Source organism: Arachis stenosperma, chromosome 1 (assembly GCF_014773155.1).
Source record: "Arachis stenosperma cultivar V10309 chromosome 1, arast.V10309.gnm1.PFL2, whole genome shotgun sequence".
Classification (NCBI taxonomy): Eukaryota; Viridiplantae; Streptophyta; class Magnoliopsida; order Fabales; family Fabaceae; genus Arachis; species Arachis stenosperma.
In genome coordinates, this window is record NC_080377.1 from 18,214,961 (window position 1) to 18,287,049 (window position 72,089).

The 72,089-nt window shown below is 32.8% G+C and overlaps 3 protein-coding genes, 1 long non-coding RNA gene and 1 pseudogene across 5 annotated transcripts; 4 read left to right on the forward strand and 1 right to left on the reverse strand.

Annotated features, from left to right (window-relative positions):
* Positions 1 to 2,907: 2,907 nt before the first annotated feature.
* LOC130966894 (protein IRX15-LIKE) lies at positions 2,908 to 4,654 on the forward strand. The gene has a single exon (XM_057891741.1). The coding sequence runs from the start codon at positions 3,134 to 3,136 to the stop codon at positions 4,079 to 4,081; it is 948 nt and encodes a 315-aa protein (XP_057747724.1). The 5' UTR covers positions 2,908 to 3,133; the 3' UTR covers positions 4,082 to 4,654.
* Positions 4,655 to 17,532: 12,878 nt separating this feature from the next.
* LOC130944334 (probable 2-oxoglutarate-dependent dioxygenase At3g50210) lies at positions 17,533 to 22,972 on the forward strand. Of its 2 annotated transcripts, XM_057872625.1 has the most exons (12): positions 17,533 to 17,685; positions 17,969 to 18,084; positions 18,800 to 18,918; positions 19,298 to 19,361; positions 19,562 to 19,629; positions 20,685 to 20,743; positions 20,837 to 21,005; positions 21,151 to 21,170; positions 21,282 to 21,328; positions 21,882 to 21,962; positions 22,063 to 22,152; positions 22,597 to 22,972. In XM_057872625.1, the coding sequence occupies exons 1-12, from the start codon at positions 17,652 to 17,654 to the stop codon at positions 22,726 to 22,728; spliced, it is 999 nt and encodes a 332-aa protein (XP_057728608.1). In that variant the 5' UTR covers positions 17,533 to 17,651; the 3' UTR covers positions 22,729 to 22,972. The 2 variants fall into 2 exon arrangements, with proteins under 2 accessions (XP_057728608.1, XP_057728599.1); XM_057872616.1 differs by having other exon boundaries at positions 20,685 to 21,005.
* A 1,683-nt stretch (positions 22,973 to 24,655) lies between these two features.
* On the reverse strand, positions 24,656 to 30,476 carry LOC130943059 (uncharacterized). Its single transcript, XM_057871050.1, has 5 exons — positions 30,221 to 30,476; positions 29,135 to 29,190; positions 27,557 to 28,114; positions 27,358 to 27,464; positions 24,656 to 25,701 (listed from the first exon to the last, which is right to left on the reverse strand). Exons 3-5 carry the CDS (start codon positions 27,974 to 27,976, stop codon positions 24,933 to 24,935), a joined length of 1,296 nt encoding a protein of 431 aa, XP_057727033.1. The 5' UTR covers positions 27,977 to 28,114; positions 29,135 to 29,190; positions 30,221 to 30,476; the 3' UTR covers positions 24,656 to 24,932.
* A 14,901-nt stretch (positions 30,477 to 45,377) lies between these two features.
* LOC130963790 (uncharacterized) lies at positions 45,378 to 45,946 on the forward strand. The gene is made up of 3 exons (XR_009079913.1): positions 45,378 to 45,449; positions 45,696 to 45,755; positions 45,890 to 45,946. It is a non-coding gene; the product is annotated as an uncharacterized LOC130963790 (long non-coding RNA).
* A 3-nt stretch (positions 45,947 to 45,949) lies between these two features.
* On the forward strand, positions 45,950 to 47,499 carry LOC130976173 (seed linoleate 9S-lipoxygenase-2-like; annotated as a pseudogene).
* Positions 47,500 to 72,089: the final 24,590 nt, after the last annotated feature.

Here is a 72,089-nt window from a genome sequence, read left to right on the forward strand (position 1 = left end):
TATATATACCAACTCTGAAGTAGTTATGTAAAAATAAAAAATAAAAAAGAAGGAAGAGAAGAAGTAAATGGAAGCAGTTGCTTACTATTCCATGAGGACAGCATTATGGTGTCCATAGTCCATATAACAGCGTCATGTGTTGACTAATTATGAGGCACGTGGCTGAAAAATATGCTTTAAAAAATCTTATATAGCGAACCTTGATGCCTTTTCGATCGGCTGTTTGGTATGCAATATAATAATAACATTTAATAATGTAAAATTGGCTAGTATAAGATCTCAAATAATTTCACCAGTTACAGGTAAAACTTTAAAAGAATAATGTTGTTGTCAATAATATTATTTCTTTAAAATATATATAAAATATTAACATATATATAGCATACGTACTCTCCTTATGTTACATAGTATAGTATATATTTAAGATATTACTTTATAGCTTCACATATAATGGATTTTCTAATAGTGAATAAATTTATAAAAAAAAGCATATTAATAATAAAACTATATATATTAATTTAGACCCTCATACCTAATACAACACCAAATCAAATATGACCTGATATTATTAAATTATAATAAAAATATAATAATAATGTATGTACTAGAATAATCATGAGCATATATATGAATAATCACTAGCTAAACAAAGACGATAATCATCACATGTGTTTCAATAAGGGGGAATCAATGTAGGTACTTAGTCTCATTCAATGGTAGCTATTTGTTTAAGAAATAACCAATATTCTAGGGGGGAAAGGGGGTGGGTTATTACGTAGGGAAAAAATCTCAAATCAACAAGGAAAAGCGACTTGTTGCTTGTAATTAGTTAATGGGTCGCTATGTGTGCATTTGCCTGAGTTCCAACCACCCCCCAACTCACAAGTAGTAGTCGTACTTTGTCTCTTCCCTAACCCCATTTTGGCTCAGCATAATCCATCCTTCATTAACAAATTACAATCTAATTAGGCACTAATTAAATACAAAGATATCAACCACACATGAAGAAAGGAAGAAATCACCAAGAGGCAAGAAAAACATTATTATTCAGTCGTAACACATTTAAACATGGATAAAACAATATATATTAGATGGATAGGAAACAAAACCAAATTTGTCTCGAGACCTTCTTTTGTCTTTATATTTTTTTTTCCCGAAACAATTACTAAATAAGATTTTAATAATGATAATTTAATATCATCATTATCCTCATCATATATTATTATATGGGTGCGCTACACATCCATGTAACCATGTAATCAAGTTGGCCCAAGTTCAAATAGAGTCACGCGCATTAATGACGAGTGAAAACAAGCACCCGAAAACCCTTCGTTACTTCGGGCTCATTATGAAAAAACGTTACTTCTTCCTCAACACGAAACCGCTACACGAAACCGCTCCTTCTCTTCGAATCTCTCTCAAAATCACTCAAACTTCAGTCACGTTCTCTGCGAAAATCACTACTGGAGAAGAATCGCAAGAAGATTTGCAAGAAACAACTAGAAACGAACGAAAACAGCAACAGAGATTCACCTTCCTCCTCCTCCTCATTCTCCTCCTTCTTTTTCGCATTCCTTCTTGTTCACATATTTTCTCTTTATCTTCATTTTTTGTTGTTATTGCTGCTGTATTTTTTTGTCTTTTCCTCTTTCTCTCCTTTGTGAAGAAACAGTAGAAGGTGAGGAGGAAGAGTTTTGAATTGTGCATAACAAAAATGAACCAAAATGGCCAACTCCACTGAACTGAACATCATTCATGTGCTAAATAAAACGTCATAAACATTTAATCATCAAGAAAAATATTTCTACATGCACAAGGACTCAATTGAACACACTAACAATCAAGTAAATCAAAATGAGCAACTCCACTGAAGCGAGCAACATTCATGTGCTGAATAAAACGTCGTAAACATTCAATCATCAAGAATAACATTTTTCCATGCAAAAGAAGTTAATTGAACACATAACAATCAGGTGAATCGAAATGGTCAACACTGAACCGAACACCAATCATGTGCTGAATAAAACGTGATAAGCATTCAATCAGTAAGAAAAATATTTCTGCATGCACAAGGACTTAATTGAACACATTAACAATCAAGTGAATCAAAATGAGCAAGTCCACTTAACCGAGCAAAATGTTGGTGTTGTTGGTGATGATTATAACGAAATAATCTGTGTGCGCGAAGAAGAAGAAGAAGGAGGAAGAGAAAGAGGAGGAGAAATACTATTCTTGTTGATTGAAAGTTGATCACCATTTATTCACCACATGAACATTTTTTGGTTCGATGGCCTTTTTGATTTTGATTCACCAGGTGAATGTTGTTCGATTCGATGGCCTCCTTTTACTTTGTTCAGTATTTAAGATTATTGTGATAGCATGCAGCAATCATTTCCTAACTATCTCAATGTAATAACTTCATTCAACTGATTTGAAGTTGAATCATTCATCGTTTCCATTCAGAAGTGTAGATTGAAGAAGAAAACAAAGAAGAATAAGAAAAACGACGGAGCTTATTATGTTGAATTCAATGCAGATCAATAATGAAGAATGCGAGCAGAGAAGAAAAACGCGAATTGAGGAAAACAACGAATTTTATTAGGTTGAAGAAGAAGAACGCAAATAGAGAAAAAGAAGAAGAACGAAAACACGAGAAGAGAACAAAATTTGCGCACTAATTAAAAAACCCAAAATTTGATTATTTGCGCACTAATTAAAGAACCCAAAATTTAAAAAAATTGATTAAAAGAATGTTGATCAAAATACTCTTATTATTTAATAACTAAGTTATAACGCAAACACTTCATTATTATTATATTTAATGACTCACTTTAATGACACAACACAAACATTTAAGCTCTAGCTTTAGTTGTTTTCAGTTCTAGAGAGCTTTGAATCAGCGTCACTTTGAATTGTAATGCAAGGTCACATTCAACAATTTTTTTTTTCTCCCTTTACATTACCTCAATTCCCTCTTTTGCAACCCCAAGTTTTCCACCACTTCTTTAAAACCAAACCTTCTTCCCCAATTCACCCTCAGAGCTCATAACAAAGACTCTAAAACACAAAGAAACAAGTTTCAATAATTCTAAAACCCTTCCTTCTCTTCTTCCTCAAATCTTCATTCAACACCATGAAGAACACAAACAACAACAACAACAACACAAAACTCATCCTCCTCCACCCTTACATCCAGAAACAAGGAAGCTCCAATCGTCTATGGCTCCTCGCTTTCATCTCAATCTTCACACTCGCTTTTCTCGTAACACTAATCTACACAAGAGAAACATATTCAATCACTGCCACAACCTCACACGTCATAACATCTTCAACGCCAATTAGCACAATCAATGTTCCTCTTCCTTCCACAGTCATCAACACTCTTCTCCACTACGCTTCGAAATCCAACGACACATACCACATGCAGTATTCAGATCTCAAATCAATCTCCGATGTCCTCCGAAAGTGTTCTTCACCATGCAACTTCCTCATTTTTGGCCTCACTGGTGAGACTCTGCTCTGGAAAGCCCTGAATCATAACGGAAGAACGGTTTTCATCGACGAGAATCGCTACTACGCTGCGTATATCGAAGAGAAGCACCCGGAGCTCGACGTTTTCGACGTGCAATACACGACGAAGCGAAGTGAGATGAAGGAGCTTATAGCTTCGGCTAAAGAGCAGGCTTCCAATGAGTGCAAGCCGGTGCAGAATCTTTTGTTCTCTGATTGCAAGCTTGGCCTTAATGACCTTCCAAACCATGTTTACGAGGTTGATTGGGATGTTATCTTGGTGGACGGTCCCCGTGGGGACTGGCCTGATGCTCCTGGCCGGATGTCAGCGATTTTCACCGCTAGCGTCCTGGCCAGGAGCAAGAAGGGCGGGAACCCAAAGACTCATGTCTTCTTGCATGACTATTTTGGGGAAGTTGAAAGGGTTTGTGGTGATGAGTTTCTTTGCAAGGAGAATTTGGTTGAGGCAACCGAGACTTTGGGACATTTTGTGTTGGAAAAGATGGATGAGAGGAGTGTCCACTATTGCAAGAATGATAATAGCTCATCGTCTCCTTCTACTTCTTCGTAAGGCTCAGGGGATTATTTTTTTTCAAGTAAATACCATTTTCAATTTATATTTCTATAATTTGAAAATTTTTAATTGGTCTTCAACCATCTAAGTAAATGGTCTATGAAACTTCTATAAATGGTGACATATTCAAATGTCGCTTAGTTCAGTAACAGAATTATTTAGACCTATTACTTGAATGGTTAGATAACAATAAAAAATTTTTGAATTATAAAAGAGCATTTTATTCTTCGATAAATGGTTAGCAACCGAAGAAAATATCTACTCTTCTTTTTCTTCTTCATCATCAAATTTAGTTTAATAATGTCTCTCTCGTCATGCACACATTGCTATAAGAAGGTGCTCGGAATCATCATGGATCGTCTTAGCCGCAAACTGGTGGATTTAAAAAAATTCTTCTGGGTATTTATGATTTTTTTTTCACTACTGCATTTTGTTACTTTCTTTCTCTGGTTAAGGCTTGTAAAAAATAATTCTTTTTTGGCATTTTTTTTTCTTTTTACCTCTTCATTTTATGGCATTGAGAAATTATATTTTCTTCAATGAATTCAAGCTTCCAAGTTCCAAATTTCACTTCAGAAATCAGGTCAGAGCATATAGTATACTTACATTAGCAAAAGGGATATGTTGGGGGGAAACAAAAATTACTTAAAAAGGATTTTGTTTTGTACTTAATCCAAAGTAACTAATCTAATAGGTTTAACTTGTACCAGAAAACAAGTAATAAATAGGCTTAGTTTTCACACTTCATGGCATGGTTAATATTTCTTGCGTATGTGAAATATTGTTAATAGAGTATCTAACAATTTTAGGTGTCAAGACCAATCTAGATGTTTAGCTTGTGTTTTCAAAGGTTAAAAATAAATTGTGTTATTTGCACTTTTTTTTTTTGGCACATCCTGAGTTATTTACACATTTTATTTTTGGATATAAAAATAAATATAATCAAAAAATAAAATTATTAAATACGAAACAAATGATAATTTGGAATGCACCATTATACTCTAAAGTCTGAAGATTTAAAAATAGCGTTGATAATCTAGGTACATTGTATTAGTCGTGTGACTAACACGACTCATGCAAAATTAAGGTCACTTACATGGAGGTGACTTCACCAACTATGATTTTAATTTGTTTTAAGAGAACGGTGAACTTCAACCATGTACCATGAAGACTATCATCTAGAAATTAAGAGAAAGAATAAAGTAGTATTTTGATTTTTAATATTTGAATCAAATTTTAATTTTATTTTTAATGTTTTAAATATTTTATTTTAGACTTATAAAGTTTTAAAAGATACTTTAAATTTGACATGAAAAATTAGTATACTGAAGAACTAATAACGTTAAATTTTGATACATAAGTAAAATTGATCTACTAATGATCATTAATATAATTTTTTTTATTTTGGAGCATTAATAATTGATTACTAGGATCACTACAAGAAATTCATCATATATCGTCAAATTTATCGGTGAAATTACTAAAAAAATTCATCGGTCAATTTATTGCTCTCGGATTTAGCAGCAAACAAAATTAGACACTAAAATTCTTGCCAGCAACTTGGATTATAAAATATGACGGTAATTTTTGGTAAAAATAATTTCATTGATTGGCAAAATTATGGAAGTGGTCACCGTCAAAAAATTTTTTACGGTAACTTTGACACTACAAATTTTAGTTTAGTGCCTTATTACCATCAGATTTATCCCTTTTAAATCTAACGGTAATATATTATTTTATATTAATTAAATTAAAATTTACTGGTAAATTCAATCGATGATAAATCTGACAATAATCTTAAATTTTACTTTATTTTATTTTTTGAATCTGTTAGAACTTGATATACTAGTCAATAATTAATAGTCAAGTAGTATTTTTAATAAAAACAGTCAACTATAATATTAAATAACAATTGTATATAATAAAAAGTCAAAGAAATAAATTACCAATATGTCAAAAAAAGGCAAACAAAACCCAAATCACTACGGATCTTGATAATCATCATTGTCATCATCTCCTTAGTCTTGTTGAGACGCGGTCTAGGCGGTGGTGTCAGTTCCTGTCCTGGTGTCAGTGTAGAGGACAAGGAGCCCCCTTCATTAGTGACGCTGCCACCAGTGTGCATCTGGTCATAGTGCACCGCATCTGGTGTCGCATCCGCTAAATCTGCTCTAGCTTATGCCTGATGGACTCTATTTTGCATCATGAGTATTCCTCTCTACCATGCATATGAGCATCTCATTATACACCTCTTCTCAACCAGATGTAGCTGGTGACCCTAATCCTGAAAGCTCTAGGTGAGGGAGTGAACCTGCTCCCGCAAATTGACGTCTTCGGAATCTGCAAGGTTGGTGGATGAGGTAAACAAAGCCCTCAAGGTGGAGGTGTGTATGTTGATAGCAAAGAAGAATTCCAGCTTGTAGACACAATTTTTGTATAGCTCGAATTCGGTCTGACACCACACTGAATTTAAAACTAATTTCAAAGCTAGCTTATTTGCCTTATAATGGCTCCGGGGAATTTGGCTTAGACTTAAGGTCCAATTTGGGTAAACAACTTAATTAAGCTTCTTTTGACAAAATAGTTTAAACAATAAATGGCTATATTAAAAGTAGCTTATAAATAAGTTATTTTGTGTTTGGATTTTTAGCTTTAAAAGTGCTCACTTTATAAAAATGTGATAAAAAGTAGTAGTATTATGAGAGAAGTCATTTTTTTAACTTCTCTATAAGCTCATAAATAGCTTCTTAGAAAGCTGCAATTTGATTTTAAAAATTACACCAGACATTAATACTACTACTTTTCATAAGTCAAAAGTTCAAAAAAGTTATTTTTGAAACTTTTCAAACGGGTCCTTAATATTCACCATTCTAACACAAACAGACAATTTCGAGTGAACGCACCCTTCAAACAATGGTTATACTGTAGATTCTAACCGATTATAAAATCCCTTTGTCTTTATCTTAGGCTCTTTCCATACTATTAACACCGATTGCATTAAATACCGTCTCATTATATCTCTCTTGGTTACCCTCCCAATTCAGCTCTTCCATGTTCACTTTTCTGACCATCCTAATTCTCCTTTATTGACCCTCAGACCTAGTGGAATTTAGTGCGTACTGATTGATTCTGTACTCGTTAACTTCTCCGACTTTAGTCCACACGCAATATCCTTTGTTGAACCCATTACGGTAAAGGTGAAGGGTTATATCTGAAGGTTCTAACCACTTAATCAACCAACACTTATAGCATGGACACCTAGATACCCCTTAATACCTAATGTAACACCCTAATATTCAAATCCTTATGCTCGAGTCATAAGTCAATGATATTACGGTGGTACGACTCTCAGGTAGATTTTTAATATATAAATATAGGTAATTTCGACAAGAGTATTAATCGAGAAGCCTGAAAAGAGTAGAAATAAAATCGCGAAGACGTATCACTCACGTTTCGATAACAAAAAGATAAACCGTGAAGCCAAAAGCGATATACGGACAAGGCATAAAGGAGATTAAGAGATAGATAACAGATAGATATATATAATATAAGTAAATAGCCACTATCGTGACCCGCAAAGTTTAGGCCGGCTAGGGTACAATATGAAAGTAGTTGACAACAGTATATCCTAATCTCTCCCAAAGAAAATATGAGAGCCTCTATAGGCAAGTTCAAAAGAGTTCAATACATAATATAATCTTTTCAAAACAAAGGTGGAGAGATTCTAAGCAAAACACAAAGTAGAGAAAATAAAGATCTTCGCCGTCTCTCTGACGAACCACAACTCACTTCTGAGCACCTAGACCTGTATCTGAAAAACAAGAGATATATACGGAATGAGAACCCCGGGCCCATGGGTTCCCAGTACGGTAAAAGTGCCAAATAAATACAATGCACTGCAATAAAAACTCACTAAGCATCCTAAACTTCTTCCCCAATTATCCATCCTAGGTTCTCGCTAATCCATGAATAGGCAACTATCATAAGGGAGTGCTAAATCTAATTCATGTTTCACATGTTTCCCAACTCGCTGACTCTTCCACGAATCAGACTCAGAATCATAAACAAAACCATCACCAGTTGTTCTGCCTCAATAATTCTATATCAATACATCATACCCTCACCTAGAGCTAGTGAAACCACATCACTGCGTCTACCCAGGGAGCCCAAATTATCTCATTTAATAATCATCATCATCATGCAATCGCATCATCAATTCATCTCATCAAGAACAGCCCATAACATCCACCGACACCAGCATGAGAGGCCTCTCAGTTGTACAAACACAAGCAATACAGGCAAGTAATACACAAATAAGATACAAGTAGAACAAATAGCATATAATCAGGTAACATAGCATATATGATGTAGAAATCCAAAACAAATAGGCAAACACAAATAATTCAAACATATGCAAATGATTAATGCCTGCCCTATGGCTGATGATATCATCTGTCGGTTATCAAGCCTACCCGACGTGTCCGGTAGCTAACCCGGACACAGTCTCTCTGTTGCGCATTAATATCATTAGAGGGAATATGTGCCATGTCACCATTAGAGGGTATATGCGCCCTGTCGCCATTAGAGGGTATCTGCGCCCTGTCGCCATTAGAGGGTATCGATGCCCTGTCACCCTTACAACCAGAGAGAAAACACAAGCATACTCACATTCAATATTTTCCATCATTATTCATTTATCATATTTGTTCATTAATCATATATGCATTTATACTCAGCCATAATCAATAATAGTTTTACTGTAACCCGGTAATAACTCAGCCATCCGGCTCACAGTTCAATCCAGAACTAGCCAATTTATCAACATGGCTCCGCCGTACCTGGTAATAACTCAGCCATTTGGCTCATGGTTCAATCAAAAACCAGCCATTTATCAATAAATATAGCCCTTCGGCTCATGGCATATACGGTACTTCCACCGTCATCCTCCATATCTCATATAATCATCTTTGATCATCACTGATCATAACTTTTCCCCTTACTTCATTCGCAAGTTACCACATTCCCTAGCTCCTTTCTCATTGCTAGGCATATCATAATGATTTAATACATAAGGGGTGAGATCGGAGGCTTAGAAGTATGAGATTTGGCTTTTAAAACTCAAAAATCAACTTTGGCATAAAAATAGGGCTACGCATACGCGTCCTCCACGCGCACGTGTGGATGGCCACAATGTTCATCGAAGCGTATGCATCACCCATGCGTATGCGTGGGTGGAAAAATAGCAAAGGGATGCGCACGTGTCAGCCACGCGTACGCGTGGGTGCGTTTGTGCCCCACGCACAAAACTGGCACAACTCTGGCACAACTCTCGAGAAAAATAGCTCGGCATTGGGTGCAGCGCATCGACGCGCACGCGCACACCACGCGCACGCGTGGATGGTGCCTTCTTGAAAAGCGACGCGTACGCGTCAAGCACGCCCACGCATGCGGGGGCATTCTGCTAAAAATTTTTCTAAGTTAAAAGCTGCAAAATTCACATATTAAACCCCCCAATCTTTCAACGGACATAACTTTCCCGTTTTAAATCATTTTTCGCCCGTTCTTCGAATGGCATGGACATCCCGGATCCAATTTTATTTCTAAAGAAGTTTGGCACAAAACGGGGATCTGGAGTCCAAGTTATGTTCTGTCAAAGTATGTCCAAAAACCATATTTTCATACAAAACCACAAAGTGCCATTTTCAACCCTTTTCAAAATCAACCAAAGCATGCCAATTTCAACCATTTTTAAAATCAATCAAAATATACCAAAATCAACATCAAACCTCCTCAACTCATACATTAACACCTTACCACAATTCACAAAACTGCCATATAATCATTTTTACTCATTTCAAATAAATGGCTAAATTACAAACACATTAACATGTCATACATCCTTCCTCATCCCAATTTCCAACAATACTATTTACAATCAACCATCATTATACATAATCAATATCATACTCACTATCACATGGTTTCACCCATAAATCAACCTTAATCATTCCTCAAGCATATATCACAACATACATATCTCTCATGCATCATCATACCATCAAGGCATCAATAATCATAATCACATATATGACCACATAATATATCTCAACCAAAACCAAACATACCTCATCTACATAATTTCACTCAAAATTACCAAATTCTACACTTCAACTCCTCAAACCTTATTATTCAATAACTAACACAATCATTCATATATTCATTATCTGAAATTCATCCAATCACTTGTGTCATCATACAATGCACACATCAACTTACCTTCCTTGCCTCTTTCCAGTCTCCGGCCCAAAATTCATGGCCTCCGGCCCAATTTTACAATTTAAATGCATAAACCACAAATCAATACTCATTACCCAATACATCAAATTCTCAATACACCAAGAATACAAGGCCACATAATTCTCAACCCAATCATTAATTCACATTACATACCAACTATGCATATTAGCACTAACCATTTACACAATCCAAATTTAATCCTAAGGACATCTAGCCTAGGAATTCTCATCACACCACACGGTACTTAAATGAAACTTAAACCGTACCTCTTATAGCCAAACCAATTGAGCCTCTTCTATGGAAGTCTCCACCAACCCTTAGCTCCAAGCCTCACCAAAGCTCCACAAGCAACACCAACCTCCCAATTGTGCATCAAAATCACCAAATACACTAACATAACCAATTTTACATACATAATCAACCTAGAACTCATAAAATGATAAATCACAAGGGTTTGAGTACTTCTTACCTCACCCCATATGAAGTAGGGATAGAACCCACTTAGAATCTATGTTGGAGTATCCCTAAACACCCAAAATCACAAGATTTCAACACTAACTACCCAAAAACGTTTAACAGTGGGGAATTTCAAAAACTGGACAGAGATGAATGGAATATTCACCACAAAAGTTAGATAGAATTATAGAGAATGAGAAGAGCGATGTGTGGCTGCAAACGGCTCGTCAATCAGAGCTCCGTAACTCAAGTTATGGTGGTTTGAAAATCAAAGAGAGTTAGGTTTTCTCTCTTCTCTTCTCTCTTCTCAATTCAGCGCCCCTCTTCTTATTTTAGGGTAAAATGAGCTGAAATGCTCATAACTAATGTTTATATATGTTGGGTCTTAGGTCCACTTAGGTCTGGTTCACTTATTTTTATCCGTTGGCCCAATTTTGGGCCAAAACCCTTTAAGATTAGCGCTCTAAATCGCACTTTAAATATCTCTACCTCCCCTAATTATAATTTCTCATTTCTTAATCTTATTTACTCATAATCAATTTTCTCAACTGCAGTACCAGATAGATCTCAACCAGTACTGCCGGTCAAAATTCCACTACGCGCTTTTACGCAAAAAATTATGTTTTCTGACTCGGAAAAATTCACTAAATCCATATATCATATTTAAATTATCAAATTTCTAATTGCCAAATCTTCCAACCATATTCGCTCCTATTTAACTTATTATTTAATTAATTTCGGTTAGACCGGATATTACACCTAAACGGTTTCATGTTGAAGACATACACAACAAATTATTCAACCCCCTGAAAGAACTAAGGTTTTAACACTCTCCCCTCCGGTTGACCGTTGTTCCTATCATACATGCACAAACGACGACTTGAAATCATTTTGCAATAAACAAACTAAAATTTAGCCAACAACACAATTTATTAAATTTTTTAAAAATTTTGATAGAATTTTGTCTATAATTAAAATGCTCTACCAAATACAATTTTTATTTTTTCACAAACCAAATATGTCTTTAAACAATTTAACAAAAATTCAATAGAATTTTTCCTTAATTTTGATACCTCTACCAAAAAATGTTATCAATTTTCATAGAGAAAATAGTTATAGACATAAATTAAAATAATTACACATTTAATAAAATATCAAATACTAGCCATTCTAGTGCACATCCCTTTATTATTCCACAATTTTCAGCAAAAAAAGTTTCGAAAAGACACCACTAAGTAGGGATGTTCATGGGTCGGTTTGGTTTGGATTTGAGGTGAACTGAGAATTGAACTAATTAAATTGTAATTAGTTAGATTTATTCGACTTTATATTTTTTTTTGTGTATCCGAACCAAACTAAATCGATCAAGAACAGATTAATATTCGGTTTGAATAATTGAGTAGCCAAACAAATAAAAATTTAAAAAAATAAAAAATGATAAATTTTAAAAAAAGATATATCTATAAATATGATAAACATGTAATATCATCTAAAAAATAAAAAATATTTTAACAATGACAAAATCCAAATAGCAAATACATGAAAATCCAAACATATTAAACCTCATGCGCATCAAACTCCAAACATATTAAAAACTAAAAACAAAAATGCAACAGCAATAAGCCTTCAAAGTCTTCACTCCATAATCTTTTATTTCATCAACCAAGCATGTTTAATGAGGTTAAATTTTGTCACTTTTCAAACTGCAAAAAAAAAAACATAATAGAAACATCAGCTACTCAAAATTTTTACAATCTATACAGAACAACATAATTTGGTGATTTTTTTCAAGAACTCATAATTCGTCACTAACATGTATTTTAACAAGAACTCAAAACTTCAAACTTTAAAATAAACCAACTGAACAAAGTAAAAAGAACAACTTTAATTTCTCATAACAAACCAATTGAACTAAAAATTGAAGAGAGAGAGAATATAAAAGAAATGAAGACTTAAAAGAAGTCTAACTCTAAAAATATCTCTACGATAAGAAAAGAGATTTTTACTGGAGTGTCCTGCATTAAATTTATCCAGGATTTGGACAAGTATCTTGGGGTCATGCTTAGCCATTCTAGGGTGATCCGTGTAACTTTCAATGATGTCATAGATAAGATTTGGGGTAGACTAGCAAGTTGAAAAGGGAATTTACTCAACTGAACAGGTAGACTCTGCTTGGTTAATTCTATTGTAGTTATTATTCTTACATACCAGATGTAGATTTCTATTTTTTTCAAAAGGATCATAGATAAAGTGGAGTTTATGATGAGAACTTTTTTTGAAAAGGACAGACTGATGAAAGAGGATTGAATCTTGTTAGTTAGAAGATGTTAGTTATTCCAAAAAAAAATATGAATATTTAGGGATTAGAGATCCTTATTGTGCGAATATTGCTCTTCTTGGAAAGCTAGTTTGAACTTTTTTCGATCATCCAAGTTATGGGTTCAATTGTTGGATACCGAATACCGATCATCTCAAGATGACATTTTTGGTTATACTAGGAATAAGGGCTCACATTTGAAAGAGTCTTTACAAGGCTTGAAAAGAGTTGAAGGATGAATTTGTTTGGTGTATTGAAAATTTGAATTAGAATTTTTGGTTTTTTAGTTAGAAGAGAGAAGGACAGTTATCTAATAAGATGGATTATGTTCACATTTCTGATTCAAACCTCCAGATACAAAATATATGGTTAGTTGGTAGGTGGCATTTGGAGACTTTTTATTTTCTTCTATCTCAGAATATGAAAGGTAACATTCTTTCTTATAATCCAGATATGCAAATTGGTCCGAAAGTGGGTTGGTATTGGTTTGGAAGTCTACAAATTACACAATGGTTACTTGTAGTTGTGTAAGCAACTTTTTGGTTGGGAGACGAAGGAATTGGTTTTGACTTTGGCGCTAACTTGTTTCGAAAAAGCACAAGTTTTTTGTTTGGCTGTGTCTTAGGGAAGCTCTTCCTACTACAAGCTTTCGCTTCAGAAGAGGGAAGTCATCGTCGAATAGGTGCCCAAGATGCCTTTTTAGCAAGGAATCGGTTTTACATTGTATTCAGAATTTTTCGAAAGCTCAGCTTGTATAGCACATGTTGGATATCTTTTTTGTCATCCTTTGGATTTGAATAACTTGTTCTTGTATCATAGTAGAGAACATCTTTAGGATTTTGGTAGATATGACGAATAAGGAATAATGACATCTTTAATTCTCATAAGACTTCGCCTTGAAAAAAATATTTTGTCTGGATTTAGCTTTAGAAAAAGAGTTTAGGAGTATTTTTGAATTACAATGTATGCCCCTTCCTTCCATTCTAAGTAATTATTAGAATCATCCATTTATAGGTACTTTTAAGATTAATTGTAATGCTACTTATTCTGGTTCTGGTAATATTGTTGGTTTTGCTTGTGTTATCAAAATTGTAATGGGTGTTAGTAAAGAGGGTGTTTGCGAATGATTGAGAGTAATATTTTTCAAGAAAAAATTGTTTGCTATTTGGAGATGTTACGTTATCTCTTAACCTGGATTGTGGGTCAACAAGATATTATTTGTGAGACGAATTGTGTAAATGTATTTAATTTGTTATTAATCATCAAGATGATTTTGGGTTTATTGATCTGTTAATGTTTAAAATAAAAGATATCATACGTTGAAATCGGCGTGCTAACTTTCGTTTGGTTATGAAATATGTAAATACGGTGGTGGATATTATGATAAAGATGCCAGTAAGATTATAATTTTATCAAGCGAAACTTTTTTCTCTTTAAAAGAAGTTTAAAAATAGTTTTAAGTAGACTGTCTTTTATTTAAGTAGTTTTTTACTTTTTTTTGTTTAATTTATTTAAATAAAAAAATTATCCTTAATGATACAATGTGTACATCAATAGTGTGTGCGGGTGGTCGAGAGGTTCTTATATCAGCATAACTTATTCTTCCACTTACAATAATGAATGAATAATGATCTTGTTTAGAATAATCTTGTTTATGAATTATTATGTGTTTTTAATTATGAATTATTGTACTTGTTTCTATCTAAAGGTTTATCTTTTCATACCAAAGACGACAAACGTAATTGATCCCAAATACGTCAACGAATCACGCGCCCACTCCATAACATTATCTCAATGCAATAGTAATTTACATAAAGACGTATTAAGTGATGGGAATGATCGATCTCAAGTAGGTATCTTTATATTCAAATATTATAATATGATCCAACAATAATGAATTTTTTTTACACGCAAAAATAAGATAAATAAAAAGAGAGGTAAATAAACAAAAGATATTGTGTTCTATACTTTTATTCCATATTAGTTTGATTTCTTAATAATTGTGTTAGAATAAAAATAGAAAACAATATAATGATTCATAATATACTAATACTTTATGAGTAAAATAATAGTTTTTACTGAAAAAATAATTCTCCTTTCAATAAAATTTGTTAAAGAAATTATATGATAATTGATTTTGACACCATTTAAATTTGTATTTTACTCATATATAAATAGGTAAAAAAATTTGTGTATCATTCTTTAATTTGTTTATGTACTATTTTTTTATTATAATAATTTGATAGTATAAGACCAAAGAAATATCAATCATTCTACTATTTCTTAATTTGTTAATAAATTATTGAGGAAAAAATTGAATTCATTATGTTTGTTCAAAATTTATGTTTTATCGAGTTAGATGGTGGATGTGTATCTATATCTAATATAGAAATAGAAAACAATCAGTTAGGGGTGACAATCAGGTTAGTTCATCCCATTTTGTCATGTTTTATGCGGTTAAAAGTTTGTTATTAGGTGAATTGGCCTGTTTCATCCTATCTAGTGAGTCAATGTCGAATTCTATCTTGTCCCGCTTAACGGTAGATTAGCAAGTTGATGGGCTAAATCTGTTAATTTTTTTGTTTTTTTTTTAATTAAATTTTTTATTTTTTATTAATAAATAATTAAATATTAAACAATATATATAATTTTATAATTATTTTAATAAATTTATTATTTTTAAAGATATAAAAAATTTATAATTTTAAATTTATAAATATTAAAGTCTTTATAATTCTAAATATGTAATAAATATAATCATCAACCAAATTTTTTTGAAATAAAATAATTAAATTAACATTGTAAAAAATAAAATAAACGTTGTCCAAAACATATAATTAAACATCTTCAAATCTCCAATCAATCAAATATAGAACATAATCTAAATATAATTTAAAATATCTTCAATTACAAAAAAGAACGACAGATCCGCTAGAAAAACTTATCCTGCCAAAACCCGCCAAAGTTCGTGAGTTAGAAAAAATTTTAATTATAGCAATTTTAAATTTGTAATCCGACCCGCCTTTTTAACGAATTACGTAAGTCAACTCGCTGAATTTCGATCCATTTGCCACCCCTAAATAAAACTGAGCAATAAGATTAAATTTCTGTTTTATTTGACTCATTTTATACTAATCCATAATGCAGAAGATACCCACATTATATTAAATCTACTTCGATTCTAGAATAGAATATAAGTAATATTATCATATTTGTAAAATAATATAATATTATAAGACTAGTAAAATTTATTATTTTTTATATTTAATTAATTATATTTTAAATTTTAAATGATAAATTTTAATAGTATAAAAATAAAATATTAAGTTAACATATATATTGATTAATATTAATAAAAATGATTAATTTTTAGTATTTTTTAATAAAATATATTTGGAGTTTTTTATTTGTGTAATTTTATTTTTTTTTAAATGTGGTTTTATTCACTTTTTATTTTTGATATTAAATTGATAAAAATATTTTTTAATTATGAACTGTTAGAATGTTAACTTTAAATATGATATTATTTAATTTAAGATAAAAAAAATCAGAATTTTTTTATTTTAAAAGGTATAAAAATTAAACTATCTGATTTTTGGAATAAAAAATATAAAATTTTAAAAAATATAAAAGAATTTTAATATTTAAATATATTACTCATTTTATTTTTATAGATGAACAAATTAATTGTTAAAAAAAGTACTTAATTTGAAACTATAAAAATATTATTTGTATAATAAAATTAATTATTATATATATAAATATAATTTCATTAATTTTTAATATATATTTTATATTAATAACTTATTTTAATGATTAAAAGAAGAGGGCCAATAAGTAATAACTCAAATGGCATAGTCTTCCCATACTCAATTAAGAGGTTGCGGGTTCAAGTCTCTTATCTTTGGTAGGGGTGGCAACGGGGCGGGTAGGGGCGGGTTTTTGCTCTACCCGACCCCGCCCCGCTCAACAAAAACCCGCATCGAACCCGCCCCGCTTCTACCCGCGGGTAGTAAATGTTAAACCCTAACCCGCCTCTACCCGCCCCTACCCGCCCCAATAATTATTAAATCTAAAAAATAAAATAAAATTTTAAAAATTATATAACCATTATTTACATTCATAACATAAATTAAAGTAAAAATTTAAATATAATACAATCTTATTAATCATTTTACTAATTATTTTATATATATTACGTATATTATATATTAAAAATATATATTTATATATCTATTATAGGCGGGGTGGGTACCCGCGGGTTCGGGTAGTGTTGCCACCCCTAATCTTTGGTTAAAAAAAAAAAAAAAAAAAAAAAAAAAAAAAAAAAAAAAAAAAAAAAGAAGAAGAAGAAGAGGACGCATGCATGATTATAGGTGCGTTTGATGTGCATTACTCCATTTGTCTCTCTTTATAATAGGCAGGCAATTGCCACCGCAGAACTTGCATTGTATCACCGACCTCACCCGCAATACACAGAACACACAAAAGCCAGCGATGGCTACGGACTTCAGTTCAATTCCCCTAATTGGTAAAACTTTCATATCAGTTCCATAGCCATCATTCTCGATATTTTCAACCAATCATATCTTTCGATTTCATAGCTTCATTTTGTGTATGTAGATAGAAATTAAACATAAATAATTATAATAATTTCGCTGATGGTTTTAGTTCAGTGTCCGTGAATCAAGAATTTTGAAAGTTCAATTTTCATTATCACAAGTTATTAATTATGTTACAGTTGATGCAGAATTATTTACTTAATATACTTATAAATTCAGAGGATAAATTTAATTTCTTTTTGTTCTATGTAGATGTTAGTGCCCTTTTAGCCAAGTGTGATGACCCAAAAATGGGAGAGGACCCTGGTGTTCTTGAAGTTGTTAGACAGTTGGATAAGGCTTGCACTGAGGCTGGGTTCTTCTATTTGGTATTTATCTTATATTTATTTATTTTTCTTCTTTTATTCTGTAGCTTGCTTTCTTGAAATATGAGATAAATTGGTAGGGTTCTCTACATCATAACGATTTCTGTGTTAGAATTGCTTATTTTACATTGACGGTAGGTTCAGTAGTCTTTGATGTGTAGATTCCAAATTTCTCTAGAATAAAGATTTTATTAATTGATCATTAATAATATTGCTTTGGAACTGAAATGAACAAAAAGAAAAAAACGTTTAAGCAATAGATCTCATATACTAAGTTAACCTAACCAACTTGGGTTGGTCAAGTTTTTAGTTCACTCGTCTACTTAAGCAAGTGTCGGAGAGTTAGAATCCCGCCTTGTGCATGAGCAACTCATTAGCTAGCAGCAAATCCTTAAATAAAGCTTCAATTTGCGACGGATTAGTATTTGGCCTATCAAGCTAAGTGATACCGTGGAAAACCAAAAAGGTTAATAATATAATCCCACAAGGATACATTCGAGGCAACTTCTAGTGAAGCTATTGCCATTTACAAGCATCTGAGTAAATAGAGTTCATATTAAATCAATAGAGGGATTAATTATTATTTGATTTTCTCTAAAAGTTTATTTTCTTGGCAATCCAAGGCAAGATTTTGCATTCCGGTTTTCTCCCTTGTCATCTTTAATCATTATTATTTTGGTTATTGTTTTGCTTAAATTCTATGGTCCTTGATTTACAGAAAGGTCATGGTGTTTCTGATGCTCTCCTTAAAGAAGTTAAAGACATAACTCGCAGATTCTTCGAACTACCTTGTGAAGAAAAGACAAAAATCAAAATGACTCCGGCTGCAGGGTTCAGGTTAGCCTGGATGCCGAGTTCACTTTATTTAGTTGTTAGATATAAGATCAATGTATTCGCCTTTGCCTAATAGATTCTTCACCTTCTGGAAGAGTTAGTTCGTGACATGATATCAGATGTTTAGAACTTCGATGATTGATTGATCTCAAGATTGATCCTAGTTGTCATTTTCCAAAAATTGCACACAGAGTTTTAGCATATGGTTGGGTTGACCTATACCTTCTGTTTCATCCGTATGGATCTTTCTTGAGGGGGCGCATCATTTTTAAAACCATCTATATGTATTTATCTAGCAGCATAAAGTTTGACATAGTTGATTTGTGACATTTTATTTATATGCATCACAGCACTTGCTATAAAAGCCTAACTTCTGATGCAGAGGTTACCAGAGGGTTGGAGAAAATATAACTAAAGGCACACCTGACATGCATGAAGCAATTGATGTAGGTATTACTAAGAATATAGGTCTATGTCAATGTTCTTTAGAGTCAATTTTGATCTTTTCTTTTCCCTAAATTAAATCTCCACTCTTTCATTTGATCATATTGTTTGAAGATAGATTCCCTCACTATACCATATCATTTTCTTTCTCTGATTGCTAAGCATAGTAGCTCTACTGATTGCTACATTTTTTCTTTGGCAGTGCTATAAGGAGGTGACAAGGGGCATGTATGGAGATCTTGGCAAAACTATGGAAGGATACAACCAGTGGTATGTGGAATCATGTTTATTTTTTATCTTTTTATTTTTAATAATGCCTGCTTCACTGCTTTAGACGAATATCATGCCCAATAGACATAATTTCATGTATGCTTTTGCTTCTAGTCGCATATATCTTATGGGAATTTCTTTGGTGAAGAATAAAGTTGGGTAAAGAGTAGAGTTGGCACTTGGGTGAAGCGCAAAGATTTTTCCTAAATTTATAGAGAACTTGTGAGAAGAAGACCGACAGAGTACCCAGTCAGGAGGGTGGATGAGATGGAAGATGGACAGGGGGTGAAAGGCAGAAGAAGACCTAGGAAGACTATCCATGAGGTGGTCAAACGAGATCTACATGTAAATGGTCTCTCTATAGACATGATACATGATAGAGTTCAATGACGTCGTTTTATTCATGTAGCCGACCCCACCTAGTGGGACAAGGCTTCGTTGTTGTTGTTATAGAGAACTTGTGCATTGCACATGATATATATTTTGTGACTTTTTCTATTATAAAGGAAGCAATCTTCACTCTCATTGAAAGGTACAATGCACCATAGCATTATCGATATCTTTTTAGTCAAGATTCGAATATTGATCAAATTAGTTTCATTCTCTTAGGATTAACTTTGCATGAATGACATTTGATACGTGTCTCTCATATCCAAGCAATAGAGTATTGCACTTGGGAGTACTAGCATTTAGTATAGAAGTCCTTATGTGATAATAACAGACAGTGAAGTACCAAAATTACCCATGAAAGAAAGATCATGTCACTGACAAAATCACTTATAGAAGAACACAAACTCAAAAGCTTAAAGAAAATTATGGATGAAAGATCATGTCATCAACAAAATGGTTCTCCTTTTTGGGATAGATTTGTTAAACAAATCAAGTCTATTGGATATATTGGCCACCAGATTTTTGTTCTTTTTTGGCTAACATTATCAGTAACATCTTTTGTGATAATTTTGGTAGTTCACTCATTAAAATATCACACTTATGTCTTCTTAAGCTAATATGCATTCCAAGTTCTAACCCTTGCAATTTTTTTGTCCATCATGCAGGCCTCAAAATCCTCCAAAGTTCAAAGTTATTATGGAGGAATATATTAGTATCTGCACAGGCATGCTTTCTCATCCTTTTATTTCTATTCCCATCATTTTGTTTCCTGGGTTAGAATTTTTCATTCTTATGATGATTCTTTTGGTAAGAGCAGAGCTTGCAAGGAAAATTATGCGAGGTATCGCTTTAGCACTAGGAGGATCGCCAGACGAATTTGAAGGACAGAGAGCTGGGGATCCATTTTGGGTAATGCGGCTTATTGGTTACCCGGGCTTAACCACTACAAATGGAACTCATGAAGCTATGAAAAATGACATTGGATGGTAATGTAATTATAAAATTCTAAACTGAGGTTGCGAACTGCTTGCAAGTTACTAATTTAAGTTTTTCATTTCCATTACATTATTGATGTATTTTCTGTTGATGTTTACTTTTTTGTCTTTGTTTCTTTTATTTCATGAAATCCAGTGGAGCTCATACTGATTATGGTAGGATATATATTTATATATCTTAGCCTTCAATCATGATTTATTTAGATTATCTGTTAATGAGTAATTGTCAATTGTCAATCAATGATCTTAAGATGCTGTGCCTAATAGGTTTATTGACATTGTTAAACCAGGATGAAGATATAAATGCTCTCCAGGTATTCTTGTATATAATTCCTTCTTGATTTTAGATACTGATAATCTTCATTTGTTGCATACAATTCCTGATATTACTTCTGTTTCTCACTATGAGCACTCTTTTACTGAGTTATATAACCTTGAATTCAAATTTTATATGTAGTTTCTGTTTAAATGTATATGAATTTAGTTAGAGGTGATTGATTTCGTCGAAGTTTTAAGTTTCAATTTTCAACCTATGTTTACTGCTATAACCATTAATTAAATGGTTTAACTAACATGTATCCTGAAGACCCATTTTAAGGTTATATATCGAGAAAGTTTTGTTATTGAAAATACAAAATATTGAAGTTTTTAATGCGTTTGTTGTGTATTTATTAAAAGAAAAATTTTTAAAACTTCTACTAATAGTAATCTTAACATGTGCCTTACTAAATCCTTAATTTAATTCTAGGTTCACTAAGGCTCTTAAATGGATTCAATTCCCTCCAAAATGAGAAAATGTGGGGTTAAGAAAACTTAAATCATGGTTGCTTTTTGTTTCCCATTGTTTATGCTATGATATTGTTGAAGGTGAGAAACCTCTCTGGTGAGTGGATATCAGCACCTCCAGTTCCTGGCACATTTGTGTGTAACATTGGTGACATGCTAAAGGTAAATTTTCACGCTTTTAATCTCTTAATCAAATCAATACTCCATGAGAATTGAGACATAGTTGAATAATATCTGATCAAGTATGGAAAAATTACGGCAGATATATTCCAATGGTTTATACGAGTCAACTTTGCATCGGGTGATAAACAACTCTCCAAAATATAGAGTCAGTGTAGTATACTTTTACGAGGTTAGCCCCTATTTTCCATACTTCGTTCATTTGAAAATATTTGTCACTTTTTAAGATGTTGGTATATTTATAACTTAAACTATAATTCAATGTATATGTAAATATAGTATCTGGGTAATATAGGGAACAAATTTTAGTTAGCCAAAGTCAATATTAATTAAGTTTTCTTTTTCAATTCCAAAAACTCATTTTTGTAGGAGCTTTAGTATTTAGAGTTTATAATTTAGACCTTCAAGTTGAGGATTTATTGATATAGTGTCTAGACTTTTAAGATAAACAAAATAATTTTGAAAAGGTTGTTGATATTGACTAAAAAAAAGATTGGCTCCTTAGTATTACTCTTCTGAATATACCAAAAGTTAAAAGTGACCGATATTTTGAAAGAGATCTCTTTCACATGATTAATTTGCAACTGATGATAGTTTGGAATTGCTTTGTGAATAGACGAACTTTGATACTGCCGTAGAGCCTTTGGATACAATTAGAACAAGGAAAAATGGTACCAAGAAGTTTGAAAAAGCTATCTATGGAGAGCATCTAGTTAGCAAGGTCCTCACAAATTTCGTCGACGTCTAATTTTATTTCGTTGTGAATTCTTATAAGTCAGGCATCTAATTAGCTGGTTTAATTTGGACTGTACAACATCCATCTTGCTTGACTAGTTTGCAAGGAGTGACAATACTGTTTATCAGCTATGATTATGGGATCCAAATTCTCTGTATGGTGATTATATATCACGCTCACATTTTTCTATTGTTATTGTAGGTAAGCCGTGTATGTATCAATATCTTCATCAACAAAATGTGAATTTATATTTCAATTAAGAGTTTGCAAATTGGAGTACAAAAATTGATTTTCATCCCGGAGTTAATATTAACATTCCTATAAAAAATAGCATTCATAAATTTATAATTACGAAATACCAAACGAAAATATTAAGTTTAAAATAATAGCATAAAATTGTCCTAAGAAAAAAAAGTATATATATATATATATATATATATATATATATATATATATATATATATATATATATCCTAACGTTGCATTTCTAAACAAAATTAATAGGAAAAATTGTATTGTAATTATCTGCAAACTAGTATTTTAAACGTATTGTATATTGTCTAATTATTTTTTCATAAACACCGGTACATCGTTGGGTTGTGTTTAAAACTTTGAATATAAATTAGGTACACTATGATACAAAACGCAATAATAAGAATAACAACATTATTATTATTATTATTATTATTATTATTATTATTATTATTGTTGTTGTTGTTGTTGTTGTTGTTGTTGTTGTTAAAATCCTAGAAACATTATTATAATGAGAAAAACACTTATGGTTTGTAGAAAAATCCTAAAAAAGTCCTTAAAAGGTTGAATTTTTTCTATTTTACAATGGATGAGTTGTTTGAGAAATTAATAAGACCAAATAATATTTCAAATACAAGTTTGCGAGTACTTATACTACTTTTTCTATTAGTTCTGTCTGGAAATCCAACATTAGGGTTATAAATAATGTGTAATTAATTTTGGTTTAAGAAATTTATTTAGGTAAAAAAAACTATTAATATTGTCTCGAATTATGAAAATATCAAACAAAAACCCAAAGTGTCGGATGTCTTCTAATGAGATAAAGTATCTCCATTTTTGGCGTGTTTATTTCTTACAACTGGTCCTAGATTAACATTCCTTTGTGGGCAAACGAACTTTGATACTGTCGTTGAACCTTTAAATTCAAGTAAAACAAGAACAAATGGTACCAAGAAGTTTAGGAAAGTTGTCTTTGGAGATCATCTAGTTAGCAAAGGTTCTCACGAATTTTGTTGACTAATTTTAGTTTGTTTAATACATTGTTATCTAATACATGTAGCCCTTGAGCATTGAGCATTAGTATGATCTCCATTTTCTTCACACTAAAATTTGCATTATATATACCACGTAAAATCGCATAATCAATCGTGGAATCATTATTTAAAGATAGATACACATATATAGGCAAGGACAAGATCAGTCAACAGATTGAGTAAATTATCATTTTTCATCAAAAATAAATTGGATGCTGACAAATGACAATCCACAAAACTAACCACAACAAAAAACGAAGGTTATAGTCATAAAAGATGAACTCATTTACAGATTATCTATCCACCTTGTTCGATGCTGTCCTCAGCATGGAACTCTCATACTTCCATTCCTTCCCTCCCTTTTCCACTCCCTATATGTCCTCCTCCCTCCTCCCTCCTCCCTCCTCCCTTTCCCTCTTCAACCAATTCCCCTCCTCCTTCTGCCATCCACCATGCCTCTACTTGATCTGCCATTTCTGTGGATGTTGCCACCATCCTCATGGACGTTGCAGTCCAGATTGACCTCGATAAACAGCAGTTCAGCCTGCTCTTTTGATTGCTTTTTCTTCTTGTTTTTGTTTTAAAAGTAACTGTTTGTGTAATTAATAAAAAAAGAGTAGAGTTTGACATTTTAACAGAACCAGCAAAAGGTTAATGATTGAATATTTTTGTCAAAATGGTGATTTAATCTCAGTAGATTGGTACCTAGGCAATACCAGTGGCAATTAGCACTATCTGAATTTTAACACGTATACAACAATGTATTTTAGGCGTTCGCCACAAGAATGAAATCAAAATACAATATGCTAGGGATCTAAAAATTTGAACTATTCTCACTTGTAATCAACTATAAAAATTGTATCTAAATAATGTGGAGTCATCGTTTTGCTTGGCGACACCAACTCCACCTAAAATGTTTGACGTTTCATATTAAATTTGAACAGCAATCGTTGGTGCCCTGCTCTGTTCATCCGTTAAATCTGGACAAGTTTCCAACGGAGTGTCTTTGAGATATAGTGGAATTCTTGTACCTGTTCCTCTAAGCCGATCAACCATATCATAAAGAAACTCGAATGTCAATTTAGATTGTTTGTTTAGTTCTTCCCTAATATGAGGTTGAAGGCTGAACCAGTCTCCCAGCAATTTATGAACATGCGAGCGAATCATTCTCCATGGCACGGGGTATTTTTCGCAGAGCTTCAAATATTCCACCAGCAGATCTGCCTGGTCTAGATTTCCATCTACACCGGCTCCTTCGCTTTTGGACACCCATTCAGCAGTTCGAAATCCAGCAAAGAGGGCCGGATTCTCAAGCAGTGTCTCGGCAGAAAGAACCCCTTCAACTCCTGTCTCCTCCAAGCATTCTTTCACGTCGTTCATGTGCCTTATGTTGCCATTTGCAAGGACTGGAATTCTGACCGCATCTTTCACGGCCCTGATGGCTTTCCAATCAGCTCGAAACTTCTTCCCATCTTTCTCATCCCTTGTCCTGCCATGGACAGCCAAAAGCGAACAACCAGCCTCTTCGAGCATCCTAGCATACTTCAGTGTGTCGTCCAATTTCGGGAAGAGTCTAATTTTGCATGAAACAGGAACTTTAAGGTTGAGAGACAATTTTTCCACTAGAGATTTTACAAGAGGAAGGTTATCCATTAAGAAGGCTCCATAATATCCTCGCCTTGCAATGCGCTGAGGACACCTGCATAATCATAAAGAATATCAAATTCTAAATCCTACTGATAAAGTTCCTTATTATTTACTGAAAAAAAGCATTAAAGGCTTTGTATGCTGATATGCCAAATTCCTATTTATTATTATTTTTTTTTTTTGTGGATGCATTGGATATAACCAAGGGAGTGGGATTGGACGGCAGCGTGGTTATAAGGGTGTGTGTGGAATTTCATTTTAAAGGAATAGAATGACCACCAACGGAAGCAATACCGCTACAGACCATCACAAATATGAAAATGCTTACTCCTAGACCCATGTTGAGGAGGGTCACAGTCTCCAGCATGATGCCTTTATAGTTCAAACCCTAGATCTTCAGTTTAAGACGATATACAACCTTCCATTCCACTCTTATAAACTCCAAAACAATATGATGATACACTATTAGTATTGCTTTCCTATTCCATTCCATAATAAATTATACTAGATTAACAACAATGAGCATTGAACCTAAGACCTCATGCATACTTAGCCGAACCCATAACCACCTATGAAGCACGGATACCAATATGGATACTCAACACAACATAGGATATGTCTATGTTTTCAAGATTTAAATGGTAGTTAGGCGGTAGTTAGGCATTTACAAATGTTAAACCATCAATGCTTACTACTATAAATATTGGCATCCTTTAACACTATTGACACCAGATCCAATTTGTCTTTGAACCATTGCTAAATTAAGGAGAAAAAAAATGTTCAAATATGAAAGCACGTCAAAAATGTGTCTTGTGTGTCTACAAGTATCATTGACACGTGTGTGACACTCGACCACCAAGAGCATCATCAACCACTACTTTCCATCCTTATACGAACACTTGGATAGACTCTAAGCCCCGAACATTTGTAAACAATAAACACCACCAGTTAGCCTTTAAATGTCGAAATTACCAACTGCAAAAATTCTTATTAGATGAGTCCATTTTAAATGTTAAAACTAAAAATTGTAATAAAGCATTGATATCTGTTAGGGACTTTGGGTATTATGGGTGCTCAAAGTCCCACATCGAGTAGTATGGGATGCTTGATGTTGTATATAAGGAGAGTGGTTCTTCCCCCTTAACGGCTAGCTTTTAAGGTGTGGTTTCCCACTTTCCTTAGATACTTAACAATGGTATCAGAGCATGGTTGTCGGTGCCATGGAAAGGGCTACCTATAGGCTGGATTAAGGTGAATACCGAATACTGATAGACCATAGCAAAGTGGCTACCATTGGGTCAGTGTCGATAGAGTGAAGCCACCGTGGACGTTGGCTCTCCCGGGCCGGTGTATTGTTAGGGACTTGGGTATTATGGGTGCACAAAGTCCCACATCGAGTAGTATGGGATGCTTGATGTTGTATATAAGGAGAGTGGTTCTTCCCCCTTAACGGCTAACTTTTACGGTGTGGTTTCCCACTTTTCTTAGATACTTACAATATCTTAAACATAGGCCACAAATCCTTGAAAATCATGTTAACAGGTTAAGTATCACAGAGGTATACGCTATGTTCCCTCCCTGATACAGCAGGAATAATTAATCACTCACTCCCATTTGTCTCTTATATATCAAAATTAAACCCTAAACTCAAACCAAAATAGAAATTGTATCTGAACCAGGTTGTCAACAAAACATTGAATATAATTACCCGAGATTAATATCAACATAATCACAATAAGGCTCCACCCTGCGTGCAGCTTCTAATAATACATCAGGATCATTGGCACAAAATTGGACAAACAATGGTCGATCCTCCTGCAATTACACCCAAAACTAAAGCAAAATAAATTAACAATGCACAACTGCAACATTGGAATCTAGGATTTTAAATTTACTGTTATTTTTACCTTGCAAGTGGTGAATTCTTCCTTTCTGTACTTCTCAGTCTCATTGAAGATTCGCGAGTGCAACATGGGCGTGTAGGCTGCAGACGCACCATACTTACGGCACAACAATCGAAATGGAAGCTCTGAGTTATCCACCATGGGTGCCACTATGAATCTGGGCCGGCCCAACTTGGCCCAATAGGTCCAGGCATACTCTACCCGAGATTCTCCAGTTAGGGCCCGACCTGGATAATCCATGCATGACAGCAGTGAGTCATTCTGTTCTACTTCCTGTTGGTAGGAGCAAAGGTTGTTGTCAGGTTCCTCTGGTCGGTTCGAATCATTGGTTTGTTGGGCCATGAGGTGATAGGAGAGTGTAGTAGAATGAGGTTTGCGATGGATGTTGTGAAGAGAGAGGAGGAAGAAGGGGTTGGGTTTCATGAGCAAATGAGGGGTTTGGCAAAGAAACCCAAAGCTGCCATTTAAGTTCGTAAATTGTGGTTAGAGGTTTGTGGAGTGGGGTTAGTTCTTCTCCAACTTCTTCATGGTCCCAAACCTCTTCTTTCTGTCACAAAGTCCCTAACATTACAAAATAAGAATGGTCCTTTTGTTAGGTGGCATTAAATTGACATCTTACAAAATAGCCCTAATGTGTTTTATTAAAAACATTATCCTTGAATAAAGTTATCAGAAGACTTCCTTTGCATCATTTGATCATTTCAAGATATCAAGTTGAACATTTTAAAATTTAAGAAAATAAATTGCATATGATGCAAATGTAGGGGGTAAATCATAATTTTCATAGAAATAAAATATTTATATCTAAACCATGTATCCATAGTGATTGACAACAAATGGCTTGAAAAGAAGAGTTGAAAATGTGTCATGCACAAAAAGGAATTTGAGCAGGTGCATTGCAGTGTTTCTCCATCTCCCATTTTTGGCAAGGTATGTAAAATTTTCTTAACGAAAACTGAGATCGGTACCAGGTTGTAATGGACAGCCCAGTGCAAAGAATCCCAAATTAAGCTGGATTTAGGGAATGGCTGCACCCAAGGGTCTAATGAAAAAAAAAAAAAAATTGGTGCGGATTTTAGATTTTTTTTTAACAAGCTAAATTGTGGAAGACAAACATACGGAATACTATGCTGTGAACTCTTTACCAGTAGGTTGAGATAAAGCAACTCCAGGATTTTGTAATCTATTTCCAAGCAAACATGCATAGGTAGAAAATTCATTTCATACCTCTATCATTGCCTACTTATGATACAACAAGAAGAAATGGAGAACTCACTCCAAAAAAAAAAGAGAGACAATGTAGTCAATGTACTTGTGTCTTCTGAAACCGAGAGAACCATATTTTTTTGGTGTACTGAGAGAACCATATTATAGCAAATAGAACTTTTGAATACTAAAAAGCTCAAATTATAAATCTTATCCTAAGAAGTTATTAGAACATCATCCCTACCAGAGATTAATGCTTTAGTTTTCTACATCCATAAAATACACAAAAAAAAACCCCTGAAAATTCAATATCGCTGTATTTATTTTCTATTCTTAAACTAAAGCATAGGTATTCTTCAAAATTTTAACACTTACTCAAGTTGGTTGTGAGGTGCAAAACATGTCACTGTTGTTCTTGTTGCACCAGAATACTGGAAAAAATAAAAAGATAAAAAAACATGCATATTAGTATTCAAGAAAAAGTGAAAACTAAAACCCCAATAGCAAAGAAATCGATCCATTACTTGAGCATCAGGATACACAATAAAGGATAAGATACAATGAAATTTTCAATTGTAAGCATCAAATTTTAAAGAATGCTTCAGAATGCAAATAAACAACATAATGGATGTTGATTAATATGGTTGCCTAAAAGTCAAGAATGCATACTTGTGCATGGTCACAAATAAACAGATACAGCTGATGCAACTCCGCAATCTTTAATCCGATGTGACCAGCATAGACTCAAACAAAAAGAACTCAAACGGAAAATGATATACATATCACAGAAGTTGAAATACATGAACTTGAGTATAGCGAAGACAAGATCACAATAACTTAAAGTGGTATACATATTACAGCGGAATTCGTTCTTTTCTTAACATGCCAAACACATGGACATGGCCTTATTACTTTTCAAGAAGTGTCTCTTTTAATTTAAACATGTGACAATAATCGAAAGTGGATAAAAATAAATAACAAAGGCAGTTCTCATTTAAAATAAAAGGATTATAATCGCTCTTAGTTTCAATGCTTAGTCATGGAGTCAACTTCTAGGTCACATTTCCCCAGAACATTAGCAGTAGAATATTAAAGATGATAATAAATTCACTCCTTTGTCATGTCAAATAAGTAAGATATACAATAAAAACACTTGGGAAATCCGAAAATGGACTCGTGTAATTTAATCAACGGGCTTCAATAGCAATAGATTCAAATTACAGAAACTCAACAACATAGCAACTGATTCAACAACACAGCAGCAGCAGCAACAAAAATACACTACATTATAAAAACAACTGAGGCAATAACAATTCAACTAACAACTCAACAACACAGCAAACAGCAACAGCAACAAGAAAACAAGTCGAAGACAGCAAATTACAAGTTAACAGTTCCAGAAAAAAAAAATAAAGCAAAGAAACCGAACCAGAGAACAATATAAGAGGACAGAGGAGCTACCGGAACTGAGGTAGAGACGGAGAGAAGACAGCCGACGCAGCGGACACGACGGCGTGATGGGAGATGCAAGGGAGACGGCGGAACGAAGGGAGGCGTGGGCAGAGTGAAAAGCAGCGGATGAGTGGATCAGAGAAACAGAGAAGAGAAGCCCTTTGCGAGGAGTACGGAGAATGGGTTGGGGACGGGGGCCTGGGACTTGGCGTTAGAGACTTGGAGGATTCGACACTTCGACTTAGGGTTCGGTGCTTTTTTTTTTTTTTTTCAATTACTACTTTTATGCAGCTGAGCCCGAATTAAAATTCAAAATGACTCTGAAATTTGAGGTCAGCTTTAAATTAGTCTCCAAATTTCAATTAACTCAGATTAATAGTCTAAATTTAAAAAATTAATTCACATCTAAGGGTGAACGAGAATTGAATTAGATTAGATATAATCAAAATTTCTATCAGATTTAATATATCTATAAAATATAAAAATATTTTTAAAGGTTTATTTTTATTAAAAAAATAATAATAAATTTTTTTTATTTTTAAATATATTTACTCTTAAAATTATAGTTATCAGAATTGGACTGGACCTATCTGTTCGACTGAAAAATCGATAAATCGGTGGTCTGACAGGTTCGATTCTTACTTAGGGCCAGACTTGCAGTTGACTCAGTCAACGGTGGTCAAATTCATTAAAAATTGACCAGTTCGTACTTAGGACCGCTGTTGATCCGCACGGATCCACCATACACCCACGTGCCGCCGCACCATCGAAGGATCTCCACATATCCACTTCAAGCCTTTAACACTAGCAAAAATTAACATACTTTTCTGCTACTGTTGAAGCCTTCAACGGCCTTCAAGCCTCCACATGTTCTGATAAGGGATAAGTACTTTTTTTCGTCCCCAAGGTCTGGGGTCGAAATCAAAATCGTCCCTAACATTTTTTTCTTATTAAAATCATCCCCAACGTTTAAAAACGCTTTAAAATCATCCTTTTTCAAATTTTTGGACCAAAATACCCTTATCTTCATCATTCTCCTCTTCACCACCACCACACCGCCACCACCACCATAACCACCACCACCACCACTACCACCACCACCACCACAACAACAACAACAGACACAAACACCACTCCCTCACCACCACCCCCTCACCCCCTCACCTCATCCCCACCCTCACCGTAACCCCCCTTCACCCCCACCCTCAACCACTCCCTCACCCCCACCCTCACCGTAACCCCCCTCACTGCCTCCCCCCTCAACCACCCCCACCCTTACCGTAACCCCCCTCACCCCCACCCCCTCACTGCCTCCCCCCTCAACCACCCCCACCCTCACCGTAACCCACCCTCACCCCTCACTGCCTTCCCCTCAACCACCCCCTCACCCCTCATCAACAACAACAAATTTCATAAATTCAGAATTTCAGAAATTTCATCAACTGATTACAGAAGAAGAAGAAAAAGAATAAGAAGAAACAGAAGGCAGAAAGCAAAAGCAGAAAAGCAGGGGCGGCGGGTTGGGCTGGACGCAGAGGCGGCGGCGGCGGGGGCTGGATGCAGGGGCGGCGGCGGCGGGGGCTGAGGGAGAGGGACGAAGAAATGGGTGTGGGGAGGGGGAGGGAGACAGACGAAGAAATGGGTGTTTGGGGGGGTTTAATTTTTTTTAAATATTATATTTAATTTTTTTAATAATTAAGGGTAATTTGGTCCAAAAAAATAGAAAAGGACGATTTTTTAACGTTTTGTAACGTTGAGGATGATTTTAATAAAAAAAAAAGTTCGGGGACGATTTTGATTTTGACCCCAGACCTTGGGGACGAAAAAAGTACTTATCCCTTCTGATAACTATGTTTAAAATAATATTAGACATATTTTTTTTAAATAATAAAATTAAAATAATGCAACATATTTAATAATTAGTTGAAATAAAACATAAAAATAATATTTACTTATTTATTTATTTATTTTTGTGGATCCGCAAATATGCGAAATAACCTACATAAAATCTAAAATCCGCAATATGATCCTATTAGTGTGCAGATCGAATTTATATCCACAATTTTTTAAATCAGATTTGGATAAACACTGCGAATATCCAGGCCGAATCCAATCCCTGAACACCCCTATTCATATTATTCATTTTGTTTATCTCCATTAATAGAGTGCTTAATTAGAATTAAGATTGTTCAATTCATCTGACTAAAAAATTATTATTTATATAAAATTAAGAGTAAATTACATTATATATATTGGCTCAAAAATTTTAATATGCAAATAATATTACACATGTGCACTAAGATGGGACTGTGAGGTATTATTTTGGGATGTGATGCATCTTCTGTTTCTCGTATTATATGAAAAGGGTTTAAATTTTTTTAAAAAAATTATTTCTTTCACATCTCACACTGTGCGAGAAAGTTATGGAGAAAAGGGCTTGTCAGCCCATCTCGCACCATGCGAGAAATTTTTTTTAATAATAAATCAATTCGTTCACAACGAGAAATATTTGACATGATATTTTCGTCAGTTCGTTGAGTGTGAAAAGATTACTTTATCGTGTGAAATATTAATATTTTAATATTATGTTCAAAAAAATTAATTATTTTATTAAATTAACAATTAAAAAAATTAATATCTACTCTCCTCTATAAAAGAATTAACCGGGTTTGTAAATGAGTTCACTTTTACTCTTCTCTTCATATTCAGACTCACTTTTCACTCTTCTCTTTACAAAATTTTCATTTCTACCCCTTTCTTCAAAATGTTTGCAGTGTGACAATTCTTTTTAGTTTTTGTTGTAAGAGTAATGGAAGCTAATGTGAGTTTACTGGTATATTTTGATGGTGAAGTTATATACCATATACAACTGAGGGTATAAAATTTATTTGTAGAAATCCAATTTCTTTTACTATTTCTCGCATGTTGTCATGTGAAGAGTGGAAAAATAGATTATGCCAACACATACACAGAAATATTTCAAAAAGAATTAGTAATATTTTATACAGGCAACCGGTGTTATTTTTCAGTGGTGTGATACGATTTGAATCGATGAATGTGATTGATGAAGCCATTTTGCTAGAAATGTTAATGGTTTATAAACAGAATGAAGCTCATGTGCCGATCCTAGAGTTGTATATTGAGTTCGAGCAATTGGGTAATACTCACAAAGCAGATGAATCGTTGCTAAGTGAAGGAGACAACATAGACTGGGAAGAAAACAACAGTAATAGTGAAGAAGAGTTCTTAGCCAACAATGACATATTGAGAGGAAGCGACGAGGGAACGAGAGTCGTCCTGAAAGGGAAGTTCATGGTTCAATAAACACGATCGCAAGCCGATATTCGTTCGATGTGCCATCTTTCATGCATGCTCTGGACCTCGATGTTATGCATGCACCAGAATTTGCTGAGTTTGCAAATCCAAGTATGTGGCTTTATCATTTTGTAAAGAATGTTAGTAAAATTTTAATTTTGTTTTTAAAGAATGTTGATTATTTCAAGATTTTGCATGTTGCTACAGTAGTCGATATTAAGATTCTTTTGCACCAGAAAAAAAAACAAATAAGCTTCATTATTTTGTTTGATATTGTAACTGCATGATATGAGATATAGTTTTATAGAACTTTAAAATTGTTATTCCTTATTTGTAGGTGTTTCCTTTGTGCAAGATAGTGAATTTGCTACTAGAATGGAATTTGGTTCTCAGGAGGTTGTGGTCATGGCAATTAGGAGGTATACCCTTTTTAAATGGGTCGATTACAGGCTCTATGAGTCTGAGCCTTTGACGTTTTATGCAAAGTGCCTGCAATATGGTAGAGGTTGTGATTGGCTGATTCAGACTAGTTTGATTCAACAAAAGTGTTGTTGAGAAATTAGGCGATACAATGGAAGTCATACGTGTACTATAGGAATGATTTCTCAAGACCATTTAAAACTAGATTCAGACACAATTATGGATGCTATCAGGCCTTTAGTTGAAGTCAACCTGTCCTTGAAGGTCCGACTCATCATTGCAGATGTTCAATCGAAGTTTAACTATACGATAAGCTATCGTAAAACTTGGTTGGCAAAGAAAAAGTCAATTGTAAAAATTGTTGGTGGTTAGGAAGTTTCCTATGAGTGTTTACCTGCTTGATGTATGGCAACATGTGCTCAGAACCCAGGATCCATGGTTCAGATAGATACTACACCAGCATATCAAAAATGCCTTAAACTAGATTTTCTTCCTACCCATAGTTCATAAAGTGTCTTAGGAACCGCTTTGCTAAGAACCTTATTCTGTAGATACGCAACGAATTTTAATGCATACATCCATAAAGATTAATGTACATTGCTAAAATTTATTATACTCCTAACTATTTTCATAAGAGTACAATTCAGCCTTTCAGTTACACCATTTTGTTGTAGTGTACTAGGCATTGTATATTGTGTACATATGCCTCGAGTTTCAAGAAGCTTTACAAATGGACCTTAACATTGGCCATTTTTAGTAAATTTTCCACAATATTCACCACTTCTATCGAATCTCGCAACCTTTATTTTTCTATCTAATTGCCTCACTACCTCATAATGAATATTTCAATAATATTCATAGATTGAGAATTTTGAGCAAAATATATAATTAACAATACCGAGAGAAGTCGTCAATAAAAGTGATAAAATACTTTTTGCCACCCCAAGATGGATTATCAAAAGGACCACAAATATCAGTTTGTATCAACTCAAATAGTTGACTGCTTCTTGTGGCTAGATTCTTTAAAATGATTTTAGTTTGTTTTCCTTTAATGTAGTCCACACACACATCCCAATCAGAAAAATCCAATTTACGTCAAATCTCATTTTTTATTAACCTCAACATTGTTTCTTTAGATACATGGCCCAATCTTTTATGCCACAAGAAAGCAGAAATTTCAATAAGTGCATCACATTTACTACTATTATTGTGCTCAAGATTAAATAGGGATTTAGCAAAGGTAACATCAAGATTAAAATGATATAAACCATCTACTAAAGTACAAGAACCATAATAGTAAGCAAGTTTATACAATAAAAAAGTACCATGTCCAATCTTAAAGTTAAAACCTACGTTGTCCAAATTCGAAATAGAAACTAAATTCATAACACATTCAGGAACATAAAGACACTTTTCTAGATCAAAACAGCAATCACTGTCCAGGATTAATCTGTACGTCCCAATTCTTTCAATTCGTGCCTTCATTTTGTTCTCCATATATAAGAACTTTTCAGTTTCTTATGGGTTGGATCGAAAGGAATACTTGCATGATATGTGACACAAGAGTAGTGCACCAGAATCTAACAACTATGTATTATTAGGCACTTCAACAAGATTTGATTTGAAACTTACTGAAACATAATAAATACCTTTCTTTTCAAACTATTTCTTTCTTTTTGAACAATCTTTTTTACACGTGTCTAGTTTTGTTATAGAAAAAATATCTAGCGCCTTCTTCTCTTGGACATTGCCATCACGAACCTTTAGTGAAGCATCGTCTTTCTTATCCTTTTTACCCGGCATATCCTTACTCCTATTAGATTCAGCTTAAATTGTGAGATGGAGAGATTGATCTTTCATTTTCTTTTATCCCCCTCTTGAATCAGCATGGCTTTAATTTTTTAAAAATTTTATTTCTCTTTAAGAGTATTATAATTCACTTAAAATTTGCCAAATTCAGGAGGGAGCGAGTTCATGATAAAGTAAACCAAAAAAGACCCACTCACATCTATTCTCATGGATTTCAACTTTGCTGTCAGATTAGGCATTCCAGTCACAAGATCATGAATGGGTTGTGACTAATCAAATTTTTTAGTTGTTAGTTCTATCATATGGTTGCTGATAATGAACTTATCAGTTATGTCTGATTGAGAATATTTTTTAACTTTAGCCATGAAATTCTTGGCATTATCTATCTTAGGCATAAATGGCTTAACATTTTTAGCTATTCATGTCATTCTCATCAAGTTCAAATTCAACTTATTTGACCATTCTCAAGCCTCATAAAGAGACTTGTGCTCTTTATAACTAGCCAAAGCAATCTTAATAAGTTTTTTATATATAACTAATGTGAGGTGACACCCAATTGAAATTGAATTTTCTCAAACTAATCAGCATGATTAGGTCCATTAAACTTGATAATTTCATTGCCTGAGCTAAATAAATTCATGAAAGTTATAAATATAATGTAAATTCGTGAATTAACGATTTGAATGATCAAATAATATATCATTTATATTTAGATAAAATATTTAAAATATATCAATATTCTTTTTTGGGTGATACATTAACATACAATAGCATAATAATGCTAATTAATTTAATTTAATTTTTTTTATCATACATGAGGTGGCAAACGAGATCTACATGTAAACGGTCTCTCTGTAGACATGATACATGATATAGCTCAATGACATCTTTGATCCATGTAGCCAACTCCACCTAGTGGGACAAGGCTTCATTGTCATTACTATATATACAGTGATTGAAAATATTAAATATCTTTGGATATTTAAATATTTTTAATACTGTACATACAAACCAACAATCATGCCAATTTGATGTAAGAACAACTAATCAACTTTTGGATATGATCCTTAAATATCTTATAGCAATAAACACAAAATATATTTTTACATTATCAGATTTAACCACTTTGGTGGTCAACAAATTCACTTCAGATACAAAAAAAAAAGAATTGCACTACTAGAACATTCAGACAATATTTATTTGATTTATTTTAAACATTAATTTATGAATAATCATAAATTTCATAATCTTACTTTAATACCACATGTTAGTTTTTGTTTCTACCATTAATTCAGAAATTATTTCTAACAGTAATAAAAGATCTTAAAATTTATGATTATCACGTCCTAAGAGCATAACTCAAAATATACTCGAATTTATGTCCAAGTTTTCAAATGTTGTTGTTGGCTTATGGTTATTCTTTGATGTTAAAGTCTGATTCTTATTCAAGGACCTATGGATTATGGACACACCATGCTTCCACTACTTCTGTGACATACACACCACGCTTTAACCAATTAAGCTATTTTGCAATCTCCTAATAAGTTTTTAGTCCTGGATTTTTTTTCTTTTTTTTTTTACTTTTTCGCTTCTTCATTGATGGCACAGAGAAAATAACTATTGTTAAGCACAAACATTTTTCTTCTCTTATCACGTATTCTTTTTTTAAAAAAATGTAACCTCTATTTTTTTGTTATAAAGAAAGAGGAGAGGGATATTTTTTATTTTATTATTTAAAATCTCACTAATTTTATTCTTTTATTGAGTAACATCTAACAAGTAACAACCATCATATTTAACTCACTATAATTAGAATTAGTTTTATTAATTATATGGGTCACATTATTATTTTAATAAAATAACTTACACATACATCTACACTAACCCGAGAAAAAAAAATTTATATTACTGGAGATTTTCAACATCTAATTTCACATCGGTAAAAAAATAATAAAAAGAATTGAATAACCATACATCTACACTAACCGATTCAAATTCCAGGATTAACAATGACAATGTTCGATCCAATGTTAATAATTGAATTAACTTAATTTTTCTTAATGATCTAACTATAAATAACTCTGATACCACTTATTGTTGAAATTTTTTGAATTCGTTAATCTCAATACCATCAATGTTAAATCATTAAAAAGATATCTAAGAGCGAAAGTGTACTTAAATTCGTGAGAATAATCGAGAGAATTTAATTCTTGTGGTTCTTTGATCTTTTTCAACTAAAATCTATCGAATTATTATTTTAGGAAAAATAGCAACCTTCTGATGGGATAAGGGTTGCAAGGTGATTTTTGATATATTAGGGACCAAAATTCTTGAGCTCTATTTGTATTTGACTATTAGTTCCTATTAAATTCTTAGGTTGCGTTTGTTTTTAAAGACAGTACATAGAGACATGGACAGTGAATGTTTAAGAAGAAATAGACACTGAACACATTGTCTCCAGAAAAGTTTTCATCATTTTTGTGTCCACTCTTTTATGAAGGACAATGATGGCCACGTAATTTAACAAAGTGGACACAAATTTTTTAATAAATTTTTTTCCTCTTTTATCTATAGATATTTTTATTATTCCATTGTTACCCTTTTTTTAAATCATATCAAAAACCCTAATTTGATGTGTTCTCTGTTTCGGCGTTCTCCTCCGAGATATCTTCTCCACGCTCTCTGTCTCATCTCTTTTTCTTTCTTCTCTTCTTTTGATTCTTTTTTTGTTTCACTTCCCAGATTCTTCTTCTCTGTTGTGTCTCCTTTTCATTTTTTGTTTAACTAGTTTAACTACAACATTTTAGCAGCAAATTATTTATTAGAGCTTGTCACAACTTTTGGAATTCACGTGTTCTTCTCTTTCTCACTCACACAGATATAACTCTGTCCTTCCTCTCCTTGCTTCTTATTTTTGTTTGTACTTTTTACTTTAAATTATTGTGTTCTTCTTTATTTTCTTTTATTTTTATTTGTTTATATTGTTTGTGATTTGAAAATCTAAAAATTGAATATGAATAGAAAAATTTGTCTTTCTGATGTCAAAATTTTTAATTTATACAATGATGTTGTGAATGAATGATTGAACATATTTTGTTCTGAATACAAGAATGAATGAAAAAAATTATGTTGAACTTTTTTTATTTGTTTGAATGCAAAAATAAAATAATTAGTTGGTTATGTTGTTGTTATCTTTATTACTGTTGATTATTTTTAATATTTGTGTTAATTTATAATAAATTATGATTTATATTTTTGATTTGTTGTTAGGGAAGAATGGAATCATTGGACCACTCTGATCAATTTAGACGATTTCTATTTTTTTGTTGTATGATTCAGATTGAGCTTGAGACAGTTACAATATTAGTTATGATGTTTGCATTTTTTTATTTGAGAAATAGGAGAAGGAGAGATTTGTCAATTAGAAATAGAGAAATTAATACTAATACCTTAAGATGGAATGTGTTAAACCACATAATAGGAGAAGACGATAGGAATTATATTTGGAAATTCAGGATGAGTGTGGATGAATTAGGAAGACTATGCGAGTTACTTAAAGTTCAGGGTAGATTAAGAGATGAATGTCATGTAAATATACCTAAGCAAGTGATTACATTTTTAATAATATTAGTTCATCATAAAAAGAATCGCATACTTCAGGTTAGATTTTATAGGTAAGGAGAAACAATAAGTAGGTATTTTAATAAAGTATTGTGCTCAATGATACATTCCCATAGCCTGTTGTTAGCAAAGGTTGTTCCTGTTTCAGATGATTGTATAGATCTCTGATGGAAATAGTTCAAGATAAGTCTAGTGAAAAAATGCAGTTGTGGTTTTGTATTATATATGATTGTGTGCAGAGTTAGTTTTGATACTTCAATTTCTTTGGTTTAGGATTGTCTAGGAACATTAGATGGAATATATATAGATGTGACCGTCCCTGAAGAAAATAAATCAATATACCGAACAAGAAAGGTAAAATATCAACCAACGTTCTAGGCGTATGCAATCAAGATATGAATTTTGTGTACGTACTTAGTGGATAGGAAGGATCCACATCGGATTCAAGAATCGTTAGAGATGCTATTTCACGTCATAATAACCTCAAGATACCAATTGGTATGTAATAGTTAAATTTTAGGTAAGAAAAATACTTCAAAACTTAGCTTTTAGTTCATACAAATTTCTTAATCCTTATAATGTATCTCTTTTAATTCATAGGGAATTATTATTTAGTGGATGCAGATTATACTAATTGCAAGAGATTTCTAGCACCATATAGGCATACTCGATATCATGTACAAGAATGGGCCTATGGTAGAAATGCTCCTAGAAACTTTTGAGAATATTTTAACAATAAGCACTCTTCAACTAGGAACATTATTGAGCGTTGTTTTGGTTTACTAATGAAGAGATGGACAATTTTGAAGTGTCCTTGTTTCTACCAAATTAAGACATAAAATAGAATAATTATTGCTTGTTCCTATTGTAAAACTTTATTCGGCTTAATATGGACTTCGATCCTGAGGAGAACATATTACTTGAGAATGAGCAAGTACTTATTGGAGAGGATCATGGTGATAACCAAGATGGCGACAATAAAATGATTGACAGTGTAGAGGGCAACAATGAATGGACTGCTTGCCGAGACAACTTAGCACATTAAATGTACAATGAGTGGATGCATAGCCAAATCAATTAATTGGTTTATTTATTGTATGTGTATTTTATTTGAATTATTATGATAATTTGTTGTGTTGAATTTTGTATTGTAAGACCTAATGGTGAAACTGTAATCGTTATTAATGTTGTGTTTTGACTATATGTACCCTTTTTTTAAATATATCGTATTGATAAATTATAACAATGATGTCATCATGTGCTTAGGATGTTCACTTGAATTTTGATTGAGTTAATCTAGATAGTAGGGACAAATGGACAAACATGTCTGGACTGATAAAGAGACAGAGGTATTTGTTAGTTTTATGGAGGAGTTTGTCATTGAAGGAAGAAGAGCTAATACAGGTCAATTTAGGCTTGGATCTTTTGAGAAACTTGCTGTAAAAATGAATGAGAGGTTTTCAGGAGGTGATTTTTAAATAAGTCATTGCAAAAACAAGGTTAAGAGGCTGAAAGAGAATATCAATTTGCTACTAACATGGCAACCTGTAGCGATTTTGGATGAGATGATCTAAAGCAATGTGTGGTTGTGGACAATAAAGAGATCCTAGCTGCTTATATGAAGGTTGGTTTACAAATTTGATTTTGTTGAATTAATTTTATTCTACTTGACAATCTGTCCTTCTTTGTTGATTTTTTATTCTTTTTTTCTAGAAACAAGGAATAAGTTTGTATACTGCAAGAAAGTCTTTTCCCTTTTATACGCGCTTGGAAAAAATATTTTGTAAGAAAAGAGCAAAAGGAGATGTTGTTGTATGCGGTAATGACACTGAAGAAGAAGTGTAAAAGAATGGGGATGAAGAAATGGACAAAGAAGATGTGGATATGTTTAACTCAAACCATGATTTCAGTGAATCTCTACTCCAACAATCAAATTTTATGGCTTCATCTTCTGAGAAGAAACAAGGACAGAAGTCTTACTCATCTAAAGCGGCAAAAGATACCAAGTTGATGAAGGAGTTAATTGACACGCTAAAATATGTGTTTGATCAACAGAAAAGCATTTGGATGCTTTTGCTCAAGCTATGGTAAACACTCGTGAGGAAAAAAAGGCTAGTGATATACATAGCAAACTTGGCTTTATTGATGATGAAGTTATTTTTATTGCACTTAAGTTCTCCACAAATCCTCAGCTGAAAAAAATATTTTGGTCACTAGAAAATAGTCAAAAAGCCATATTTATTAGAGCTATATTGCATACTTAGAATTAGAGTTCATCTCTTTTAGGGTTATCATTTGCCACATGTTAATGCAAATTAGTATTGTATGCAGAATTTGGTATTTCAAACTTATAACATTTTGGTATTTTGGTTTAACATTAGTGCAAATAATTGTCAATTAGTTTAAGATTTTGTTTCAATTATGTATAAATTTCTTTTATTTGTTTGAATGCATAATTTTGTTGATGTTAGTGCATAATTAGTTTTAATTTTTTGTTCAATTTGCAAATGTTTCTTTTGTTTATGTTGAATCAGAAATTTTAGTTAATTGTGCATAATATAATTTTATTTATGTTAAGCATGTGCAAAAGTACTTGCTACAAATGACAATAATAAAATCACATGATATAAAGCACATAATATCTAGCTCTCTCGTGTACACGCTCAAATCTAAGGTTTCATTCTAAATTTACAGTTGCTAGCTTTGATGACCATCAGCCTATGAGATTATTAGATGACAAGCTATCCGCCAGCAACTAGCATTCCCCCAAGACCTTCACCTTCCTCAGCTTCAGCGTCCCGAGCTTGAATGCTATAGGTGCCTTCACCTTAAACTATCGGCACCTTCACTTTGATAGAATTCTAGCAGTGAGCCTTGGCAGAATTCAGTATTTGTATACCATATAATCATTCTTCCACCCTTTCTATAGTATATACCAATCTTCTTGTTTGGATTTGTTGCCGTGATTTTCACTTCGAACTTGGCATATAAACTCATGTCGAAGTTGAGCCTATGGTGTCAACTGAGTAATCTAGAATAATAATATAAATCAGTTATAGCCAATAGCAAAACCATCTTATGTAAAGAAAAAATCATTTGGAAGCTGTAAACTACTTAGCAACAGTGATAAGCATACCAATAACATGCTTTTAGGAGAGAGAGCTCACAGCAAGGTATTGGCACTTTTATGAGCACAAGGGTTAAGGTTCAATCCTTGTTTCTCCACATTGTTCAATATAAAATGTTTCAACACAAATTAAAATGGGCCTATATATTATTCATGTATCAACCCATAAAAGGCTATTGAGGAGGTCTGTCAGATATGAAGTCATTCATATTCCTCTATACAATAGTTTAAGCTTTTGAAAGATGATTCATAATACTATGTCTTTTATTTCTCAATAACGAATTTCTTCTTCTATTGACAACACAAAAAATATAGTGTTCCAACAAGAAAGTGCTCATAAAACTCTAATCATGAAAGGCATAAAATTGGTTCAGAAATGAAAAAAAAATGAATGATAGTTTAAGAGAAGTATGAATTTGTTGGAGAAGTAGCTTCTTAATCTTTTCTTTGGTGGTAAGGCATGTGAATATAACAAAAGATGAGAAGAACCCATGCCTCTGAACAACAATGTTAAAACTAACATAAAATGAGATACTAAATATATTAGTTAAGAATAAATGACCTCTTTCATTTAGAAAAAACTCAAATGCAATAAGAAAGAAAATAACAAGAAAAAGTCAACCTAGGAGCTAGTAGATCTCCTTATCATAATTCATTGGATTCAGATAATAGGTATAAATCCATAATGAATTTGCCACATGCTTGATTGCTGCATATTATGTTTACCATCAATCTTGACTATGTTATATCTCAAGCTCATTTTAGACTTAAGTGGCCTCTAATAGTTAACAAGACATCAAATAATCATATATAAAATTAATGATATTATAAAAATTATTTGATGTAAAAATATTTCAATAAATTGACTCAACAAAACTGCAGAAAAGATAAACTTCATCCTTGGTAATTAATTGACTAAATTAGACAATTGCTTGACTAACCTGTTATATATTATTACAGTGCCTCCTTTTATCCTTTTTATTTACAAGCCACCGAAACAAAAGCATGTAAATCGGTTAACTTCACACATAGTTTTTTTATCAAACAGAAAATATATATTAGCTTAGTTTCTTGTTTTCATTTTTATTTTTTTCTTTGTTAGAGGCAGTTTCATACGAAATGTAAAAGTTAGCAAAATCAAATTAAATTGAACACCCATCATAGAAAATCAACCCAGCATCAATCTCATTGTGTTATTCACTTCTTCTTAATTTGATTTTAGTTTTAACCGGTTTGACAAATTGAAGAACCAACTCGAAGTTCAAAACAAATAAATAAAAAAATTGCACAGCAACACAGCAAAACTAGAAGCATACCAAACTGAAATAGAAAATGAAAGAGAAAAGAAAAAAATTGGAAAGAAAATAGGAGTGTGAGTGAGAAAAGAGTAACAAACCAAAAGCTACAACGAAGAGAATTGAAATTTTAATATTGATAAAAGAAAAAGTATTCCTCTAATCCCTTTGCGATTTTTAGAAGAAGAGTTTAGCTAGGGGTGGATTTTAGATTTTTAGATTTTAGAAGAGAAGAAAGAAGTGAGACTGAGTTCATGTTTAACGAAGGGTTAGGGAGGGTGTGAGACACAGGGAGGCACTACTAGAAAATAGCAAATTACAGATAGATTTTTCCGACGGAATTTTTCTGTCAAAAATACCAACAAATTTTCAACAGATTTTCTGTCAGTAAAAAACAAAAAAAAATTCACAAAATTTACCGACAGATACTAATATCCCTCGGTAATTTTGTCGATAAAATTAAAATTAAAATTTGAAACCATTGATGACAAAAAATCCCTCTGTAATCTAGATCTTCTAATAAATCCCTCGAAAATTTTAATTAGGTCAAGTCCTGATGAAACACACCATATTCGATGATGAAACTTCATTCAACGCAAAATCATCATTCATCTTCTCCGATCCTTCGTTTAAGCTTTCTCTCCTCTTCTCTCTCTCTCTCTCTCTCTCTCTCTCTCTCTCTCTTTGATTCGAGTTGAAATTAGGGCAAAATTGTGACTTCTCGGTCGCTTCTGCTTTGTCGTCACTCGCATCGTACGAGCTCCCTCCGTCACTACTCGCTTGCACGAGCTTTTTCCACCGCCGCTCGCTCGCATGAGCTCCCTCCTCTGCTGCTCGCGTTGCATGAGCTCCCTCTGCCGCTTATCAGCTTATTTCTCCCTCTGCCGTTCACAGCCTCATCGAGTCATCGTGTCACCAGATCTGAAACCTACATGTACGTCTTTATCTATTTTAGATTCTGGAATTGCTATTGATCTATATTTTTTTGTTGAATTCAAATGTTCATATGTTATTATTGCATCTAAAACTCGATCTCTTCCACTTTCATTTTGTTCATACGTTGTTTGAATTTTGCATTTGAAGGAACTATAAATACCAGTTCATGAAATGTAATGTGCTAATTACATAGATTGAAATTATTCTGTGACTGATTAGAATGAGATTATCAACAATAATTTTGTGCCCTATCAATATTGTAAACCATCTCATAAATCTAAGTACTTTGACAAATATCAGTTGATGTTAATAAACTGTGTTTTTTGTTTCAGCTTGCTCTAGGTGCTATAAATTTAGAGGTTCTTCTTGGAAGGTATGAGCTTTAAATTATTTACATGATTTTCATATGCAGTATTGAAGGAACAAGCAAATTTTTCTGCATCTATTTGTTTGTTATCTATAGATTTATTAAAGAACGAAAAGAAAAGGATCCAAATGTTGAGATTGCAGTTGCTTATTGAGTTCTACTTTCTATTAACCTTTTAGTCTACATTTATATGTATGGTTGTATTAAAACTTATCAAATGCCTTTTCTAGTTATCATTCCCCTGACAAATGCATTGTTTGTGTACAAACTCCCCATAAGATCTAAGGAATTGGTCCTGGCTTCATCCCTGGTGTTTTGGATGTCAATTTACTTGATGAAGTTATCCAAGTAAGGCATCTATTTTTTAATTTAAATTTAAATAATGTGTGTTTAGTTTGTGTGTGTGTGTTTGTGTTTTTATGTGTAATAATCTAATGCAACTTTTCCGTGGGAAGCCCAGAAAGACCTTAAATCATTGCATAGACAAGACCAGGAGTTCTGATAATTTGACCTAGCAATGTGATGTGACAATCCTGTGTACTTTTTTTTCACTCAGGGATTGATGGTGACACATAATATTATTTGTTTTTGTAGATTTCTAGTGAAGAAGCTATTGAAACTGCGAAACTTCTAGCATTGAAAGAGGGTCTGTTGGTAAGTTCCCCTGAAAGATATTTCAAAGGGGATCCCCCTCCAAATTTATTTAGATGCTAGCCTTTTCTACTTGCATGATTTAAAGAGAATATTTTTTAATGTTATTCTGTGTTTTTGATGAACATGAATTGCAGGTGGGGATATCATCTGGTGCTGCTGCAACTGCTGCAATTAGGATTACAAAGAGGCCTAAAATGCTGAAAAACTCATTGTTGTAAGTTTGCACTCGTTCTGTTCATCTTGTATTAAAATGCAGTTATTGTAGCTACCTTCTTAATTGGTTTTCTCAAATCAACCTCATAGTTTCCTCATTTTATTGAATAAGGATTATTAAGAATTGAAGCTTCCTAGGAGGATAGTGCAGAAATTCCTGAAGAATTGAAGCTTAGACTGGCATACAAATAATCAAGGAATAGTTTTTTATGGTAAATCTATTAGTTTCAAGAAAAACCACTCCAATCTACTTGAACTCGAAGATCGTCTCAAGAGCAGCTACGACTACGTTCAAGGTGCTTCTTACTTCCTTTTCTCGCTCCTCTTTCCATTTATTTCCCCATTTCCTTTTCAATTTTCTCTCTATAGTTTGCCTACTCTAATATTCAGCTACATAGGGAGTTATATATTAAGAGAGAAAAACAAAAGAGAATAAGAAATGCGTGTGAGATAAGGAGAGAGAGTTTTGAAGAAAAAGGGTGTCTTTTTTATTATTTTTTTAAATTATATTTTTATCCTAGTACAAATTTGCTTAGGTATTTGTTTAGGTTCACATTTGCATGGAACGTGTTCAAACAATAGATGCAATAAACACTATCATAGGGTCATAAGGTTTATTTCAGAGAAAAAAAAGGTGTTTGATTTAGTCTTTGTTTGAGTTTGTGTTCAACCATTGTTCATTCCCCTTATTAATAATTACTAGTGTGATGTAACTCTTCATTCTATTATAAACATGAACTGATCTTAGTAACATGTTTTATATTCTGGATGATTTAGAGGAATGGCAGTCGAGGATTCATCTTCTTCTTATGGAATTCGTCTTGTAATAGAAGACTACCCTTATGCTGTTGATGGACTAGAGATATGGTTTGCCATTAAGGAATGGGTTCAAGATTATGTCTCATTGTACTATCCAACAGACAATGATCTCAAAAAAGACCCTGAACTCCAAAATTGGTGGAAAGAAGCTGTTGAGGTAGGTCATGGTGATCTGAAAGATAAGCCATGGTGGCCAAAGATGCAGACAGTTGAAGAGTTAGTTGAATCATACACAACCATAATATGGACGGCGTTGGCACTCCATGCAGCTGTTAATTTTGGACAGTATCCATATGGAGGACTTATACTGAACCGTCCAACACTTAGCAGAAGATTGCTTCCTGAACAAGGCACTGTAGAGTATGAAGAAATGGTGAAGAGTCACCAAAAGGCTTATCTGAGAACAATTACACCGAAATTAGAGACTCTCATTGACCTTACAACCATAGAAATCTTATAAAAGTATACTTCTGATGAGGTGTATCTTGGAGAGAGGGATAATCCACATTGGACATTTGATTCAAGAGCATTACAAATATTTCAGAGATTTGGGAACAAACTGAGTGAGATTGAGGAGAAGCTAACATAGAAGAACAAAGATGGGAGACTGAGTAATAGAATTGGGCCAGTTGAATTACCATACACTCTGCTTCATCCTACTAGCAATGAAGGGTTGACTTTTAGAGAAGTTTCAAACAGCATCTCTATCTAAATGCATGGAATAATATAATGAATAATAATGTGTGATGTGTTTGTAACGTGCTCAATTATATTTGAATAATCTGTTTCTGGTTTTCAATAATTGTATTAAAATAGTTGCTTGTTTATAGTACTTTTCTTTTAGTTTGATAATACGATAAATTTGTTTATTTTTTGAAATATTATAAATATTCAAATACAAATTAGATAAAAATTTGTATTTATTAAATTTAAATTTATTTTGTATGAAAATAGGTTTATTTTGTAGTTAAAAAATCTAAAAAATTTCTATTTTATCTTACAGACAGATTTACAGACGGATGTTCTGTCTGTATTTAGAGTTTGGAGTGGTTTTCCAAGGCTCTAATTACCGACAGAAAATCTGTTGGAAAATTTGTCTGTAATTACAGACAAAAAATCTGTCAGAAAATTTGTCTGTAAATACAGACAAAAAATCTGTCAGAAATCTGTTTGTAATTACAGACAAAAAATCTATCGAAAAATCCGTCTGTAATTACCAACGGAAAATCCGTCGGAAAGTTTGACGCCTAAGGGAAATGGATGGAGAATTTACAGAGGGAAAATCCGTCGGTAACTGGTAAAAATCCGTCGGTAATTTTTCGACGAAAAAAATCCGTCGGTAAATAATTTCCGACGAGGCTTTTACAGAGGGACAAAATCCGTTGGTAATTTTGTCAGTAACCAAAAATCTGTCTGTAATATAGACCAAATCTATCTGTAAATCTGTCTGTATTAAGCAATTTTCTAGTTGTGAGGGAGGGAGAGGAGGGTATGTCTATTTTAGTCATTTCATATAATATTTTTGTTTTGTCTATGTATATCCAAATATAATATTGGATATTACATTAGTATTTTATACATCGTATCCAAACATGATACACAAAGAATACTTTTTAGTGTCTCTGTTATATTGTCTCTGTCTCAATGTCATGTTCTGTCATATCTCCAAAAATAAACGCAACCTTAATGCGCAAATAAAATAGACAAATGTTGGTTTTATTCTCATGAGGCCTTGATAAATCCATAATTTATGATGATTTTTTATTGAAAATAGTAGAATTATCAACTTAACTTACACTTATTCTTTAAAAATACATATTTTTATGAATTTTCTCTCAATTGTACTTAATTAATTGAAACATGTTTTTTAAGCCTTTAGAATTATCAAATTAACTTCACTTTTTTCCCATTCAATATCTTGATTTGTTTGTTTAAGTTGTTTAAGGTTTAGGAGGTTGGAAAGATAGAAGAAAAGCATGCAAAAGTGAAGATTTCATAAAGAAATGAAGAATTGACGAAGCTGCAGAGATGCTTACACGCCATGCATGCCCACGCTTGACGTATGAACGCACCATGCATGCGTACTCATTAAATCCCGCGCGTGCCTCATTTAAAATAACACGTGACTCGCAATTTGGGGGACAGTTTGGCCCATTTTAGACAACTTTTGAGTCATATTAGAAGCAAGCTTTGAGAAGGATCAAAGACACATACACATACACTCATTTTTCATATTTTCTAGGGTTTAGTTCATAGTTTTCTTGTGAGAAAGGCTCTCCAACTTCTCTTTAGGATTTCTAGGGTTTACTTCAATTTTGTTTCTAGTTTTGGATGTTAATCTTGTTTAATTTTAGTTTTGCTCTTATTTTCTTATTTTTCTACACTACTTTGCTTAGAATCTCTTGTTAGTTTACTTTTTTTTTGCCTTCTTATGAATTATGTGAATTATTTTGGTTTCTTATGAATGAATTTTATATTTTATATTTTATTTATGTTTATTTTTGTTAGTGTTAGGAATGGAGGATGGCAGCGATTTTTTGCCAATTTGCGGCGGTTTAAAACCGCCGCAAAACAGAACGCCAGCAGATCAAGAACCACTTTCCTTAAGGGTGCGGGGATGGTATTTTGTGGCAGTTTCCATCAACCGCTGGCATAATTGCCGCAATTCATATATTTTGCGTCGGTTGGATTATCGGCGGTTTCGAACTGTCGCTATGTGATGAAGGGTGATTTCATGCAATTTTTTAAATTTATTTGCGGCGGTTTTTATCCGCCACAATTTGATAAAACTAAAATATAAATTCCTCGTGGTTTAGAACCGCCGCAATTTAGCACACGGATTAAAAAAAATAGGAGTTTTAAACCGCCGTAATCTACCGTGAAATTAGAAAATTGGTAAAATTACACGCTTTTGGTCATACTCCTATTTCTTTTTACATAATGATTGATCAAATTTAAGATATTTACATTAGAAAATACACTTAATATTATTAGAGTGAATACCCCACTCGGTCCCTGATAATTATCTTGAAAGGACAACGAGGCCCAAAAAAAAACACCCAATCCGGTCCTTGATATTTTTTTTAGGACTGATTAGCCCCTGTGCCAAAAAAACAACATTGACTCTTTTTGGCACAGGGGCTAATCCGTCCCATAAAAGTAAAGCTCAAGGGCCGGGTTGGTATTTTTTTTTTTTTTGCCAAAGACCTCGTTGTCTTTTGAGGTAATTGTTAGGTGTTGTTTTGGGGTTTTCTCATATTATTAATATACATGTGATGAACTTAACAAATATAAGAAGATAAACATAATAATCAATAACTGATAATAAAATCTAATTACAATGTTTGAGTACAAAATGAATCCATTTGAGGTCATAGTAATATTCACCTTTAAACTAACAATAAAATAATCTTGCATTGATATATTAATCACTTCGGCAAATCAATAAATAAGCTCCTTCTTCATATGCTCCAAACCAACACACTGCAATGAAAAGTACCTCATATTAGTCAATATATATAATGAAAAGATACATTGCATAATGCACAAAGATAGCTCAACGCAAAGCACAAATTAATAACACAATAACAAGATTTCCATGATGATAAGCCTTGATCCAACTCCTATCCTCTATTTTATGTTATCATTTTTCTCATCTTAATGAAATTTTTTATTAAATAATAATATAATAATTCAAATTGTTTAGGTTCATGATGAATATGAGAGTATAAGACTAATGCTAGAAGTTAAACCATGTAACAAGGAAATAGAGGTGTGTCATCCTTAAAAGAAAAAAATAAACAAATAAATATTTCTAAATTTTCTCTAACAACCACCTAGTAATACTCTTACCACATCAAGGACAAAGTATTTCCTTTTTTATATTTTTGGTCTTGAGAATAAAGTTTTCTAACTAAACTCATAATCTTATATGCATAATTATTTAGACTTCAGCCAGCATATGTGGATTGCTGAATCGACAATAGTAAAATTAGGATAAGAAGGATAAAGATAGAACAAGAAGATTACCTGATGATGCGTCCTAAGTAACACTTTGCAGTTGGCGTGAATTCTTGGACATGAGAAAGGGCCTTGAAAAAAGTTCTCATTCAGCTCTTCATCTCTAATTACATTTATCTGTGGATAATAATAAGTATTGATAAGCAAGACCATTGTATGATTATCTTGAAATTCATTCACGAAGCCACAGTCCAACAATAGAAAAGACATAAGTCAGTAACTTAAAACCTCTTCAAGGGAGAGCTAATAATAAAGAAAGACATTAGTGTTAAAATTTTGGAACTTATTAATGTAATCAATTAAGTTTCAGATTTTCCATCCAAAACCCTTCAAGAAATGAAAAATTAACAACATATTGCACATAAAGTCATAATCTTGAACTTAACCGTTCTCCATCTGTTATATAAGCAAGCAAGTGATGCAACGTCACCATAGATGGTTAACCAACTACATGGACAAATTGATACTTTTAACAAGTGCAATGCACATTCAAAAAGTTACATTAAAGCATGCTAGTAGCTAGCTTGAATAATCATCTAATAGAAAATAGTCATATTTGAGACTGGTTGGCAGGTGACATTAGACCAGGACCTAGACTTGTTTCTGCTAGTATAAGGGAAGACTATTGAAACCATGAAGATCAGCAAAGCTGTCTGGATTCTTAAGTTAAGAGTAATATCTTAAGCCACCACCTTTCATAATCATGGTATTCTAAATTCAAAACCTAGTATTCACATGTTACTTTCATTACATGGTTCATAATTTCATATTAAGCCATGTTATTAGTACTTGGTTGGTTAAAAAATTTTCTTATGATTTCACATAACTTCATGAATACACACCTGTACCATAGAAAGAGAATTGCTGCATTTACAGGAGTAATAGAAAGGCCCATCATTCCTCCACGCAATTCATTAGGCACATACCTACAGACAAGATTATTAGAACCGTTAGATCTACGATCAAGCAGATTTATAGTGCAAGCCTTGTTGATGAGTTTATGTGGTCCTCAATCTAGCAAGTGATGGTAAAATAAACCCGACACAAGCGTGAAACATGCTAAATATTGTCAATAGAAATCCAATTTCTTGCACATGATAAAGTATGAGAGTCAGAATCTAGACTTCCAGCCCAAAAATACTAACAAAATCATATGTCATATAATAAAGATAAAAGTACTGTACCTGATAGTCATAAGCCACAATAGATAAGAGAAAAGCCAATACAACGTATGCATAGACTAGGCAGTCCTCAGTTCTAAGTGATGATGGACCACTTGTAAGACAAGGAAATATAGTGCTTCCTAGCATCCTTGAAGCCAAAAAAGAAGAATATATCAATCCTAATTGCACCTCTCGCCCATTAGTAGAAGTGGCTAGTTGCAAGCTCGACAACACAAAAGCATGTCTAACTTCACAAATAAACTTTAGTTATACATTGCCAATTACCACAAGTTATTTGGTAACTTTCGCGTTTCACCATATAATAATTGTGTAGTGGGAAGACTTAGTGTAACTGCATTGGTTACAAGAAATTTCAAACAAATTATCAATTAGCAGGTTGATGATCAAAGAAACACCAGAACTCAAAGTAGCAATTAGACATTAACTCCAAAAAAAAATTCTCGGTACACTACATATATACTTCACATGAAAAATACAGAGCTTTAAAAAATGTGTTCCACTACACAACTCATATCATTATAAGAACAAAACAGAATTCCACAAAAAATAACAATAACAACAAAACAAAATTCTTAAAATCCTAGATTGCAATGAGAGCTTTTTTAGGGTCCTAGAATATACTGAGGATCCAAAGCTCATGTGTTTCCTAGCTACATTAGGCAGTGGATGAGAACAATTAGAAATAAAAAACAAAGGTTTCAGATAAATTTATTTGCTTTTACTTAACATTCTTTTGATGTCTTCTCTTAACCCAGTTAAACATTAGGCATAATCTGAATCAATATTAATCAAATATATAGACAAAATTTATATAGACAAAATTTGAGTCAAAATCTTTAACTCTAAACAGCCATAATTAAACTAAATTAATCAAATATATAGACAAAATCTAAATGAAAATAACCTGAAAGCATAATCTGAACCAAGAACATATTTACAAATATTGAGGAAAATAGGATTCAAAGTTTGTAAATGATCAAGAATGAAAACAAGAAAGAAAGAGCAATGTGGAAGTACGAACCAGTGATAGGGGAGAGGGCACAATAATTCAGATTCGCGCATGGTGGAAGAGAGGGGAACGGTTGCCGACGGTGAGAGGAGGACATCTGGTAGTCACGCGACTCAGAGACGGCACAAACTCGCACGATGGATGCGAGAACAGGGGTGGGTTACGCACATCAAGGATGAGGGATTACAGGTTTCACACACTGTAGAGTAGAGGGGAACAATCGACGATGATGAAAGGAGGTTGGGTCGGCAGCCACCAACTCTACAGTAACACAACGGCGCACGATGTGTTTGAGTACAGGGGTTCGCACGCTTCCACTCTCCTTTCGTAGGTTCCTCTTCTTTTTGATTTTGGGTAATCTGAATTGATTTAGGGTGAAATTATTATATTGGGTCGGGGTTAGTGCAGGACTTTATAGAATCGACATGAATCCAAGTTGATTCTGCGTCACAATGAAAAGATTGGATGTTAATCGCAGCTATCATGAAAAATTATGGAGAAACAGTTGGCAATTTACCGCCGCTATCCTTCGCCTCTCTTGTAGTGTATAATTTTTATTAATTCTTGCAATTTATGATGCTTTACTTTTATGCACACTAAGTGTTTGATAAAATGTTTACATTAGTTATAGAGTAGATTTTCTTTTTCTTAGCTTAGGGTTGAGAAATTAGGTGACATTGAGTCATTAATGTCTAATTTTTATTGGTAATTTAGAGTTATTAATTGATTTTATTTTCACTAACGCTAATATTTTACTAAATTTAATTAGTAAGTTGGTTAAGACTTATGAATTAAGACCAATAATGCTTACTTGATTTTTTTCAATATGTAGAGAGTGATAAAGTGAAATTAACTCTTAACAATTGTCATGTTTATAGTTAATAACAAGAATAGTGATCTTTCTAAGTAAAATCTTTTAGCACTTGAATTTTTTCTTTTATTAATTTATTGCCATAATCATTTCTAGTTTGATTCAATTACCTTTTAGTATAGCTATCATTTCAATTGTGCTCATTTATTCTCATGTTTACTTAGTCATTTGCTTGCTCTTTGATTTTACTTACTTGCAACTTAGTTATTAATCGCTCCTTTAATTTCTAGCCAATTTACATTACAGTAATTTATACTCAACCTTTTTCCCCATTTTCATAATCAATGATTGCACACCCTATTGCAAGTACAGGAAAACGATCCTAGTCTAAACTTCCAATTATTATTTTAACTTTTGGGATAAATTTTAAAGAATATTAAATTTCGGTTTTGAGGTATAACAAATTTTAAATTTATGATTTTTTTAAACCAGTTTTTAATACTCGGCCGCGCCTAATCCAGTAATTAATCTTGATTTATTCTTTTTATTGTTTAAATCAATAATAAAACCACTTTATATAAGTCATAATATAAATAACTAATACGATTATACTTATATATAAATAGACTAATAAAAAAATAAAATTTTCTAACATGATGAGTATCCAATTTAAATCACTGTTTAATTTAAAAAGATTTAAAAAAAAGAATATTTAATATTTTTAGGCTGACATCAATCTCGGTAATTTATTGGTGAGAAGGCTATTTTCTTATTCACAATAACACGATAGACTCAGTATCTATTAGTGTATGCAAACCACATCATTATAGCAAATCCCAAACCTGAGCTAATTGGATTTGTTTGGTAGAAATTAGAAGGCATATTTAAGTTGTGTTGGGTTTTTGGGCTCCCTTCTTATGTGGAGAAAAAGTCCAAATGCTAGTATTCAAACTCATGAATAGTTGAAGTGGTTGAGGTGAGTTAGGGTTGTGTGAGAGAGGTCATTTTGTAAGGAGAACACCAAACACTAGAGAGAAGAGAAGAGAGAAAGTCATTTTCGCACATACACAAAGCTGTCTCTGTAAATTGGTCACTGCAGATCCGTTAACCGTTGGATCGAGCTCAAATTTGGACAGTCTGTTTTACACATCTGGTTCTTTGATTTCACCATTCGGATCTTCAATTTGACATCTATAGCTGGAGATATTGGCCACGCACAGTAGCTCTATTTTTGTGGTATTTTCATCTTCTTGTTCTTGTTTTGAAAGTTTTGAAACTTGGGCTGTTTGGCTTGTTGTATGCACGTTTTGTGCAATAATTTATGACTCTCTTGTACCCCATTTTTCAACATAATGAAGCTATATCCTGGTCTTCGTGACTCGTGCTTTATACTTCTCTCATTGAGGAGATTTTCCACGTTAAAAATCTTGGTGTGTTAGCTTGTTTCTAATTTCTGGTTTATGTGATTTTTCCGCTGCTATTGGGTATTATTGTGCTGGTGTTAATACTTGTTGTGAGTGGATATTATTGCTCCTCTAATTCTTGCAAGTAGGGAATTGTGTTTTATTCCTATCAATTGGTATCAGAGCTCAGTTTTGGGTATTTAGTTATAACTTGCTTGAAAGATGGAGGCAAATAATTCTACTAGAATGATAAGTTTGAATGGCACTAATTACCATCTATGGAAAGACAAAATGAAAGATTTGTTGTTTGTCAAAAATCTACATTTATCCATATTTTCTACACAAAAACCAGAATCTAAAACAGATGAAGAATGAGAGTTTGAACACCAACAAGTTTGTGGTTTTATTAGGCAATAGGTGGATGATAATGTTTACAATTACATTGCTAATGAGACTCATGCTAGAACTTTGTGGAATCAAATTGAATCTTTGTATACTTCCAAGTCTGGTAATAATAAATTGTACTTGTTGAATATGTTGATGAATTTGAGATACAAGGAGGGGTCACAAGTATTAGATCACTTGAATGAATTTCAAGGGGTTCTAAATCAGTTGTCAAGCATGGGAATCAAGTTTGAAGATGAAGTTCAAGGATTGTGGTTGCTAAATACTCTACCAGATTCTTGGGAGACTTTTCGTATCTCTCTTACTAATTCTGCTCCGAATGGTAAAGTGAGCATGCAACTTGTTAAAGATGGCATTTTAAATTAAGAGATGAGAAGGAAGACGTAGAATTCTTCGTCCCACTCTGAAATGTTAGTCACTGAAACCAGGGGAAGAAATCATAATAGAGTTCAAAAGGGTAGAGGTAAAAGCAGGAGCAAATCCAAGGAAAGATACAAGAATGTTGAGTGTCACTATTGTCACAAAATGAGTCACGTTCAAAAATATTGCTATCTTTGGAAAAAGGAGAACAAAGGTAAGCAAGAAAAGAAGGATGATGGTGGTAATGATCGTGTATCTTCTGTTTCAGATGATCTTCTTACTGTTGATATTGCTGATTATGAGTACAAAGTCAATCTTGATTCTGATGATGAGTTCAGCTGGGTAATTGATAGTGGCGCCTCAATACATGTTACATCGAAGAAGAAGTTCTTCACTTCTTATACTCTAGGTAATTTTGGAGTACTTAAGATGGGTAATGATGGCTTGGCCAAGGTTATTGGTGTAGGAGATATTTGTCTTGAGACTAATATGGGAATGAAGCTGCTACTCAAAGATGTTAGACATGCTCTAGATGTTCGCTTGAATTTGGTTTCAGTTAAAAAGCTTGATAATGAAGGCTTTGTAAACACTTTCGGCTTTGGACAATGGAAGCTTACTAAAGGCAACTTAGTGGTGGCTCGAGAAAAAAGTACTTCAAGTTTGTATGTGATGCATGCCATGATTGCAAGAGGTAGTGTGAATGCAATTGAAAGTAAAGAAGTTTGTAGCTTGTGGCACAGAAGACTTGGTCATATTAGTAAAAAAGGACTTATCTATTTAGCTCGAAAGGATGCTCTTTTAGGTTTGAAGAATGCAGAGTTGGAGAAATGTTCTCATTGCATGGCTGGCAAACAAAGAAGATTATCCTTCAAGAAAATCAGACTTCTTGGAATTGGTGCACTCCGATATTTGTGCTCTTTTGAAGGTACGATCTTTTAGTGGAGCTATTTACTTTATTACTTTTATTGATGATCATTCAAGAAAGCTTTGGACTTATGCTTTGAAAACAAAGAACCAAGCTTTGGAAAAGTTCAAACAATTCCAAGCTTTGGTTGAGAGGCAAACAGGTAAAAAGCTTAAATGTATTCGCACTGATAATGGTGGTGAGTATTGTGGACCATTTGATGTGTATTGCAAGCAGCAAGGCATTAGGCATGAAAAGACACCTCCTAAAATACCTCAGTTGAATGGTTTGGCAGAAAGGATGAATAGAACACTGATTGAAAGAGTTAGGTGTATGCTTACTGAAACTAAGCTACCTAAAGTCTTTTGGAGTGAAACGCTACTTACAGCGGCTCATGTGATTAATTTGAGTCCTACAATTGCTTTAGATAATGATGTTCCAGATCATGTTTGGTCGGGCAAAGATGTCTCGTATGGTCACTTGAGAGTCTTTGGATGCAAAGCATTTGTTCATGTTCCAAAGGATGAGAGGTCCAAGTTGGATGTGAAGACAAGGCAGTGCATTTTTATTGGGTATGGTCAAGATGAGTTTGGTTACAGGCTTTATGATCTAGTTGAAAAGAAGCTTGTAAGGAGCCGTGATGTAGAGTTTATTGAAGATCAGACCATTGAGGACATTGATAAGGCAAAGAAGAGTCAATCACAAAAGAGCAGTGACTTGACTGATGTAGATCCAATTCAGCCGCCTCTTTTGTCAGAACTAGCAGAGAATCAAGATCAGAAGCATATGCAGAAAAATGAGCCTTTGGTTCCTGATGACTAGGAGATTGGAGATCCAATTAATGCTCCAGTTCATGATGATGCTGATAATCAACCTGAGCTACTTGAAGATCTACCAGGTTTCTATCCTAGGAGGTCTAATAGAGAGCGACGACCTTCAACGAGGTATCCTTCTAGTGAGTATGTAACATTTACTGATGGATATGTAACCTTGACTGATGAGGGAGAACCTGAATGTTATGCGGAAGCTATGGAAGGTGACGACAATAAGAAAAGGTTTGATGCAATGCAAGATGAAATGAAATCCTTGTATGATAATCAAACATTTGAGCTTGTGAAGTTGCCAAAATGGAAGAAAGCTTTGCAGAACAGGTGGGTTTATAGGTTGAAGCATGAAGAAAATTCTCAATGTCCAAGGTACAAGGCTAGATTGGTGGTCAAGAGCTACAAGCAGAAAAAGGGAGTTGACTATAATAAAATTTTTTTACCAGTTGTGAGAAGATCTTATATTAGGACTGTTTGAGTTTGGCTGCAAGTCTTGATTTAGAGATAGAGCCGGTGGATGTGAAAACTGTTTTCCTTCATGGTGATCTTAAAGATGAAATTTACATGGAACAACCTGAAGGTTTCATGGTAAATGGCAAAGAGGATCATGTTTGCAAACTGAAGAAGAGCTTGTATGGCTTGAAGCAAGCTCCAAGACAATGGTACAAGAAGTTCGAGTCTATTTTGGCAGAACAGAACTACAAGAAGACTACTTCTGATCATTGTGTATTTGTTAAATAGTTTGCTAGTAATGATTTTATTATCCTTTTGATATATGTTGATGACATGCTTATTGTTAGTCAGAATGCTTCTAGGATTGATATGTTGAAGAAGCAACTTGCAATGTCATTTGCAATGAAGGAGATTCTTGGTATAAGAATCGAGCGTGATAGAAAGGAGAAGAAACTTTGGTTGTCACAGGAGAAATACATAGAGACAATGTTGCACAGGTTTCAAATGGAGAAAGCAAAGGCCGTTAGTACTCCTCTTGCTACACATTTTAAATTGAGTTGCAAGCAAAGTCCATCAAGTGATGAAGAGAAGAAAGACATGGAAAAAGTTCCATATGCATCAGCCGTGGGTAGTTTAATGTATGCTATGATGTGCACAAGACCGGATATAGCTCATGCTGTTGGTTGTGTTAGCCGTTTTGTTTCAAACCCAGAAAGAGAGCATTGGAATGCTATAAAATGGATAATGAGATATCTTCGTGGTACTTCTAACATGAAGTTGTGTTATAGAAGTGATAAGCCTATTCTAGTTGGTTACACTGACTCAGACATGGTAGGAGATATTCACTCTAGAAGGTCCATTTCAGGCTTCTTGATCAACTTTGCAGGTGGAGCTGTTTCTTAGCAATCAAGATTACAAAAATGTGTTGCTTTGTCTACTACCGAGGCCGAGTTTATCACCATTATCGAAGCGTACAAGGAGATGCTTTGGATGAAGAAATTCTTGAAGGAACTCGGGTCTACTCAAGAGAGGTATGTGTTGTTTTGTGATAGTCAAAGCGCTATACATCTTGGTAAAAACTCTACTTTTCATTCTCGATCCAAACATATTGATGTGAGGTATCATTGGATACGTGATGCTTTGGATGCTGAGTTGTTGAAACTTAAAAATGTTCACACTGATGAAAATGGTTCTGATATGATGACCAAGGCATTACCAAGATTGAAGTTTGAAATTTGTTGCTTAATTGCCAGATTGGCGGTTACCTCCACATAGTCGTGAGGGGAGATTTGTTGGGTTTTTGGGATCCCTTCCTATGTAGAGAAAAAGGCTAAATGCTAGTATCCAAGCCCATGAATAGTTGAAGTGGATGAGGTGAGTTAGGGTTGTGTGAGAGAGGTCATTTTGCAAGGAGAACACCAAACACTAGAGAGAAGAGAAGAGAGAAAGTCATTTTCGCACATACACAAAGTTGTCTCTGTAAATTGGTCACTTTAGATTTGTTAACCGTTGGATCGAGTTCAAATTTGGATAGTGTGTTCTACACATCTGGTTCTTTGAATTCACCATTCGGATCTTCAATTTAACATTTGTAGCTAGAGATATTGGCCACGCACAGTAGCTCTGTTTTTGTGATATTTTTATCTTCTTGTTCTTGTTTTGAAAGCTTTGAAACTTGGGTTGTTTGACTTGTTGTATGCACGTTTTGTGCAGTAATTTGTGACTCTTTTATATCCTATTTTTCATCATAGTGAAGCTATATCCTAGTCTTGGTGACTCGTGGTTTTTACTTCTCTCATTGAGGAGGTTTTCCACGTTAAAAATATTGGTATGTTAACTTGTTTCTAATTTCTGGTTTATGTGATTTTTTCGCTACTATTAGATATTATTGTGCTGGTGTTAATACTTGTTGTGAGTAGATATTGTTGCTCATCTAATTCTTGCAAGTAGGGAATTGTGTTTTATTATGACAATAGGCACCAATTTATGGCAAATTCAACCTTATATAGGAGAATTGATATATATAACTACTCAACCAGATTTCACATATACAGTGACTAATTTAAGTCAAATTCAAAGATTAATTATCAACAAACTCTACACCATAGTTTAAAAGTATAGCAAAATCCTAGTTTTTTTGTAATGCGTTGACTAAGACCTTTGCCTTATTTCGAAGAAAAAGTACAAGTAGACAATAAAAATATTAAACAATATGAACAATGGATATATTGTTCAATTCACTAGGTGTGTAGATAGTTATTCTAATATTAAGATTTAGATAAGTAATTTGGAGTGTTGTGTGTTTTATTTGAATTGGGTCAATTTTAGGACTCATTATTCATGTTGTTCAAAAAAATAATTGGTTACCTAATATAACCCGCTCGCTAATGCTAAGAAACCAGGAAGTATAGAGACTATGGAATTCGTTAACAAGCTTGGAAACAAAGAAATGATCAAAGGCAAGTAGATTTTAAATAGAGGCCGAGTGCATGAGATACTCACTATTTGTTGTATTGTGACAATAAATCTACAATCCAACTGACCTTTAATCTATGATCTTATGTATAATCGAAACATATCGAGATTGATTGCTATTTTGTTAGTGAAATAACTGATGAAAACCTTGTCAAATTGCTTCGTTTGACGAAAACGTGTCATATACCAGACCTTCTAACAAAGCCGTTACATCCAGTGGCGGAGCTTGAAACGAAATTTTGAGGGGGCAGATAGAAGATAATTGTCAAGATACTTTTAATATAGACCCCATTTAAGATAAGCTCATCTAACCTCATCTCTTTAATTTGGGTGATATTCCCAAATTTGAAGCCCTTTTTCAGAGTATCGTTCCAAAGAATTAAGGTCAAACTCATCAGATGTAATTCTTTAAACTTTTGAAGGTTGTATCTTACTTTCTTCGTGATTCATTGAAGTAGAAGAACTATCTACAGATGTCGATATTGTAAAAGTTATACGTTTTCCTTCTTGAATATTAGCCTTCCTCTTAAAAAATGCATCATCAACTCTTTGATTTTTTATAATTATTTTATATAAAAATTTGAATATATATCCAATAAAATATATAAAAAAATTAGAAGGACAAATATTAAAATTTATAATATTTATTAAATTTTTTATCAATTTATACAAATACAATAATATCAATACTTATTGAATATTCTAATATTTTTTATCATATAAAAAAATTAAATTAAATAAATAGTAAAATATAAAATAATATTAAATTACATAAATAAAAAATACCTAATTTTTTATATTTGAACTCAAAGATAGAAGGAGTGTTGCTTATTGAATAGAGAGCTGCGAAATGCGAATACACTCAATTAAGTCCAAATTCGATATATTTTGAATGTTTAAAACTAAAACTATTGTGCAATAAAAACAAGAAATGAAGATTGAACTTTAGTATTTTAAGTCATAATAAAATATTTGAGCCAACTGAACTATTTTTTATTTTTTGAAAAAGTATTACTAATTTTTTTAATAAAAGTTTGGGGGGAGGCCGTGACCACTCCTTGTCTGAACTAAACTCCGCCACTGATTACATCTCGCATAGTTGAAAACTCAGTTTTAGACTTATACCTCCGAACTAGAGAGAGATTTCTAAGGCAAGTCTTATGTATATTAGATAAGAAAATTTTCAGTGACCAGCAATTTTAATTAAATATAACCATTATTCTACTAGCAAGTATCATTTCTTTTCAAATATCTCACCTGCGAAATTTTATTTTAATTGTTCATTCCTTCTCAAATGCTGATTGTTTGATGGTTCAAAATCTGAAAAGTGCTGATCCCTAGCACTGCCGTATTAGATATTTTATATTAGCTTTCCAAATTAGTTAGATTCTATTGGTTAGTTATTAACAGTTTGCATGTTAGTTGTCAGTTGGAGTTAGTTACTTGATATGGCTTACGTATAAATAGCTTTCATTTTATGTAATTGTACCTTATTTTATTTTCATTTCTACAACTCTTGTAATAATTATATATGGATTCTCACCCATTACCACTTTATTATTACTTATTTAGCCTCCTTTAGAATATCTACAAGTAAATCCAATTTTTAGTGAAATTCTAATAGTGAAATTTTTTAAGTTATTTTGAGATTGAACATCAACATTTTAAGTCAAAATAGTGTACATCGCTTATGTATTATTCTTTAAACTTTTATCTCTTGCATTTAAAATTATTTTATCAGTTGGTAGTTTACTTATAATTTAGCCGAACTTTTATATGAAATAATCCAAGTTTTAGACAGATTTTGCTTTGCTATTGGAGTAGCAGGTGTTTTTTTAAAATGTAGGTTGATGGGGTGTTATTCTTAAATGTGAAACCGTTTAATTAGATAAACAAAAATTGGACCGTCCGATTTGTAAGAAGTATGGAAATCAGACTGTCCGATTTATGAAGATACAGAAATCGGACAGAGAAATTTGTGAAATCGGACCGAGAAATTTGTGAGAGTACAGAAATCGGACCGAGAAATTTCTGTTTAAAAAAAATTAAAAAATTTAAAGTATAGAAATCGGACCCTCCGATTTGTGTATCTTCCACACTTTTAAAAAACACCAAAAATTATAATGTTAAGATATATCACTACTTTTATTTCCATATAAAAAAAAAGCCTTTTTTAAAAATTATTCTAAAAAACCTTCTAAATAAATTTAAATCAAACTTTCAATTCAAATAAATTAATATATATTTCTGCTACAACCAAGTTTCAAATTCAAAAAGCTTTTTAAATTTATTTTCAAATAAAAAATTCTAGAGCACAATTTAATCCCATTCTGGTGCTCCTTTTCACAACTTGACAAAATAAAAAATCTTAGTTAAAAACATCTTATAAAATACAATATTATCATCAATTATCTATTTTTTTATCTTGAACATATCGAAAAATATCATATAATTGATAGGAGTACCGAATTTTATCATGCGAATTTTCTTTAACCAAGATTATGTATTTCGTAAATATTGCATTGTATAATTTTTTATTTTTTATGAGTAATACTCATATCATAAGGTTTCAATCATCAATATTTATTTATGTTATTAAACTTAATTAGATTGATAAATATATTTAAATATAATATTATATTTATATTAACATTAGTTAATTATTTATTATTAATAACTATTAAGTATATTATATAAAGTAACAAATTATCTTTTTTACATGTCACTTGAGACACTTCTATATTTAGTGTTTTTAATTTTTTTTATTTAGATAATTTTTAATTTTAGATATTGATAAACCTCAATTTTTTTGTTTATCTTGTGTTGAATTTAGTGGATTTTATCAACTTATTTTATATTTATTCAATGAAATAGCATGATTTTGTAAATTTCTCCTAATTTGTACTTAAGAGTAAAAACATGCTTTTTAGACCCTTAATTTGTTATATTTAATTCACTTTGATACCATTCGATACCTTGATGTATTTGTTACGTGCTTTTAGGTTTAGGAGGCAATGATTGGATCAAAGAAGTGAAGAAAAAGCATGTAAAGTGAAAAATTCATGAATAAATGAAGTTTTGGAAATCTATCATGCGAGGCGTACGCGTGGCCAGAAAATCGCAACACGACGCGTACGCGTGACAAGCAGCACGTGACCTCATTAATGAAAAACACTGGGGGCGATTTCTGGGGCTGCATAAGCCCAATCCAACTCATTTCTGAAACTATTTGATGCAGAATTCAAGAGAAAACAAGGGGGAGCAATTAGCGTAGAGTAGGAATCATGCCTTAGGTTAGTTCTAGAGAGAGACGCTCCCTCTTCTCTCTAGAAATTAGGGTTCTTAGTTTAATTTCATCTTAGATTTATGGTTTAATTCTTGTTTTCACTTAATTTTCATTGCAATTTCTTATTCTTACATCTTTGTTCTCTTAGTTCTTCTTGTTGATTTTTCTTTTGAGCTATTTTTTAGTTTTATGAACTCTTGTTACTTTTAATTTCATTTAATGCAAATTTGATATTTTATGTTCTTTTCTTGCTTGCTTGATTATTATTGTTATTTTCTTGCATTTGGTAGTTTAGATTTTATATTTCTTGCAATTTAATATGGTTTTCTTTTTATGCACACCAAGTGTTTGATAAAATGCTTGGCTTAGGTTTAGAGTAGATTTTGTACATTCTTGGCTTGAAAGGAGAAATTAGGTACTCTTGAGTCATTAATACCTAATTGATGTTGGTAATCTAGAGTTGTTAGTTAATATTCTTTTCATTGACGCTAATCTCTTGCTAATTCAATTAGCAAGTTGATTAGGACTTATGGATTGAGATTAACTAGTCTTATTTGATTTTTTCCCGATGTTGGATATAACGAAATAGGATTATCTCTTGATAATTATCGTGTATGATTAATGACTAGGATAGAAAACCTAGATTCTCAATCCTTGCCATGAATGCCTCTTTTTAGTATTTGCTATCTTTATTTGTTTTCTTTACTTTATTGTTATTTAAAGGGTTAAGTACGATTTTGGTCCCAACGTAGAGGCTAAAAATTTATTTCGTTCCAAACCTTTTTTTGGCTACAAAATGGTCCCAAAGATTTTAGTTTGTTTTAAAATCATCCTTTTTACCAATTTTATTTTTTTATTACCAAATTATCCCTTATTAAAAAAATTATAAAATAAAATAAATAAATAAATAAAAGAAAGAAAGGGATACAGAGAAGGGGGATAGAAAGAAAGGGGGAAGGAAGGAAGAAGGGGGAAGGGAAGTCGCACCGCCGCACCGCCTTCCTGCCACCAGTGATCCGCCACTGCTCCCTACACTAATGGCAAGAGAAGAGAGAGCAAAGGGAGAGAGAAAGAGGAGGAACGAAGCCCTCCACAGCGCCACAACCCCTCCTCCTCCACCATCGCCGCAACCCCTCCTCCTCCACATCGTCGTTCACCGACGCAGCCCCTCCTCTACCACCACCGCCGCAATCCTTTCCCTCTGTTTCAATTTTTTATTCTTTTTTCTTTAATTTTTCATATTTAAAGGATTTATTGTTGTTGTTGTTGATGATGCTTCTAGTAGCTTCTGTTTATTCTTTTTATTCTATTGTTGTTGTTGATTCTTTGGTTACTTTTGTTTCTGCTGCTTCTGTTTTTGTTTCTACTTCTGATTTTATTTTTGTTGTCACTCTAATTCAATTATCCATTATTGTTGTTGTTGTTGTTGTTTTGCTGATTGTTATCTATTGTTGCCTGCTTTTGTTTCTGCGTTTGTGCATCTGCTTCTGCTTCTGGTTAATATTGAGGAGGAAGAGGGGTGTTGAGGAAGAAGACGGGAGGGAGGAGTATTTTCATCTGAAGGACGATTTTAAAACTAAGTTAAACCTTTGGGACCATTTTGTAGCGAAAAAAAGGCCAGAAACGAAATAAATTTTTGACATTTACATTAGGGACCAAAATCATATTTAACTTTTATTTAAATTCTTGTCTTTTTAATTTCTTGTCTTATCATTAACCCAACCCCGTAAAACTCATAACCAATAATTGAGCACTCGCTTGTAATTCCTAGGGAGAACGACTCGGGAGCAATACTCTCGGTTATTTTTATTGGGTTGAACTTGTGACAACCAAAATTAAACTTTGATTGAAAGTTGTTTGTCGGTTTTGGACTATACTTGCAACGAAGCGATTTCTTTTATTGACAAGATTCTTCAAGCTCTTCCTTTTGCCAAGCTCTTAAGTTCAAATGCTTCCTCACCAACTTCTTCTAGCTCTTCTCCATCACTCAAATTATATATTGGGGGTTGAGTGAAATCTACCTCAACATCAAATTCAAATTCAATGGGAGATGATTCATCAAGTTCAAAAAGATCGCATGTTGATGCGGAATCATCATAAATAGGTAGATTGGTTGCTTGCCCCATTTCTTCAAATTCTTCATTCACAATATGTCTTGGAGGTTGTGTACTAGCCTCCTCAATTTCAAACTCTATGAAAGAAGGCTCTACAACCTTAGATTCCTCTTTGCATTCAACATCTCCTAAATTTTTAATCACTTTTTCCGGTTCAATCATCTTAACTTCCTCCTCTTATTATAATTCTTGCTTCCTCTCATTCTCTTCTCCTTGAAACTCCAAGTTCTCCTTTTTATTATGCTCCTCAATTAATCTTTCACATTCAACAATGAAAGTGTTTTGGATACTTGAGCATAATGATACCATGTGATTCATCGCTTTGGTCAAGCTAGCCACGAATTCCCCTAGCACCTTTTGCTCTTCTACTTGTTTTTTGACAAATAGCTAGAAGTTCTTGTTGTTCTTGCATTAGGGGTTGGAGAAATTCATCCAATGAAGGCAGTGGTGGAAGAGAGTGTTCATTGTTTGGAGAAAAGATGTCATAGTAGAAAGGTAGTTTATATTGGTGAGAGTCTTGAGGTGGTGTATGTGGAAGTGATGGTTCTTGAGAGTATTGGTGTTGGAATGGTGGTGGTTCCAAGTATGGTTCATATGGCTCATATGGTGGTTGGTATGGTGGGTATGGGTTAGGATCATATGGAGATGAATGGTGGTATGGGGCTTGTGAGTATGGTTGACAACAATATTGAGGGTTCGGTTCATAATTGTGTACATTATGGGGTAGATTATTACTATAAGAAACTGGAGGAGGTTGTTACCATGAAGGTTGAATGTAAGTATGTGGCTCCTCCCTAACTTAGATTCCATTCCCATAATGTGATCTCTCATTGAAGCTTTCATTCCTTACAATATAATTGTAACCAAACTCAGAGGCAAAGGGATGAGAATTAATCGTAGCAAGAGAAAATAAAAATAAATACTAATAACAAAAACAAACTCTTACAACTAGCAAAAACTAACAAACAACCAAAAAATAAACTATTCACAATATTCACATATGAACAACAACCAACAATAAGCACACATTGCGATTTCCCGGCAACAACGCCAAAAATTTGATGTAAAGGTTATCGTCGGTCGGAATTTCTTCTCAATAAAAGAAATCGCTTCGTTGCAAGTATAGTCCCAAACCGACAAACAACCTTCAATCAAAGTTTAATTTTGGTTGTCACAAGTTCAACCCAATAAAAATAACCGAGAGTATTGTTCCCGAGTCGTTCTCCCTAAAAATTACAATCGAGTGTTTAATTATTGGTTATGAGTTTCACGGGGTTGGGTTGATGATAAGATAAGAAATAAAAAAAGCAAGAATTTAAATGAAAATAAAGGAAAGAAAACAATTAAAGATAGCAAATACTAAAAAGAGGCGTTCATGGCAAGGACTGAGAATTTAGGTTTTCTATCCTAGTCATTAATCATAACACAATAATTACCAAGAGATAATCCTATTTCGTTATCTCCAACATCGGGAGAAAAGCAAATAAGACTAGTTAATCTCAATCCATAAGTCCTAATCAACTTACTATTTGAATTAGCAAGAGATTAGCGTAAATAAAAACAATATTAACTAACAACTCTAGATCACCAACATAAGTTGGGTATTAATGACTCAAGAACACTTAATTTCTCTTTCTAAGCCAAGAATGTACAAAATCTACTCTAAACCTAAGCCAAATATTTTATCAAACACTTGGTGTGCATAAAAAGAAAAGCATATTAAATTACAAGAAATATAAAATCTAAACTACCAAATGCAAGAAAATAACAATAATAACTCAAACAAGCAAGAAAAGAACAAAAAACATCAAATTTGCATTAAATGAAATTAAAAGTAACAAGAGTTTATAAAACTAAAAAGTAGCTCAAAAGAGAAATCAACAAGAAGAACTAAAAGAGTAAAGATGTAAGAACAAGAAATTGCAATGAAAATTAAGTGAAAATAAGAATTAAATCCTAAATCTAAGACGAAATTAAATTAAGAATCATAATTTCTAGAGAGAAGATGGAGCTTCTCTCTCTAAAACTAACCTAAGGCATAATTTCTACTCTACACTAATTGCTCCCTCCTTGTTTCTTCTTGAATTCTGCATCAAATAGTTTCAGAAAATGAGTTGGATTGAGCTTCTACAGTCCCAGAAATCGCTCCCAGTGTGTTTCATTAATGAAGTCACAAGCTGCTTGTCACGCGTACACGTGGGTCACGTGTATACGTCGTATTGCGATTTTCTGGCCACACGTACACGTTGTATTGCGATTTTCTGGCCACGCATACGCTTTGCATAACAGATTTCCAAAACTTCGTTTCTTCATGAATTCTCCACTTTACATACTTTTTCTTCACTTCTTTGATCGAATCCTTGCCTCCTAAGCCTGAAAGCACTTAACAAATATATCAAGGAATCGAATGAAATCAAAGTGAATTAAATTTAACAAATTAAGGGCTTATAAAGCATGTTTTTACTCTTAAACACAAATTAGGAGAAATTTACAAAACCATGCTATTTCATTAAATAAATATAAAATAAGTTGATAAAATCCACTAAATTCAACACAAGATAAACCACAAAATTGGAATTTATCAGATATCTCAAACTCAAGATTATTATTTACTCATATACACATTATTTAAAAATTCTATCTACTAGGTAAGTATTGTTAGAGTTTAAATTCCCATGCAACATATTAATTTGAAATCGCCTTCCCATTCGATGTTTTTATCGTGAAAAGTGTTAAACTAGATAATTTTTTAAATAGTCCTGAGATTGACGTCATGTACCAAAACCGTCTCTAAAATTTCAATTGCACTAATTACGTCTTTGAGATTGGAAAAAGTACACCATATTAGTTTTTGATCCGTTTTCTATTCACGACGCAAGATATTCAATTTCAGGGACTAAAATGAGTCATTTGATGCAAAGTAAGGGACCAATTTGGTGCATATGTAATGATGACATAGTGGATAACACATGGATAAATAACATTGTGACAAGTGGCAAAATAGTATTGTGACACGTGGTATAACCATCCGCATCAGCATGCCATATATCGCTGACCGACATCATCATACCGTTATACATTGCCAAACCATGAGGTGACACGTGTCATAAAAAATCTACCTCATCAAACCAAGTCAGCGCGTCGTTAATAGAAAATGGGTTAGAGATTAATATGATATAATTTTTCTAATTTTAAAAATACAATTGATTCAATTAAAATCTCAAAAACAATTTTAATGAACGACATCAATTTCAGGGACTATTTTAAAAATTTAATTCCGTTAAACGCTTCAGTATTTTTGCCACCAGAGTTAGAGGCACTTTTGGGGAGTGGATCCAGAGAATAAAAAACTGGATGGTGTACAGTGTTTAATCTAACCATTCATATAAAAGACACATTTTGTTTAGATGCCAACTAGTGAGAATGCAAAAAAAAATAATAATAAAAAATACGAAATATGGCAAATAATGATACCTATGTATAGCTTAAAAAATGTGACCTTTTGATAAAAAATTTAAAAGTAGAGAAATGCTAATTATTTTTTAATAATTAGTTATTAATCAGCTTTTGAATTTAATTTATTAATAATATTTTAAATTTATATAAAAAAGAATATATTATATATGTAATTTCTTTTTTACTAATTAAAATTGTTATATTTTTTTATCTTTATTAAAAAAACAGTTATTTTTTAGATTTTAATTTACCGTATCTTTGATTTTTTTTTTTTTGGATTTTTTTTATCGTCATCATCATTACTTACCGGTACAACATTTATTTTTTCAAGACTCATCTATTTTGTTTCATTGGTGGCTTCATTGTTTTCTTACTGTATTTCCTTTTCCTTTTTATCATGAACAAAATTAATATTTAAAAATTTACACTCAAATTTTCAAAAACACAAACAAATCTAAAATTAAATTAATATAAATAATACGAACACATTTAAAATTAAATATTAGCATATTTTAATTACATTAATACTACAAATTTTAAATTAATAGAGTAATAAAAAAATTTCAATACAAACAGCCAAACACATTAAAAAAAAACACCACAAATAAAAACTTTTTTTTGTTCGTTCATTTTAAAAAAAAAAGTTTTTTTTAGACACCAAAACCGTTTAAAATGTGTTTTGAAATATGATTTTATTTTGGATGCGTTTATAATTTATTTTGTGTATAATTATACTATTTTAGATGTGTTATAAATATTTGATGTAGTATCTTATTAAATATGTTCAAAGCACATCTAAAACTCATCTTTTGTTAACACAAATTTTGTATGAAATATATAGAAATATAAACACATCTACAATTAAATAAATAACATAAATACATTTAAAATTAGGTATTGATTATTGACACATCTAAATTATATTAATATTACAAATTTTAAATCATACAAAGTAGTGTAAAAAAATTATCAACACAAATACATCTAAAAAATAACACAAGACACATCTACCATTATGCATAAATTAAAAAGATAGAACGTTTTATTAAATATAAAAAAAAAAAAGAGAATGAGAGACCATGAACTCTAATAACCTAAAAAATATGAAGGAAGTAATAAATCCCAAATCAAATAGAGTAGTGAAAAAAATTATCACCACAAATACATTCAAATAAAATACCAAAAACATATCGAAAATTATGCATAGAATAAAAAGATAGGATCTTTTATAATATCAGAAAAAGGGCCATGGATTCCATGCTCCTACATTTTTATAGGTTTATCATTAACCATCATAAAAATAATTACAAAATGGACTCCGTTTTTTTTTTTTGAAAAATTTACTAATTAGATTTTGACCCCTTTAACTTTTGTTATTTACACTTTTTCCTTTTTTCTTTTAGTTTCAGATTCAAAAGAGAAAAGAGGTCTGCTAGGGTTTATAGATTGGAAAACCTAACTCTGCCCTCCCCTTTCTCACCAAACCCTATCGCTATGCCCTCCGATCTCAGTTCGCTGCAATAGCCCAGACGCAAAATTCTCTTGCCGCATCACTCAGTGAGCTCTCACATTCACCGTGCTATTCTCAATTTTACTGTATCCTTTTTGTTTTCGCGTGTTTGATGTTGATTCCTGTTCGTTTAGGTTTCATTTATTGTTTCCGTTTCCAAAAGAAGGAACTTCTTTCCCCTAAATTTTGTATGGTTGGTTTTCACTGTGATGCAACTGCAAACAAAATTCGCAAATGCTGTTTCAAGTGTTGTAGCAAATTCGAGATCATGTGAAAATATAGGATCTTAATTGAATTCTAAATGAATTGCTCTGTTTTCATGTTCAAGTAAATTTCCTACTTAATGGAAAAGCTCTTTGGTTGCATTGGAATTTGCATGGTTCGTTTTTATGATTGATCAATGTGTTATTGATATTTTGATATAATTCTGTTGCAGCTGGGGCCATTGTAATTTATGAGGGTTTCCCCTCAGCAGTAGTTGAAGGGGCACTGGAAAACTGTGGCCATAGGATAATAACAAATTAACAAGTATTTGATGGAGGATTTAGGTGGTACCCGATTTGATAGCCTCAACAATGCTGTAAGGAGGAGGAGGAGTCAAACTTCGCGCAAGCCTCGACCTGATTCACAGCCTGTGTCGGAAGAGCAAGAACTGTCTCCCTTGTCAGCAACCCCATGGAGGGAAATCTAGTGGAACCCCATGGAAAATGCACTGTGGCATTTAGTCTTGCATGGTCATCTCCAAAAGTAAAGTTCTCAAAAGGCAGCACTTTTCATAGGTAATCATTATGTAAGAATATTGTATATAGTAAATGTCTACCAAGACGTAGTATGCCGACCATTTTAAAATAATGTTTTAAAATAATCTGCAGTAGTATAGGTTCTTAGAGTTGCTAAACCCTGTTTGTCTTTTCGTGAGATGCTCTTTGGTAAAAGGATCTTTGGGACATGAATATGAGAAAATGGTTGAAAAATGTCTCCATATGGTCACACATTCATGTGTCAAATAATGGAACATTAAATTCTTGGCTTAGATTTTTGAATTGTTTTATTTATTTATTTGTTTCAAGAATGATATTCATTTAGCA

Bases quoted from the DNA above. Each gene is read 5' to 3' on its own strand.
- LOC130966894 (XM_057891741.1), top strand. From the start codon at position 3,134: ATGAAGAACACAAACAACAACAACAACAACACAAAACTCATCCTCCTC.
- LOC130943059 (XM_057871050.1), bottom strand. From the start codon at position 27,976: ATGAAACCCAACCCCTTCTTCCTCCTCTCTCTTCACAACATCCATCGC. The intron at 27,465-27,556 runs GTAAAAATAACA...GTGTAATTGCAG, and splicing joins AAGAATTCACCACTTGCAAG to GAGGATCGACCATTGTTTGT. The intron at 25,702-27,357 runs GTAATTATATTC...ATGATTATGCAG, and splicing joins TATGTTGATATTAATCTCGG to GTGTCCTCAGCGCATTGCAA.
- LOC130944334 (XM_057872616.1), top strand. From the start codon at position 17,652: ATGGCTACGGACTTCAGTTCAATTCCCCTAATTG. The intron at 18,919-19,297 runs GTTAGCCTGGAT...CTTCTGATGCAG, and splicing joins ACTCCGGCTGCAGGGTTCAG to AGGTTACCAGAGGGTTGGAG. The intron at 21,329-21,881 runs GTATTCTTGTAT...ATATTGTTGAAG, and splicing joins AAGATATAAATGCTCTCCAG to GTGAGAAACCTCTCTGGTGA.